Below are 71,769 nucleotides of genomic sequence, written 5' to 3' on the forward strand. Positions count from 1 at the left end.
GCTTACGAAATGTGCTTCACAATCGTCTTCTTCTTTGGTATTCAACCCAGCCTCCACACAATTCTCGACTTCCCAAAACATACGAAGAGTTTTATCCAACCTTGCTTCCATCTCAGCTATCGAATCTGGACAATTGTGCGTAGCCAAAAGCGCCGAGCTTGATACCTTCTGTCCACCGCCAGATACGATCCACCCAAGCCGGGTCTTCTGCAGAAGAGGCAGTCCATCGGTGAGTTTGATTTGAGAATCGGTAATCGTGGGGGCGATGAGAGCAGTAAGTGTAGTTGTGTAAGCAGAGGTGCGAGAATGCATACAAATGCTTATGGTGGATCCCTCAGTAGAAACGCTGGTATCGCCTAGCCCAGACACAAGTGCAGACGATTGAGTTCCCCTAAGCTGAAGCTGCTGGGCGAACCTGGATGTGACGAGATGCAGCTGCGATCCTGAATCTAAGATGTCACGACAAGGAACTAAAACGCCAGACCGATTCTTTACGAGAACCACGGCTGTAGCCAGAAGCACGACATCAGAGTGAAGACCTTGGTCAGCAAGAGAGGTAGACGAAGGTAGAGACGAGCTGCTAGCAGAATTTTGAGCAACGGAAAGAGTGTCCGGTTGAACGGTCAGATCGGGAGGAGTAATACCTGGGCAGCCTTGTGTTGTGGGCTGTATACTATCGAAGTGCAACAAACTATGATGCCTACCGCCGCATACTCGACATTTTCCACTATTGCATGCGCGGGTCCGGTGCCCCGGCTTTAGGCAATTGAAGCATAGGGAAAGCTTCTTCACTTCTTTGTGGCGCAGCAACGGTGAGAGATTTCCGAATATCTTGCACGAGTATATTCCATGGCCCGCTGAGTGGCAAAAGACGCATACAGACGGGTCGGCGGAAGAGTTGGAAGCTACAAACGTTTTCTTAACCTGCGTATAGGTATGGTTTTTTCCCACCTGATCGCTACTAGCGTGTGTCGCTGTAGCATATTCCAACCGCTCCATTTTCTGGCAGCGTTGCTGCAAGAATTCGAAGAATTCCTCTGCGGTGGGTACAGCATCCGACGATGTGTGCTCCTCCCATTTGGTTTGCGTCTTCGAATCCAACTTCTGCAGCAGCATGTTGATGACCATGAATCCTGAAATCTCCTCAGCAGTTCCCAATGTCTGCAACGCTCGCATGTGTAAATTGACTGCATCCGAAAACTCCCGAAGCCTTTTAGCAGAAGGCGAGTCTACCCTCTTTAGCCCAAGAATCTTCTTGATGTGTGCCTGGGAAACAAGTATTTTTTTATTAAAGCGTTTATTAAGTATATCCAGAGCCGCACGATAATTGGCACTGGAGAGCTCTAACGATCGAACCGAATCCAAAGCCGCATCAGCGAGCATCAATAGCCGAGTCGATTGAGCCATGTCTGTCTGTCCGTCTGTCCGTCCCCTTCAGCGCCTAGTGCTCAAAGACTATAAGAGCTAGAGCAACGATGTTTTGGATCCAGACTTCTGTGATGTGTGTATGTCACTGCTACAAAAATATTTCAAAACTTCGCCCCGCCCACTTCCGCCCCCACAAAGGACGAAAATCTGTGGCATCCACAATTTTAAAGATATGAGAACACCAAAAATTGAATTGGATCGAGAAAACAATTTCATTTTTTCTCGCCCTGTCTCTCTCTAACACACACGTAGCATATGCGGCTTTGCTTAGAGTAAAACATTAGCGCCTAGATCTCAGAGACTATAAAAGCTAGAGCAACCAAATTTGGTATCCACACTCCTAATATATCGGACCGAGACGAGTTTGTTTCAAAATTTCGCCACACCCCCTTTCGCCCCCGCAAAGGACGAAAATCTGGGGATATTCAAAAATCTCAGAGACTATTAAGGCTAAAGTAACAAAATTTGGTATCCGCACTCCTGTTAGATCTAACTATAAAACGTGTATCTCAAAATTTCGCCCCACCCCCTTCCGCCCACACAAAGGACGAAAATCTGTTGCATCCACAATATTGCACATTCAAGAAAACTAAAAACGCAGAATCATAGATAATGACCATATCTATCAGATTGCTGAATCTGGATCAGATCAGATAATTTTTATAGCCAAAAGGAACAAATCAATTTGCAGTGGCTACGCAGCGCCCGACTTCACGCTCAGACTGATTTTCTGTCTCTCTCGCACGCACTCTTTGTCGTGTCGTTTAATATTAGCGGCGTCTGCCGGAGGAGAGCCATACTGACTTAGTATCGGGTATAACCGTAGAGTTGCGGTGTCCGCAGCAACTCACAACGTTCCCCCTCGTTTTTCTTGAGTTGCCTGCTGATTGTAGTTCAATACTTGTGTTATTTTTGGAAGTGAAACTTGGTTTGCTAGTTTTTGATTGAAGCAACCTGTCTATGATGAAGTACAACGAAATATATTGAATTTTATTAGCAATGAACATGGAGTAGACTTATAATTTCTAAGGGACAGGGTGACGTAATGGGGTAGGGTAAGAATTTTAGGGATTTCCAGAACCTTCGCACCACTGGAAATCATGGAAGGGTGGGTATAGAATCGTGTGGGTCGACTTCCATCGCAAGACCTCACGCCCGCGAGAGTTTGGAACACGCCGACGAAAGCCCCTAGTACTTTCGGGTACGCCCTATGATTGTGCCATTTAATGTCCGTTATGCTCGGAATAGGCATAGTGTTGTTTTCGGAGTTCGCTCCCGGTAGAGTCACGGGATTCTAAAAAATTTAAAGTTTATGTAGTAGGAGTCGAGACGCGGTCAAACGAACCTCCCCAAGTTACCGAATGAGCACGGAACCAAAGAATCCCCCCCGGCCGTGACCTCGACATCCCCTCCAATCCATCCCCTACTCACGTATAGCAATATATCGTGGAATTGTTACAGATTTCATCAGAGCTGCAGCTCTCAGGATGCTGGCAATATTCTGTTTGATGTCCAGCAGCAGAAAGTGATTGGGATGGAGGAGCTGCTGGTAGCGCACCAACAGAAATTCGTAGACTTGAAGTTCACCCTTGGCGTCGACTAAGGCCAGCACCTCATGGACATCGACAGCTGGCAGGATAGCGTTGCAGTCCACGCATCGCCAATTCCCACTACCATCCGGACCAATCTCGCAGATGGAGAAGCCTGCAGAGCATTCTCGGCACTTCTTGCTGCTCATGTGAGTTCCCATTTCTGTAGCGTCCTGGCAGCGAGAGCAGGAGCAGTCCAGGTGGCGGCTGAGGCGCAGCTGATGCTATCGCTGGCTGGTGCCCATCAGGGGATTCGTGTAGGAGTTGTAGATAACATCGCCGGCATTCAGGGGTACGGCTGCGTACAGCTTCATGGTAAACTGCTCGTCCAGGGCCACAACCGTGTTGGGAACACAGTGGTGGGGCAGGCCAGCTCCACAGACGAAGACCCCTTTCAAGGTCTCGCCATCCCGACCAGTCACTTCGAAGGCGTTGCAATCAATGCGCACGCAGTGGGCATGGAGCACGTCCGCTGTCAACTGCTGCGTGGGCAAGGCCTCAACCAAGCCACTGGCCAGCAGCGGGCGCACTACTTGCTCCTCGTGTTCCTGCCACATGCCCTCGCCATCGCGATAGTCCTCTAGATTCACGGACCGCTCGAAGAGTGTCTGGCAGTCAGCTCGCGTGGCTGGATCCTCGAGCAGCAGGAGTAGTTTCAGCAACGCACATATTCCAGCAACGTTTCGCCAGCATCGATGTTGATGTTGGCCACCAGATGCCTAAATGGAATGGAAATCAAATCTGTTTTAAATTTGTACGGACATAAAAAAACCGACACAAATGGGTATGCACCTGCCCAGCTTCTCATCGTGCGCCTGCTGAATCTTTTCGCTGAAGTCTTGCATCTATTACGTGTTGTGCTGATGCTGCCTCTTGTTGTCTGCGAAGTAGAAAACTATTCAATTCCGTACACAGCGTCGTAGTACGTTTAAAGGTACTCACCCAAAGCTGATGCCGCCACTGACCGACTGAGCGCTATAAAAATGTGGAGCGGCACCCATGCGATTCTCGCGAGGAGCTTCCCTACTCTCACGAGTAGTACTATATACGCACAGCCCTTTCGCCGGTCGCAGCTTTCGACCATTCCGCTAAGTACTTTGTCTAATTGCGTGCGTAACTTGGTCGATCGATGCTTTATTATACCCGATACTCAAAATGAGTATTGGGGTATATTAGATTTGTGGTAAAAGTGGATGTGTGTAACGTCCAGAAGGAATCGTTTCCGACCCCATAAAGTATATATATTCTTGATCAGCATCAATAGCCGAGTCGATTGAGCCCTGTCTGTCTGTCCGTCTGTCCGTCCGTCCGTCCGTCCCCTTCAGCGCCTAGTGCTCAAAGACTATAAGAGCTAGAGCAACGATGTTTTGGATCCAGACTTCTGTGATATGTCACTGCTACAAAAATATTTCAAAACTTCGCCCCGCCCACTTCCGCCCCCACAAAGGACGAAAATCTGTGGCATCCACATTTTTAAAGATACGGTAAAACCAAAAACGCAGAATCGGTGAGGATGACCTTCAGTGCAAAATCTGAACCAAATCGAATAATGATTATAGCCAGAATCAAGAAAACAATTTCATTCTTTCTCGCTCTGTCTCTCTCTAACACACAGGTTTCATGGTCGGTTTTGTCAATTGCCAAATATGAGTTCAAGGATCTCAGAACCTATAAGAGCCAGAGCAACCAAATTTGGTATCCACACTCCTGTGATATCGGACCTTGACCGTTTCGTGTCCAAATTTCGCCACACCCCCTTCCGCCCCCGCAAAGGACGAAAATCTGGGGCATCCACAAATCTCAGAGACTATTAAGGCTAGAGTAACCAAATTTGGTATCCGCACTTCTGTTAGATCTCACTATAAAACGTATATCTCAGAATTTCGCCCCAACCTTTTCCGCCCCCACAAAGGACGAAAATCTGTTGCATCCACAATATTGCACATTCGAGAAAACTAAAAACGCAGAATCATAGATAATGACCATATCTATCAGATTGCTGAATCTGGATCAGATCATTTTTATAGCCAAAAGGAACAAATCAATTTGCACTGGCTACGCAGCCCCCGACGTCACGCTCAGACTGATTTTCTGTCTTTCTCGCACGCACTCCTTGTCGTGTCTTTTAATATTAGCGGCGTCTGCCGGAGGAGAGCCATACTGACTTAGTATCGGGTATAACTGTAGAGTTGCGGTCTCCGCAGCAGCTCACAACGTTCCCCCTCGTTTTTAGTCTCCGACGCGTCGGTTGGCGATGGTGACGCGATCGTATTTGCGTCCCTCGTTGCCGTTGGGTCTTTATTTTTCGCCATCCATCTTCAGGAATTCAAAATCAAAAATCTAAATAACTTCGTTTCTTTTTGATTGCGGCATCATGGCTATGGCCCGCAGCAGGACAGCCAGGGGCTGCCACAGTTCAGCCCGAAGCCATTCACTTCGACTGCCAAGAGTCGCAACTGCGGAATCACCCACGGTGGAGGTACCGACAGTGAGCGGAGTGGAAAGGAAGAGGGAAGGCAGTGGCCGGACCCAAAGGTCACAAGTATGAGCAAGTATGACAAACCTGGGCTGGCTGGCTCATGATGACGCGGTGGTAGCCGAACGGCTAGTGATTCAACCAAACGGCTATTAATATTATCGACTGGATACTTGAGCTACTAGGATGTGAAAGCAATCCAGCGAAATTTACCTTCAACCACTAACCATACAGTATATGGTATGGTTAGTATGGTACTGTATGGTTAGTGCTTCAACCTCCAAGTATAACCGTCATATTTACATACAACCATCGATAGATCTATCGACTATCGAACGAACCAAAATATGTTTTGTCGTGCTAGCAAGCACTAGTACGATAAGTTGACTCGCTAGCTATCGATAGAATGGAATGGCGGATCATTCAAAAGCTTCCTTGAATTTATTTATTGTAAAGAAAAACAGAGAAATTCATAAAATTGATCTAGTTTTGGCTTTAGGCAGACTCTTGAGCCTGAAGGTATCTTTTGTCGTTCTCCAGGTCAGAGTTTCCTACGGTTTTCGTAGAATCACTTATGTGTCCATAACCACCACCGCCAGGAGTCTTCATGGCAAATGTGTCCTGCAAGGGATTGGATAAGAAATGGAGCTGAGAACCAACGAAATTTCCAAGCTCACCCCAGCATCCACATCGATGCACTTTTTTCCAGCCAGGGCAATCACTCTGCCGTCGCGCTTGACGATTAAATTCCGTCCGCTCTTTGCGGGCTCACCGCCCGCCAATCCATAGGGTTGCAGGGTGCGGCGCTCTGTTAGGACGGACAAGGTAACGGGCTTACGGAAGAGCAAGTCTCGCTCCACGCCCTCTCCGCCATTAAATTGGCCCCGCCCGCCGGAGCCATCAGTGCGCAGGCAGAAACGCTTCAATATCATGGGGTATCGTAGTTCCAATATCTCTGGATCGGTGATTCGGGTGTTCGTCATGTGCGTATGGACTCGGCCGGCTCCATGCCAGCCGGGACCAGCACCTGATCCGCCAGCTACGGTCTCATAGTAGCCCCAAGTTTCGTCTCGGATGGTGATGTTGTTCATACAGCCCTGCGAGGCGCCACAGACGCGGAAGGCTTTTCGCACGGTGTCCACGATACGCTGCGAGGTCTGGACATTTCTACCAACAACGGCCGCCCCTTCCGAAGGAATCCAGTATGGAGTTCTTCGGGATAATCACCTGAATTGGTGCCAGACAACCTTGATTCAGGGGCACATCGTGGCCCACCATGCAGCGGAGGCAGTAGATCAAAGCAGAGAGCGTGATCGCTCGTGGGGCATTGCAATTACCCCAGACCTCCACTCCGGACCCGGTGAAGTCACACAGGGCCGATCCCTTCTCCGGGTCAATGGTAACCTTTAGAGTTATAGGCGAGCCATCATCCATGAACTCTTTGGCTTGCAGCACCGTGCATCCAGTGCGAGCCAGCGAATCCTGACCAATCTGACGAAGCATGTCGCGCACTGCTAGCTCTGCATTCTTCTGGATGTGCGACATGTAGGCCTGGACCACATCCAGGCCATAGCTGTCGATTAGCTCCGACACGAGCTGGATGCCCTTGTGATTGGCGGCGATTTGAGCCTTGAGCTCCCTTGGCTGCTGTGGGCGTGGTCAAGCACTTGATGATCTCCTTTTCCTGGAAAAGTCCATTCTCCACAATCAGGAAGGACTTGAAAGCGGCACCCTCTTGGGCCAAGGATGTGGAGTGCGGCGGCATGGATCCGGGCGTAATTCCACCAATGTCCGCATGGTGTCCCCGCGAGGCAACGAAGAAAACTGGTCGCGATGCACTCCTGTAAAGGAAGGACGCGTTCAGTGGGAGATTTCCCAGATGCGATCAAAGACTACTCATACTCGTAGAAAACTGGGGTGAGGTAGGTCAAGTCGGGCAGATGCGAACCGCCAGCAGAGGGATGGTTTGCCAGAATAACATCGCCATTCTTCAGAGTATCGCCGCGCACCCGCAGCTGGTACTGTACCGTCTCCTGCATGGCAGGTGAACCGGAATATGGGGTGCATTGCTGACCAGACCCCCATCCGGCCCGAAGAGGGCACAGGTGAAGTCCAGGCGCTCTTTGATGTTTGTTGAGATGGAAGTGCGCTGCAGCACCCGTCCCATCTGCTCGGCAATGCACATGAAGCGGTGGCTGAAGATACTCAGGTGGACCGGGTCTAGCTCCGCGTTGATTCCGTGTTTGCCACCGGTCTTCACATCCATTATGAGATCTCCGAAGTCCGTCACCTGGACACCGCACTCTGGCTCCACGATGATCGTAGACAACTGATCGATCAGCACTGCGGGTCCGGCGATCTGGTGGCCTCCCAAGAGGATTTTGGTCAGGTAAATGGGGGCATCGATGCTGCCCTGATCGAAGTAAATACGCGAATTACCTTCAGCAGGGGGTGTGGTCTCTGAGCTACGCTTAATCTCGGACTCGGGGGGCGTTTCATTTTTGCCCAGACCGCGAATACGGATGTCATCAACGATGATGCGTCTGTTCTGCAGCACGAAGCCAAACTCCGTGCGATATCGCTTTAGAAATGTGGCATGGAAGTCTCCATAGGCCGTCAAAAGAGGGGACTGAGCCGCCGAATCCTTGCCAGCTGTCGGGGCACACATCAAGGCGCCATCGGTTCCTTCATAGCGCAAGTGGAGGAAGGGCTCCAATTTTGATCTGACGGAATCCCTGTTCCGCCAGCTTGGCGTGGCATTGCTGTCTGTCTGTCTGTCTGTCCGTCTGTCCGTCTGTCCGTCTGTCCGTCCGTCCGTCTGTCCGTCCCCTTCAGCGCCTAGTGCTCAAAGACTATAAGAGCTAGAGCAACGATGTTTTGGATCCAGACTTCTGTGATATGTCACTGCTACAAAAATATTTCAAAACTTCGCCCCGCCCACTTCAGCCCCCACAAAGGACGAAAATCTGTGGCATTCACAATTTTAAAGATATGAGAAAACCAAAAACGTAGAATTGTAGAGAATGACCATATCTTTAAGACTGCGGAATCTGAATTGGATCGTATTATTATTATAGCCAGCATCAAGAAAACAATTTCATTTTTTCTCGCCCTGTCTCTCTCTAACACACACGTAGCATAGGCGGCTTTGCTTAGAGTAAAACATTAGCGCCTAGATCTCAGAGACTATAAAAGCTAGAGCAACCAAATTTGGTATCCACACTCCTAATATATCGAACCGAGACGAGTTTGTTTCAAAATTTCGACACACCCCCTTCCGCCCCCGCAAAGAACGAAAATCTGGGGATATTCAAAAATCTCAGAGACTATTAAGGCTAGAGTAACCAAATTTGGTATCCGCACTTCTGTTAGATCTTACTATAAAACGTGTATCTCAAAATTTCGCCCCACCCCCTTCCGCCCACACAAAGGACGAAAATGTGTTGCATCCACAATATTGCACATTCGAGAAAACTAAAAACGCAGAATCATAGATAATGACCATATCTATCAGATTGCTGAATCTGGATCAGATCAGATCATTTTTATAGCCAATAGGAACAAATCAATTTGCAGTGGCTACGCAGCGCCCGACGTCACGCTCAGACTGATTTTCTGTCTCTCTCGCACGCACTCTTTGTCGTGTCATTTAATATTAGCGGCGTCTGCCGGAGGAGAGCCATACTGACTTAGTATCGGGTATAACCGTAGAGTTGCGGTGTCCGCAACGTTCCCCCTCGTTTCATGCTCCATTAAAGGAGTCACCTTGGCAATGCCCAGATTTCGAGCAATGGCACAGGCGTGTTGTCCTCCGGCTCTTCCGAAACAGGAGAGCACATGGTTGGCCGTGTCCAAGCCCCTCGACTGCGTCAAGGCAGGCGGGCCCAGGATGCGACCCCGCCGACTCTGGACCCACAACAAAGATTCCGGAGCGGAAGAACAGCCCCGATCCTCCACCCGCTGCCACAATGTGTTGATGTCCAGCTGTGGAGCCTGAATCGTTACACCCGCCGTGGTGCTCTCGATCACGTGCTCGTAGCTGCCGGCATACCTGGACACATCCGTTGAGGTTCCTCCCATGTCAAAACCGATCAGTGGCAGCTTCTTTTCCCGCGCCCCTGTCAGGGCATAGCCCACCACACCGCCAGCGGGGCCAGAGAGGATGGCGCGGGCTCCTCGGAAGTTCTCCATGTTGGTCAGGCCGCCATCCGAGTGCATGAAGAGCACATCCACGCCGGCCAGCTGGTTGTCGAAGCCAGATTTGAAGCTGTGGAAGTAGGTTAATCGTCAATGAATGAAGAATAAATGGGAATTAACTGGAAAGAGGTTCCTCTAAGAGGCCTCTAAAAGGCGTGCACTTTATTCTAGCCATCACTGTTACACTCGTTCTATCAGTGTGCCCGTTCATTCGATACCCTTAAATTTATTGCGCACAAGGGTATATTGTGTAGGTGACTGGCAAAAGAAGACTACATTTGGGAACTGTGATAAGGACTTCAGAATGATCAACTATATTGTGGGTATTGGGTGTTGTAAGGTAGAGCCAAAAAATATGTTCTGTGCAACAATGAAACCGATCATGATTGTTAGTTCATCTGTTGCCATTACAGTAGAGGGTATTAGAAGCACTCACCTCGCCAGGTAGCGGTCCACATGAGGCGTCAAATAGGCCTCCGCACAGGCCGTGTAGCCTCTAGCCAACACCCGACACATGGGCATGGCCTGATGAGAGAGTGTCACATGGCTGAAGACCAGCTGGCGGGCGATGGCTCCGATCTGGAGCTCGTGCACCGGACAGGCGTAGCTGTGGGCCAGCACAACGGCCACAGACGACACGCCTTTATCGCGGGCAGCTGTGAGGGAGGCACGTACCGCCTCCACGTCCACGGGTTGCACCTCCAAGTACTTTGTACTGGCCACACCCTCGAGCTTCTTCCAGCTGTGATCTAGAAGAGACTGCATTATAGAGTGCGATTGGATTCCGAGTGGAGACACTTACTCAGTTCACAGCGATCCGCTTGCTCGGGAACAATGAGACAATCAACCTCGACCACGGACTGGTAGAGATTCGCCGGCTTGCGAATGTTCAGGTGGAAGATTTTCGGCCTTGCCTGGTTGCCAATGTACAGCAGATCCCTGAAGCCACTGTTGACCAGCAGCACCACGGGATCTCCCTTCCGCTCTAGCAGGGCATTCGTGGCAACCGTGGTGCCCATGCGCACCCACCCGATCTTGGAGGTGTCGACCAGGCCAGAGGCAGCCAGCTCCTGTCCCGTCTCCTCCTTCAGTATGCAACGAATGCCCTCTCTGGGGGCGTCGCTATACCGCTCTGGGTCCTCCGACCGCAGCTTCATGGTGCGCACCTTGCCACCCGGACAAATGCATAGTACGTCGGTGAAGGTGACGCCACGATCAATGGCAAAACAATACTTATTTCCACTTGTTGTAGCAGACATTTGCACTGATAATAAATGCGGTCGTGTGGCGTGTGCTTGTAGAGATTCCGTCTGTTCAAATGGAAGAAATGGAGCACATTGGTTTTGGTGTCCAACTAAGTCTCTTGCCAACGGTTTCGATTGTGCTCGGATTGCGGTATGGTATGGGGCTCTTGGCGCTTATTATATATCACGAAATCACACACGAACGAAATTCGCAAGCAACCAAGCAGCGACGAACAACAGGTGCTTTTCAAAAGCACACGGGTCCAATACGACCGCGGCGGTATTTAAAAAACAGCAGATGAACGGTACCGATAAGAAATCAAACTTAGCCCACTTAGCCCCCCTTTATTAAAACATTAAAACGACTTGAGGTAAATGGCGGAAAATATTACTGATTGTACATTTTTCTTGTAGACCTGTGCCAATCTTCTTTTTATTTAAAAAAAACCACGATATCTTTCACCTGAACTGCGCTAAAATTATTCAATTTGCATTATTTTCGGTGGAATATTAAAATAGCTTGGCCTACAATGGGTTAATCGTTCTCCGTCACGAATTCGAAACCATATTCCTAGATTTTGATATTCTGTGGAATATTACCATCTAGCTAAGACTTCCATACCTGAACACAAAGTTTTATCCCATTGATAGATCAATTTTCTAAAAGATATGCTAATTTGAACTAATCGCTTTTATTGAATTTTTTCTAAGAAAAAAGGTTTTAGCGAAAAATAAAAAAAAAACACATGAGAAAGTAATCGTTCCTATTGCTTAATTTTGATATTCCGTTTAATAATTCTGGCTAACTATGACTCTTAGCTCTGCCCACATAGTCCCATTGATGAATAAACTTTCTACACGATTAACTACTTTTAAGTATTCCTACTCTTTTGTATTTAGTCTAAGACAAGGTTAAAACGAGGGGGAACGTTGTGAGTTGCTGCGGACACCGCAACTCTACAGTTATACCCGATACTAAGTCAGTATGGCTCTCCTCCGGCAGACGCCGCTAATATTAAACGACACGACAAGGAGTGCGTGCGAGAGAGACAGAAAATCAGTCTGAGCGTGACGTCGGGCGCTGCGTAGCCACTGCAAATTGATTTGTTCCTATTGGCTATAAAAATTATCTGATCTGATCCAGATTCAGCAATCTGATAGATATGGTCATTATCTATGATTCTGCGTTTTTAGTTTTCTCGAATGTGCAATATTGTGGATGCAACAGATTTTCGTCCTTTGTGGGAGCGGAAGGGAGTGGGGCGAAATTTTGAGATATACGTTTTATAGTGAGATTTAACAGGAGTGCGGATACCAAATTTGGTTACTCTAGCCTTAATAGTCTCCGAGATTTGTGAATATCCCCAGATTTTCATCCTTTGCGGCGGCGGAAGGGGGTGTGGCGAAATTTTGAAACAAACTCGTCTCGGTCCGATATATTAGGAATGTGGATACCAAATTTTGTTGCTCTAGCTTTTATAGTCTCTGAGATCTAGGCGCTAATGTTTTACTCTAAGCGGCTATGCTACGTGTGTGTTAGAGAGAGACAGGGCGAGAAAAAATTAAATTGTTTTCCTGATTCTGGCTATAATAATTATACGATCTGGTTCAGATTTTGCACTCTAGAAGATATAGTCATCTTCTACGATTGTCGTATCGTCGAAATTGTGGATGCCACAGATTTTCGCCCTTTGTGGGGGCGGAAGTGGGCGGGGCGAAGTTTTGAAATATTTTTGTAGCAGTGACATATCACAGAAGTCTGGATCCAAAACATCGTTGCTCTAGCTCTTATAGTCTTTGAGCACTAGGCGCTGAAGGGGACGGACAGACGGACAGACGGACGGACGGACAGACGGACAGACGGACAGACAGACATGGCTCAATCGACTCGGCTATTGATGCTGATCAAGAATATATATACTTTATGGGGTCGGAAACGATTCCTTTTGGACGTTACACACATCCACTTTTACCACAAATCTAATATACCCCAATACTCATTTTGAGTATAGGGTATAAAAAAATGTCAAGAAAAAAATTTTGCTGGTATTTGAAGACTTGTTGCTTATCAACCGGAGTATGGACATTTGTATAAAGGAAATATTTAATAATGTTAAAATTCGGTTCTAATTATAATTAATAATTATATTTGCTCGGATGGAAATGTTTTTGAAATATTCATGCATATGCTTCTATTCGTATATACATATGTATGTGTGTATGTATGTATATCTCGATCGCGATACCTATTTTTGGTCTAAATACATATGTATTGCAAAAAACAGTTGCAAAATATCGTTGAAATAGCTTTAAATTAAAGACTGACTAGTTTCTGCATTAATTAGAGGCTGGGATACGAACATTTTCCTCAATATTTGATCTAGATGTAGTTCTTCATCTGGTTTTTGAATCTCTTTTACACCACAAATAAGTTGGATTACAGAAAGGCTGAAAAATTTCCATTGAAGAAACCAATTTGCACTTGTCGTAAAGATACGCACAGACTAGACCTACCTACCCCACTTTCTTGACGACTCCGCAACACATAAATATTTATATGCAAATGCATGTTTTATCTGTGTTTTACTTCGCAGCAATGAAAACGAGGACATAAAGTGCACATTCCTCTGCTCCAGTGGCTCCAGAAACGTGGGTTTTGGCTGCAGCCACGCAACGCAGGGCTATGGTCTGGGACTGGCCATTGCCTGCGGTGATGCCTCAGAGGTCGGGGTCATGGCACGCCTTAACATGGAGAGACGTCCGCCCAGCCGAGTGGGAAAGCATCTTCATCAGGTGGGTTTTCGGGTATATGAATGGCTTTCCGATAAGTTCCTTTCCACTTATCTACTAATAGGTAACCTACTACGCTATCGTGGTGGGTATTTTTCTGTTCTTCGTGGTGCTGTGCACCTTATCGGCGGACAAACAGTCCATGATTACCACGTCCCAAGTGAACACGTGCCTGGCGATTGCCCTGATCCCGCTCTTCTTGCCCAGCCTCCTGTTTCTGGGTCTGGTGCGGACGCAGAGGATTCTAAAGCAGAAGGAATACTACGTGCGGAACCTGGAGGCAGTCAGCACTTTGGGGCTGTCCACAGTGATCTGCGCGGACATGAGGGGCACAATGACCATGCAGCAGATGCGTGTGTCGGAGATATTCGTGGATGCGGATCTGCTGCGGGCGCAGAACCTGAACCTAGAGGAGTTGGGGCCGCGATTCATAGAGCTCATCCGGTCCTCGCTGCTGTGCAACGATGCAGTGTTCTGTCCGGGCTCGGTAGGAGTGCCCGTGGAAAAGAAGCGCATCTACGGGAGCAGCTATGACAGTGCTTTGCTCAAGTTCGGTCTAACCTTCATTCCCAACGTGGACCAGCTGCGTCGCGACCACGAGAAGGTGGCCAACTTGAGCTACAACAGCATCGACCACGTCCACGTGACAGTGCACAAGATCCGGCTCGAGAACGGCGGGTCTTGCCCACCCCCACGATGGTTAACGTGGAGCAGAACCACATGATAGTTGAGACCTGCCAGCGGCTGGGTTCCGTGGTCACCGTCATGGGATACTCCGTGCACGACACGCCCGCCCTGCGTCGCGCCCATGTGGGGGTGGCCAAGTCTGGGTGCTCGACCACGAGCCACTTCGGCGCCGACATCCTTCTGACGGACAGCACCTTCTCTAAGCTAGTGGCTGCCATCGAGGTGAGTCGCCTGCTGTTCGAAAACACGAAGAAGGCACTGGCTTACTGTCTGGCCACAAACACGGCCCTGATCCTGGTGCACGTGTCCTTCTTCCTGGTCAAGATCCCACTCCGCATATTCGTCATGCAAGTGTTTATCATATCTATATTCGTGAACTTGGTGAGAATTCCCTGAGAGGATGGGCTATCTGATTGAACATACTCCTTTACACAGCTGCCTGGCCTGACCCTGCTCTCGAGAGGGCCGAGGAGAAGCTGATGAAGCAGAAGCCAAAGATCTTCGACGACTTCCTGTGGAATAGACGGTAAGTACTGGTTCTCATCAGCCTTGTCCTTGCACACGAATTCCCCGCGCTTAGCTTGCTCTTTGTGTCCTGCATCCTGGTGGGTATCATAGAGGCTGCGGATGTCTTTATCATGTACTTCCTGTTTATGGCCCGCAACGGCTTCCTGCCCAGAACTTTGGTCGGCCTCAATTTTAAGTGGTATGACGAAACGGTCACAGACAACTGATTCGTATGGCCCGGAATGGGTAAATCTTACGCCAAGTACAAGTGAATCATATTTTATTTAACAAGCTTCGATATTTCCTGCAGAGTCCAAAGTCTCGCCAGCGCTTGGACTGTCAAGTATCCGCCATTTGCCAGATGACCCTCGCTGGGCAGTGCACCAATCTAATGTTGACCAGGACCGGACATGCCAATCTGCTAAGTCAACGTTTGCCTGAACCTGGCCATCGTTTATTATACCCTATACTCAACATGATTATTGGGGTATATTAGATTTGTGGTAAAAGTGGATGTGTGTAACGTCCAGAAAAAATCGTTTCCGACCCCATAAAGTATACATATTCTTGATCAGCATCTACAATAGCCGAGTCGATTGAGCCCTGTCTGTCTGTCCGTCTGTCCGTCTGTCCGTCCGTCCGTCCGTCCGTCTGTCCGTCCCCTTCAGTGCCTAGTGCTCAAAGACTATAAGAGCTAAAGCAACGATGTTTCGGATCCAGACTTCTGTGATATGTCACTGCTACAAAAATATTTCAAAACTTCGCCCCGCCCACTTCCGCCCCCATAAAGGACGAAAATCTGTGGCATCCACATTTTTAACGATACGATAAAACCAAAAACGCAGAATCGTAGAGAATCTAGAGTGTAAAATCTCAACCAGATCGTATAATTATTATAGCCAGAATCAAGAAAACAATTTCATTCTTTCTTGCTCTGTCTCTCTCTAACACACAGGTTTCATGGTTTGTTTTGCCAATTGCAAAATATGAGTTCAAGGATATCAGAACCTATAAGAGCCAGAGCAACCAAATTTGGTATCCACACTCCTGTGATATCTGACCTTGACCGTTTCGTGTCCAAATTTCGCCACACCCCCTTCCGGGCCCGCAAAGGACGAAAATCTGGGGCATCCACAAATCTCAGAGACTATTAAGGCTAGAGTAACCAAATTTGGTATCCGCACTCCTGTTAGATCTCACTATAAAACGCATATCTCAGAATTTCGCCCCACCCCCTTACGCCCCCACAAAGAACGAAAATCTGTTGCATCCACAATATTGCACATTCGAGATAATGATTCATAGATAATGACTATATCTATCAGATTGCTGAATCTGGATCAGATCGGAGCCAAAAGCAAGAAATCAATTTGCAGTGGCCACGCAGCGCCCGACGTCACGCTCAGACTGATTTTCTGTCTCTCTCGCACCCACTCTTTGTCGTGTGGTTCAATATTAGCGGCGTCTGCCGCAGGAGAGCCATACTGACTTAGTAGTTCAGTAGTAGTAGGCTCAGTTTTGCTATGACTTCTACGATTCTGCATTTTTGGTTTTATCGTATCTTTAAAAATGTGGATGCCACAGATTTTCGTCCTTTGTGGGGGCGGAAGTGGGCGGGGAAAAGTTTTGAAATATTTTTTTAGCAGTGACATTTCACAGATGTCTGGATCCAAAACATCGTTGCTCTAGCTCTTATAGTCTTTGAGCACTAGGCGCTGAAGGGGACGGACGGACGGACGGACGGACGGACGGACGGACGGACGGACGGACGGACAGACGGACAGACAGACAGGGCTCAATCGACTCGTCTTTTGATGCTGATCAAGAATATATATACTTTATGGGGTCGGAAACGATTCCTTCTGGACGTTACACACATCCACTTTTACCACAAATCTAATATACCCCAATACTCATTTTGAGTATCGGGTATAAAAATAGTAAAGAATTAAAGAATGATATTTTGGCCGACATTGTCAGAGTGAATCAAGGCTTAACATTGAGTTGATTAGGAAAGGACTTAAGACATATGATAAAGAAATTAATTCTATAGGAAAGATATTCCTTAATATAACTGTATATGTTTATATGATTTTACATTTAAAGTCAAATTTAATTGAAGTGCAAACACAAGAATGCAAGCAAAAGAAAAGAACAAGACAAAGCAAAGAGAATGTCGATGATCAAATTAATGCACGTTTATATGTGTGTGCATACGCACGCATATGTCCGAATTCTCTTCGAACGAAAGCTCGCTCTTGGCGTGTGAGCTATCACGCTCTCCCTTTCATTACGCTGCACCGCTGCTATACCCTGCTATTTCGCGGGTATGTTCGTACTCACGAATCGATGATCACATGTTGTCCACGACCCAGGTCACCCTAGATTCCGATTCCTGATCTTGTATTCACATCTTCTGCACAATTTTAGCTGACATAAATTTCCACTTTAATTCCTAGGCGTTGTCGATTCCGCATCAAGGTTGTTGAGTTGCATCTCGCAAGATACGATTAGAGGGCATTCAAAAGTCGATACAGATCGTCCGTACAACGGAAACGCTGGTAATTCGAAGCGGCCAAAAATAAGACACTGGAGGTTGCGTGGGGGGTTAGGCGTGAGAGCGCCAAAGCACGGCAGACCTCCAGTGACCAAGAGATTCTGTAATAGATTCGGAATTCAGTGAATGTACCAAACCTGCTTTCCTCTATAATCACCTTCTTTTTCTCTACGTAGCACTTTGCACTTTCACCACACAATATAGCTTGATCTTGCTTTTTAGTCGATTCTCCGCCGACTTGCAGTTATGTAATTTGGTATGTATTATGTAATACAGGGACACGTGAACTTCCACTAGAGTTTGCCACTATTGGCACAGGCACAACCGAAGTGTTTTGGGAGAAAAATGGAATTGATCCGCGTGTTCACCGTCGCTGTCGGCTTAAGCGGCATAGACGAGCTTTAACGGGACCCTTCCATGGAATTCGGTCTCGAGAGACGAAAAAGAACCTTCGAGCAATTAAAGCTCCATATTCGAAGTAGCTGTTTTTAAAGCCTTGGTGTTCGAACTAATCAAGTTGGCGCGTGATTTGAATCTGCTTTATATCTGGGAAATTATTAGGGAATTTAATCTGGGTTTGCTTCACTGGCCACTACACGTTCCCCCTCGTTTGATTTGCCTTTGCGTGCTCGTGCCCCACGTGGATTTTCCACACTGCCTCCGTCTGGTTGGGGGCAAAGAGTGCGTTCGTCTTCCTCCTGCCTCCGGCTGCCCCTCATTGGTTCTCTTTGCAGATTAGTCTTCTTCTGGTGGTACATATGGCCTCTGGTCTCGTTGGTAGCGTTCCTCGAAACTGCCCGGCGATACCTCCTCAGGCGATTCCCTGGAAGCTGGCTGGAGCTGGAGACTTTTTACTAAACGTAGCAGCATCTAGGATAAATGCAAATGCGAACATAATATGAAGTATTGTGTTAAAGCTGCTTACGCTGTTTATATCGCGCTTAATGTTTCATCCTTCCCGTCTTCCCTCTACAGTTGTCTGTGTTAAAAAAAAAAAGGAAACATCTGGAAATGTGTAGTACAAGGCTTAGTCAAATGATCGCAGCTTCAGAGTCGGATTGATTTTGAATAAATGATATTCTTTAACAGTTCAGTTCTTCAAGTAAAACTCTTTGGATTTGTATTTTTAAAATATTGCAATTTATTTGTGAATAGCTCGAAGCTGTGTGGTGGTGGTGGTGGTGTCGTGGAGTTGGCTGCACTTTCTCACATTGAGTTCGCCTGTGTACCAGTTAAGACTTTGTTTAGTTATTTAATTTAAGTTGCATAATAGACATCTACACGTAATGGCATGTGGATAGGATATGAGTAGGACCTTACACGGATTTGCTTTCATTCAACATCAATAATTTACTGTATTTTTACGTTTATTTTACGCTTGTAAATATTCGTTTGGTTTCGTTTCGTTTCGTTACGTTTCCTTTTGATTAAACTTTTTTGAACATTTATCGATTAATTCTTGCTTGTATGGTATGTATATCGGTTATCGCTATGTATAATATGTACAATGTATGTGTTATCCTTGATTCTCATCCAAGTGTAAATCTTTAGCTGGTGGAGTTCCGGGAAAGGGACAAACATATACGTACGTAACTCTTAAAGTGCAACATATTGTAGAAACGATTCCGATCAAATTTCCTTAGTGTGGAACATAAATTCATTATTTAGATATAAAATACAGTGTGGGGATGGATGGGAAAAGACCTATCCTGTCCGTTTCCTATCTTTCCTATCTGTATGTATACTCGTAACCTGAGCAAAATATAACTCTGTAGGTAATCGCTGCTTTCGATGTGCCGAAACTTTCCGTTCTCGAACTGAAACCGAACTATCTATCATATCTAGCACAAGCTCTGGGCTAAGTGGGGGCTAGGACTATTCAATCAATCAATCAATCAGGCAAAGTAAGCTGAAGCCGGTGGGATCTCTCTGATCGGGGTCTGTCTACTTTACATAATACTATTTACGAGTATCTTTGACTTTGTCTTTGCTTTGTTAAACATTTTGCTGCTAAAACCTTTAAAATTATTATCTCATTAATTTAGTAGTTTTGTTCGGTTTAATCTTAGTTTATGTAGATTTAAGTAGAGACGCACACACATACTATATAGTTGTATATATCTGTATATGTATATGTATGTGTTTGCTTGTATTGTATATAAGTATTGTTGTATGGTACTTGTGTGTTCGGTACTCGAATTCGCAATCGTATTCGCATTCGCATTCGTATTTGTGCATATACTTAGTTAAAGTAATTTGTTTAAAGTTATTGCGTTTACATTTTATTTCTATTGAAGTTGCTCTCTTTAATTTGACACTAATTTTAGGTTTCAATTTGTTTTTAAACTTTATTCCATTAAATTTAACATTTCTTTTGAATTTTTGTTTTTGGCTTTTTCCTTTCATTTTCTTCTGTGGAAATAAAACATCGCATTGAAAATATTCGCTCCGTTTATTATCAGTAAAAAATAAAATCGTGTGGCACGGGCACGAGTGTGCACTGTAGACGCGACACAGCTCGTTCTCGTATAAGTTCACAGTTAGTCCCTAAAGATCGGTATAGTCGTACGTCTGTACGAGTACGGGTATGCATTCGTGTACGGGTATACATTCGATGCGGTGTGTGCATCAACTACGCAAAGATTAATGGGTTCCATCCTCAAGGTCTCTTTAAAAGAAGGAGGCGGGGCACATCGAAGGCGGTCGGGATGGACTGGGACCGTGGTCAGTGGGCAGCAGCAGCTGGAGGAGGTCACTGGGTTAGACGCCTTGGGCGAGACTCTCCTTGGACAGCGCCAGGAGGGGCTGGTGCTGGTGCTGGTCGACGGCCTGCTGGTGCGGAATGATGAAGGGCGAGGCCAGCATCTGCAAGGGCCTGCAAGGGAGTCATTCGATGTGGAACTCTGGGATGGGGGCGTGGCTGGAAGGGGAAGGGTGCACTCACTCTGCATAGCTGGATGCTGTCACCACAGGCTGTCGAACCGAGTGCATTGCCTGCGAATTCTTGGCTCTGGCCAGCAGACTCATCACCGTTCGTTTGGTGGGATTCATGCCAGTACGGGGAACGCCCAACAACGGACGCTTGCGTCCCAGGCCGCCACCTGCCAAGAGCCGAATCGGGATTAGCCTTTGAGGAAATGGAGCTGGTCACTCACCTATGTTGATGGTCTTGACGTTGCGCAGTGCGGGATGGAGGAGAGCTGAGCCAGGCGGCTCCAGTAGCGTCAGTGTGGATGTGGCTGCCTCTCCGTCTGCGCAGTTGGGAAGCTGCAGGGCCGCGGCACTCGCCTGCGTGGTCGGCAGCCCGGCCATTGTTGCACCAACCCCGGCCGCCGGCTTCAGAAGTCCTCCGATTCCAGCTGCTGTTAGCTGGTGCTGCAGCGCCACTGCCATGGCTGTGGTGTGCACTGTGGGTGCAGATAGGGGGGGAATGTGGGCGTGAGTGACAGCTTGAAGATTACTGAGAGGATGGGAAAGAAATTGTCCTGGGATGGGGACCAAGACCAAGGGAAGCTCCCCAATCGGAAACAATAATTCCCTATTATTCATCCCAATACCAAGACCAATTCTTCCTCCAATCCGGACTTACGTGCCGCTGCCGCTGCCGGAGTGGCCTGTCCGGACAGATGCACCCCGCAGGCTGCCGCTGCCGCTGCACTGGCTCCGCCGTGGGCCTGCTGCAGAAGCTGGTGGAAGTGTGACGGCTGGGCGTGGGCGTGGGGATGGCCGTGATGATGGTGATGATGGTGGTGCTGTTGGGGATGGGCATGGGCATGGCTGTGGGCATCCTCGGTGGTGGTGGTGATGCTGATGCTGCCGCAGGCAGGGAAACAGTCTAGCTTGTCCGGTGAGAGGCAGTCCATGCCACTGATGTCATTGTCCGATTTGTCATCGTTCGATGTGTCCATGTCCGCCAGGCCACCGGCAAGACCACGGCAGGTGTTGACGGCACTCGGATTGGGATTCGTACCCGTGCCCCTGCCCGTGCTGGTGCTGGTGGTGGGACTCTGGGAGTCGTCCAGGTGCATGGCCAGACCCGGCGTGGACGTGAGCGCCTGCATCTCCCACATCTGCTCCTGGCGGATATCATCATGGTAGTCCTGCGGGACACAGAAGTATATCAAATGGGAGTGGCACTGGGATTAGCCATGGAGCACACCTCTGCGGAGCAATTAAATTTAATTCTCGCTTTTCTCATTCTCTCTCTCAATCTCTTTGAGATTCTCCCAATGTCTCTCGTAATAAATGCGAATTTTATTGGATGTCAATTAAAAGCTTTCCGAGAGCGACCCAGGCGACCTCCGCCTCTAGGCAATGCCTCTCCTGCCCGCAGGATGCGTGCGTGTCGAGGCAGACGCACATATCTGGGAGTGCTTAATGCAATTAAATGGGCGGGCCTGGGACTGCAGGCCACCTCTGGGATACACACCCGCCGGTTGGCAGTCGAGTCGAGGCGAGTCGAGTGGATGGATACACATTCCATTAACCAGTTGACTTGCTTATGAGTATCTCTAGATTTAGCACTGAATCGGATGCAACATACGCTCTCCACTCTACTCCACCCTCTCCCCCTTTTTCAATCACCAAAGAAGTGACACGTATGGCAACATTTTATGGGACTCTCCCTCCCTCCCTCCGCGGCACACATAAATCGCGATTGCAGACGTCATAAACAATTTCCAGCAAGGTGAACGAGGCTTAAATATGTCGCAGATGAGATTTGGTTAGACACTCCACAATCCTGTCCTACCTCTGACACACACACACTCACACACACACGCAGCTCGGTGAAACCCCAGCAATTTATCTAAATTGGATCAGTTTCTCTTCGGCTTTGTTTCTCCCTCTTTTTGGAAATATCAAATAGTTTCTATGCAAATTTTCGTCGTGTGTAATCAGAACGAAATAACTCAGGGGGAGATGCGAGAGACCAGCAGCAGGAGACAGTTTTTTATGGTGCCGACAGCTGCCAGTCAAAGATTGGCCAGGATGTCAATATATTAGATTACCCTCAACCACAGCCCCCATCCTCCAAGCCCCTTACAGGTGGTGGCAAAATGGTTAAGCCCTGGCTCAAAGCAATGCCAGAGCTTAGGCATGTGCGAGGTGAGAATTGAATTTTGAGGGAGAATACAGATCAAAGCTGGAGATAAGAGACCACACACACAATTATAAACAACAGCAGCTTACTTTCAGGGTACAGTACCCTGTGAAGACCTCTGCTATCCCATTGGACAGTTGTCTTTAGGATACTTCATATTTGTTGGCCTGTCAGGTGTTATTTAATCTAATAACCCCTCATCTTTCCCCAAGCAAGAAGCGATTTTCAAACAAATTATGAGCATTACAAGTGAATGTTATGTATCAAAGCACCCAGAGGATAAAGACCTGCAACATTAATATTTTGTATTTCATATGAAATTACTACACGACCTAATTAGAACAGAGTTGGTTTGGCAATCTTTGACATCCCCGATAGCACTTGGTGGGGCTGAGGATGTGGGGCTGGTGTGGGAAATGTAATTACAGCACAATGCAATTTAGTCAGTGAGAGGAGAAGAGATAGAGGGAAATAGACAAAAACAGAGAGAGAAACGGTGAATCCTCGCTGTATGGCAGGAGGACACGACAACAGCTGTAGTCGATAACTAGAGCAACCTTAGAGCAGTCGTGGTCCTCCGTGCATCCTGCTACTGCCTCGGAAAGCATCTTTGCCATAACATTAAGTCCCGTGCTCGACAAAACTTTAAGATGTTCATTTGTCTGCCCCGGGTACTGGGGAAACTTTAATCATTAATGGGTATTACAGACAAATAAAGAGAACCAAAGGAAGGCAAATCCCCTGAGTCCCTCCGAAATAGAAGGGTCAGGGTCCACTACTCACTGGAACCAGAAACCGACGCACTTCCGCCAGGGCATAGGCGATGCGGGCATGGGCCTCGGCTGGGGCGGCGAACGTCGATATCTCCACGTGCAGGTCCTCGAAGAGATGGGCATACCGATTGTCGCCGCTGGCGCGCATGTCCTCCTCCTTCCGCCGGTCGCGCATCGACCCGCGGCCCAGCACGGCCATCTTGCACATGGTGTCCTCCTGGAGGCGCTTCATCGAATTGCCCTTGGGTCCCAGCAGTTTGCCAACGAAATTAAACTATAAAATAAACGGAATATTCCTGGCGTCAGTAATCAGACGGTTCCTTCTCCCATATATTGGCTCTCACTCACCTTGGGGTGATCCCTCACGGGCACGGCCACTTTGACGGCCCCCTTCACGGGCTTATCGCGGGTGATGTCCAGCATTTTGAGTTTCTCTGTGCGACGGAGTAGGATACAAGGAAATGCAATTAACTCTCATGGCGGAAAACTATGGTAAAACTATCACAATGTTCCCTCCCTAAACATTCCTCCCTCATAAGTATGCTGGGGACATACAAAGTTCATCGGATAATCCCTTCCACTGCTTGACAGGGGCCGCCTGCCTGCCTACACCAGAGACATCGCTGAGACATTTGCAAACATTTGTCGAAGCCGTTAAGACAGCGTTAACCCGACCAGAGATGGATACTTTCCAAATGGAAAGGGAATGGGCCACCATATCATCCCAGGCTTCTGGTCATTGTACGTTTGTCTCTCCGTTTCAGCTGTTTGTAACTAATTAAGCAAAATGCTTCTTCACACCCACAAAACAGGGGGCGTAGAATGGCATGGGGGGCGGGGTAAATCTGTTGACAAGCCCAAACATGAAAACATTTTTGTTTGCTCTTCAGCTCAGGCGCAAGTCTTGGCAGGCGGCAAGGACTCACGGGTACACAGACACGCCCACAGACACAGGGTTAGAGAAAGAGTGATAGAGAGGCAAAAAAACACACACACACGTAGAGACAGAGAGATCGTCGGCACTCATTAGCAGGCGAAATGGCTTTCTTAACACCTTTTGTCGTTGCCTTGTGCATGAAATGCAACATTTGCATGTCTCCTGCCCCATTCATGCCCCATCTATGCCCCAGCCCCCTCTTGTCGACCCTGTGAGAGAATTTGTATCCCCTTATAGACCCCACCTCTGTTTTCGCAGGACTGCTGACTGCCTTGTTAGTGGCAGGAACATGCATAAGTAGCTGGCAGTTGTCAGCAGAGTGCACTTTGATGGGGCACCAACCAGCCAGGGCCAGGCAAGGCAGGACGTGCGACTATTTTTGGGGCAGTGGCAGGGGGGCAAGTAGTGCAAGTGCATATCTGTGTTGATGGCTCAAGACTGCAGCAGCAGCATCAGCAGCAGCAACAGCTGGAGAATAGGTAGCTAGCAGTATCACAATATTTATGGGAACCACATAAATACGAAGGCCCCCCCCATGGGATCCCTGCTTCCGTTCTTTCCGCTTGATTAATTACATTCCGCCGAGTTATTCTTCATAAAAGGTTTTCCTTGTTCGGCTCCTGTTGCCTGTTCTGTCAGGAATTAGATTAATTTCCATTTCATTTAGCAATTTAATGTACATCTGGAAAAGTCGAGAAAACGTCCTCTATGCTACTCGGCATCCGCAATTAAAAGCATTTCACCATCAATTTAAGCCAGCTCGAATAACTATACACTTCATTTCGAATTTTATTATAGGCTTATGTATTGTTTGCTTTAATCAAACAACATCTGCTGGGACCGAAGCTGGCCGGGGCGGGGGCGGTGGAAGTGGAGGTGGAGGGGGATTGCATAATGACTGCAGCTGGCCAGCCGCAAAAGCGTTTTAAATGGTTTTCTCTTAGCCATCGAGTATGGAAATGTATTGATTTACCTGTCCTGTGGTGTCCTTACCCGTCGATTCACGTCCTGCCAGGAGAAACGGCCAAACCAATAACAATAATAATAATTACATTTCGCTTACGGCCATGGCCATAATTATTTCATCCGCCAGCATCGAGGAAAACTTCCGATGCCCTTACAGTTTCTCCATTTCCCAATTTCCCAATATCCCAATTTCCATTTTCCACTTTTTGTTCGACATTACAGGGATCGCATGGGATCCCATGGCACGAACACGATTTTGGCTGCTGGCACAGCCTAATCTCCACTAATTTATGGCCCGGACGGCCATTAACGTAATTAGGTATGCATTTCAGGTCCACCTGGGGACCAGGGACACCCCCTCCAACCACTATTCCTGCACTTATCAGATTGCAGCGAGGGATGCCGGTGGATGAAGGTGCCTTCGCGTCTGGCAACCAGTCAGACACCGAGGGGCGTGCCCCCACTCAGTCAGGCACCTGATGGTGTAAATCAGATTTAAATATCAACTTGCCACAGCCACAACAGACCTTAGCAACTGCTACTAGTACTTCCTGCCAATCCACCACCCCCTGGGGCAGATGCTAAACATTTGCTCTGTCATTGCAATTTTTTCCGGTGGCAGTTTTTGTTGCCACCTTTTGTTGTTGCTGCTGCACTGCGAAAAAAGAAACCACGAATAACGACTATGGCTTGGCAGATACTCGCACGAGTGCTAGTCCCAATTCAGGTTCTATTTTATTTGTATGGCGATCCGTTCGTATTTGGGGCAGAGATAGATATTGCCTGTAGAAATGGTGGTAGCTATATATGTATATATATTTTGACTTTCCCTTTTATCGATAAGACGATTATATATACCAGGACGTTAGATCATAAACACACGATTCTGGGTGTCCTGTTTTTTTCCCAGTGTGCTCCTGCTACTTTCTGTTTGGTTTGCCGTTGCTTCTGTTTGCCATATTTTCTACATTCCTTTTGTGTGCTGCCTTCGTTTGGCTTTTCCAGGTCATTTGCTCATCCGGAACAGCGGAAAATCTCTGTCCGGAGCGCCTGCCTACGCCGGCAACTGTCCGTCTCTGACTGTCTTCCCCTCCGACTGTTGCTTTGTCGCTGCCTTGGGCGGCGCAGGCACTTGTGCCGACACCACCCCTCTGACCCTATCTCAAGGGCTGGAAAGAGCAGGAACCCTCTTCAGAGCGATGAAGTTGTCGGACGGCATGATTTACAATCCTTTTACGACTAGAACTTCTAGGCTGGGCACCTGTCCGGCTAAGGTCACGAGGGGAATGGAGATTGTATTGGAATACAACCGACAAATTATTCAATTTCAAAGTTTCCCTTCGACATGCCCCCAGAGGGCACGCCAGTTTAATCAACATTTGGTCCGTGTTAATGTCTTTGGCCATTTCTCGGCTTTCGGCCAGAACCGAAATTGATAGTCCATTTAAGCGATTTTCGACAGGACAACGATGATGTCTTCTCACTCTGTTTGGTTTAACATTTCCCCAGGGCCGGATTACACCCGGAATGCGTCTCGTTAGCCGAAACAAAAGTAAAAATAATCATAAAAAGCGAAACAAGAAAAGAATCCTCTGCCCAGAAGCTTAAATGTCAAATGGGGCGCTCCATCTTTCACATCTCGTTTATTGTATCCCCTTTTTATGCACAGTTCCCTTCCTTCTCCATTCCACCGCTGTACGAATTCTGGAGTATTTTGTGTTGACGACAATCTGTAATCCAATGTTATTTCTTTTTTTTTCTGTTTAAATTTCCAGTATTGCGTGGATTAGATTTAAGGGCGAGGGTGTGCTGTTCCTTTGATGGATACCACTGCTATATGTATTCCGACGCGCCTCTCTGTGGATCCACTCCATCGCCTCCCCTCCATTCGGATTCCCTTTAAAGTTAAGCTTCTTCAGGCACTGATCCGACTTGAGTTGAATTGAATTTTGAGTTCAAATGAAAGGCAAAAAAGGAAACACTACAATACATAGTTTTGTTTTGTTGTTTTCGCACATGACGTAATCGACTTCTGTGTGTTTATGATTACATTTATCCCACCCCAGTGGACCCCTCTAGCCCTACGACTATGTGTGCTTTTCGCTATCGGTAACAGCCAGTGTGACGACAGTTTTTATGATGGATGCCAGGATGCCCGCTCGCTTTTATGTCCTTCCTTAACTTTTGCGTAAACAAGTCGAAAGTCGAAAAGGTGGAATAGAAAAAAGAAGCCCCCATTTCCCCCTCCCCGCAGCACACCCCACCGCACAAATGGAGCAGCCAGGAGGGAAAGCGAGACAGATAGAGGGGAGTTCGGGTTTTTCTAAATGCCCTCAAAGCACATGGAAAGGTGACAGGACAGGGGAGAATCAACATAACGGTGCTGGCTTCTCCTCTGCTTACTTGACGTTCCCTTGTACCCTGTACGGTATTCGATATGACTGGAACCTCGTACCACGATATAAAAGGTGACGTAAGGACAGTAGAAAGGGGTGATCCCCAAAGAAATCACAGCGAACAATAGTTAATAGGTGACCTATTCGAATTTTATAAGTATGCTTCTCTCCAATTCTATAGTGGATTAAAAAATTTTTCAACGGTCTCAAAATGCTGCACCGCACTGTAAGAACGAATCTATTATGTGTGCCTCAGTTAATGTCGACAACCGTCGCCAACTTCTTGGCAATTCTCAGCAATGATATAAGCCACATACCTGAACCTTTCAGGGCCCTTTCCTCCTGTGAACTTAAACCAGCTTTAGCCTCCATCTTTTGTTGCGGTAGACGACTACAAAGTGAAAGAATGTGAATAATCTATATGAGCATGTAATAATAGTTTGAGGCCAAAAGGGATTCGTCCTTTCAAGTTTTCAGCTAAGCCATCCCAACCGGCTCAGGCCACCATGCCCATGCCCGTGTCCCTACCTTTTAGCCTCTCGGCTTCTCAGGCCGCCCATCCGCCCCTTTTCTTGTCCCACCCATCATCTCAGCCAAAATCTTGCGGTAAGCTCGTGTAAAAAGCTTAAGGAAAACTTTGTAAAATTTTTATCATAATGCAGCTGACAAAAACCCTCCAACACTGTAAATACTTACCAAAGTGAGTGGGCCGCACGGAGGCGGATAAAAGAATTTTGTTTCAAATCTGTGGATAAGTTCCCTAATGAAATAAGCCCGAGCAAAAGTTGCTCAAAATTTACATGCATATCCCAGCAGACAATCGAAAGTTTCGCTTTTCTAACCCCGTGGAGGGAGTAGAGTTGAGCTTGCCCGAATCTATATGAATATTGATTGCTGCCGTCAGTGATCCTGGAGCTTTGTGTATTCAGGGCAGATTGTATTTCTCTGTGTGGCTCTGGCAAGCCATCCTCTGCCATTCATCGAAAACAAACCTAACATCTGCCCCATTTCGATTGCGAAGTATCGGTTTTCATACCAGTTGACAACAAATATTGCGGCCAAATTCCAGGCGACATGAAAGAGAAACTATATTCAAACTAAAAATAAACTCATCCTGCCCCATATCACTCACACACACACGCCCACACCCCACCCAAACAGCAGACTCGATGGGACCACTCACCCAAAGGCCGATGGACCCACACCCTCATCCCAAGCATAGCATGCTGGGTTGAAAGGAAGCACGGCCAGGTGGATTTCTACCTTACCCAGGCACTGAGCGGACATGGCTGCTTCCGCGGCTACCTCAAGCGCTTCGGCCACGAGACAGAGGACTGGTGCCCCGAATGTGGCACAGGCATAGAGGAGGACGCTCGCCACGTCCTCTTCGACTGCCACAGGTTTGACCTCGAGCGTCAGACATTGGAGACAGCAGCAGGGTCTAGGGTCAGCACCGAGACTCTGGTGCCGCTGATGCTGGCAGACCCGAAGGTGTGGGAAGCGGCCGCGGAGTTCGCCTCTAGCGTGATGCGAACGCTTAGGTCCTTGGAGAGAAGGCGGAAGGAGCAGACGGAGTAGGTGTCCACGCCACTGCGAAGCAATGCTTTGCGGCAGTACCGCAGTCCGCGGGGCCCCTAGTCCCAACATACTCTTGTCCGTTAAATTTAGTTAAATATAAAACCCCACCCAAACAGCCATAGAAGCATAACAACTTGTTTGACAGTCGAAGCGTAAGTGGTGACCCCGATGCTTTGTGCTCTGGGATAATTGGCCACCATGCCCCATTAAGTCCCAGAGACCATCAACCATGGACCATAAATTCGCAATCTAAATCTGTATCTGCTGCTCCTGTTGCAATCGAGAATCTAAATTGTTAATCTAAAAAACATGAATTAAAATTTTCAGTTCCATAAAACCCTCAGTCATGCTGCGTAATTACCATTTACGATGATTTGAAATATTTGGTCCACAACGCCCAATTTTCCCCCACCCCACGGGCTGTTAAGCCAAGGAGGAACTACCTGAAAAATTGATGAAGGCTGGAAAAAGTGTTGGTGTGGGGTACGCGGGTGAGCCTTACTGCTGGAAAGGGGCAAAAGTTCTTAAAAATTAATGACAGCTCAAGCACCTCCAAATCTGCGCCAATGGTTGTTTTTGCGTTTACGTTTGCTTTTGCTTTTGCTTTGGTTGCTTCTTTTTCACCCTCTCCTGCACCCCCACCATCCAACCGTCACTGGGTTTGACGGATTTGTCCGCAGTTTCAGATTAATGCTGCGATTATTGTTTACCGTTGGAATTACGCACTGTGGGACTGATAGGTGTTGTCGGCCCACATTCAGGTTTGGCATTCGCCTGAGGTACATACATATGTACATACACCTCTTCCAAGGATCCAGCTGTTTCACAATGGGAACGAACGTTGCATAGAAATTCTCTGCCATTCAACAATGTTGAAATTTGAAGTGTAACCATAATATGATCTGTCTGGCAGCGCTAATTAACATAATGTACATGAACAGCGAGAGCCTCTGTTATCTCTCGTCTCTCCTATTCGTATGTAAGTACATATGTACACATGTCATCTCTTCAGTTCTGAATAAACCACTTATGTATGAGCACAGACGCGTCGTTCCCAGATCACCGAAAGATCGGGCGTGTATTAAAGACAATTAAAAAACCGTGGTAGAACTGGAAGTTAATATTTTGTTTGATGCAATTCCAAATAAATCGTGCACCAGTTAGAAAGTGGCGTGTAGCAATTAAAACAAAATGAGTGTGTCTCTGCAAATTGAAAAATTGGGGGAAGACAATGTGTGTGGTCTATGTCCATGCGTAGTGTATTGATCACAACGGATTTGTGGACATATGTAAATGGTAAAACCGAAAGGCCACAGGAGGAAGCAGCAGGAACACAGGAACACTTGGCACACTGGGACAAGGCTGATCAAAAGGCGTTGACATGTATTATATTAAATGTAAAAGCAACGCAGTTGATGCACATAAAGTCGTGCACAACGTCGAATCAGGCGTGGCAAAAATTACGCGATGTACATGTGTCAGTGGGACCAGTGCGAAAGGTACAGTTATACCAAAAACTTTTGCGGCAAAATATGCAAAACGGTGATAACGTGGTACAATATGTAAATTCTTTCGTGGAAATTACTGAAAAGTTAGCCGAGCTAAATATCGACATTCAAGACGAGCTAAAAGTAATAATGTTGTTGTCGAGCTTGCCCAGCGGTTGGGAAAATTTCGTCGTGGCGATAGAAACACGCGACAGTCTGCCGTCGTTCGAAACGGTAAAAGTAAAAATACTTGAAGAAGGAGCACGTAAAGACGAAAGAGACGATCGTGAGCTTGCTGTACAGGCAGTGTACGCACACACACAGACTCAAAGAAACGGTGCGCGTTCGAAGAATTACGGCGCCAGTCGAAAAGACAGCAAACGAGACGGCCAGAAATCCAACGAGCATCGCGAGTTTCGAGGAAAATGTACAAATGTAAACAAAGCGGGCACCGCGCATCCGAGTGCAAAAGCAACAAAGATAATACGAAAGAGTGCGTAAGGGATGAAAAATCAAACTGTTTAATGCACAGCTGCGTTGTTAAGCAGCGAAAAAATTCTTGGTGTATCGACAGTGGGGCAACATCGCATATGTATGTATGTGTTGTAATAAAAATTTGTTTGAAACCTTTAATAAGAAAAACACAACCATTATGTTGGCTGCAGAAAAGTATATTGAGTCCCTAGGTATTGTAACTGTAAAAATTAAATCAAATGAAACAAATATAGAATTGCGAAACGTGTTGTATGTGCCGGATTCAAAAATGAATTTTTTGTCGGTGAGCAAAGCAGCCGAGTTCGGGAATGTCACTACATTCGGAAATTCAGAAGCTTTAGTGCGAAATAAACATGGACATATAATGTTGCGAGCGGTACAAGAAAACAATTTATACGTGTATGGAGTGGAAAAAACCACTGATGCAGTGCATTTGATATCCGATATATCTCTTGCAAAAAAATGGCATAGCCGCTACGGGCATTTAAATTTTCAAAATTTAAAGAATCTTTGTGAGAAAGAACGTGTATTCGGGATGAAAATTAAAAACGTATCCGTAAACACAAATTGCGACACATGCAATAAGGCTAAAATATGTGCATTGCCGTTCCCACAAAAGGCAGAACGTGTTACGAAAAGTGTTCTCGAATTGATCCATACCGACGTATGCGGACCTATGAATGTTAAATCTCTGGCTGGAAACCGTTATTTTGTTACATTTATAGACGATTACTCGCGAAAAATTCACGTATATTTTATGCGCGCCAAAAATGAAGTTTTTGAGAAATTTAAAATGTATAAAAGTTATGTTGAGTGCCAAACCGAAAAAACAATCAAAGCCTTGCGAAGCGATAACGGTACTGAGTACATAAACAATGAATTTACAAATTTTTTAAATGCGTGCGGAATAAAAAGAGAACTAACGGTGCCTTACACACCTCAGCAAAACGGCGTTGCTGAGCGCGCAAATCGTACAATCGTTGAAATGGCTAGGAGTATGTTAATTCATGCAAATTTAAAAGAATTTTTGTGGGCTGAGAAATAGATGTCCGACCAGAGCGTTAAATGGATGCACCCCCTTCGAGGCTTGGAACAAGCGCAAGCCGTCGGTAAACCATCTGAAAATATTTGGTTCACGCGCATTTGCACTGGAAAAAACCAAAAAAGGCAAATTCGTTGCAAAAGGAAAGGAGTACATTTTTGTTGGCTACTCTTTTGCAGCAAAAGCATATCGTTTATATGACCAAGAAAAGCGAATGATAGTGGAACGCCGAGACGTCAAAATTGTGGAGGGTGAGTTCGTCAAGGAAGTAAATGATATTTACGAAAATGGAGATCAGACTGAGGATCTTGCAAAAATCATCATACGCTTTGAGTCAAACGAAGAACCTCTGCAGGTACAAACTGTTGTTGAGCCCGAAGACGAAACGATTAGCAACATTGACAACAGCGATGATGATGAGGAGGAGTACTTCGTAAGTGCAAGCGATCCAGAACAGAGCCGCAGCTCAGATGAAGAAGACATCCCACAAATACGTGGCCCAAGAAGGCCAAAAATCATTCGTACTGGTCAACCTGGCAGACCAAAGAAGCAGTACAATGTCCTCAACAATCTTAGCTGCTCCGATGACATTGAGACTCCACGGACCGTTGCAGAGGCGTTGCACTCGTGTCAAATAATACATGGACTCCTGTCAATCTTCCGCCCGGAAAAAAGGCTATAGGTTCAAAATAGGTTTTCAGAATCAAACGCAACCAAAACGGTGACATTGAAAGGTTTAAGTCGAGACTTGTGGCACAAGGATGTGGCCAGCAGTTTGGCGTAAACTACTGGGAGACATATTCTCCAGTGATACGTTATGAGACAATCCGAATGTTATTTGCGATTGCTGCAGAAAAGCAGTTACACATGCATCAGGTGGATATCTCTAACGCGTATCTCAACGGTAAACTCCAAGAAGTCGTCTATATGAAGCAACCCGTAGGCTTTATAGATAAGCAGAACCCCCACAAGGTACTCAAACTTCAAAAGGCTATCTATGGGCTGACGCAGTCTGGACGTGTCTGGAATGACACATTGAACGAGGTGCTGGTTAACATGGGCTTTAAAAAAAGTCAACACGAGCCATGTCTATACGTCAAACAGCATCAACAAGGCGTCAGTTATATAGCAGTTTACGTCGACGACCTGATAATCATCTGTCCAAAAGAGATGGACGTCAGCGCGATCAAGCAAAATATCGCATCCCTATTTGAGATGAAAGAATGAGGTCAGCTCAACTTTTTCCTAGGCATGGAAATTCATCGAGAAGGCAAACAAGGCGCCCTCAAGTTATGCCAGAAGAGGTATATTGAAAGCGTTTTGAATACTTTCGGTATGCAGGATTGCCGTCCAGTCGCAACACCACTTGACCCAGGTTTTCACGTTGGTTGTAAAGATGAAGAATGTGTAAAGGTAAATAAGACATATTATCAATCACTAATTGGTTCGCTCATGTACTTAGCAGTTTTGAGCCGGCCCGACATTCTTCATGCTGTGAGCAAACTATCACAGCGAAACCAAGACCCTCATGTGGAGCACGAAACTTCAGCTAAGCATGTGTTGCGCTATTTACGAGGCACAATGAATATGAGCATCATCTACCAAAAGTCTGGAGAGCCAGTAAAAGGGTTCGCCGATGCTGATTGGGCAAATGACAAGCTGGACCGAAAATCATATTCCGGATACGTTTTCTTCCTAGCTGGTAGTGCGTTTTCGTGGACATCAGCCAAGCAGAGCGTCGTCGCCATGAGCAGCACCGAAGCAGAGTATGTGGCGCTATCAACAGCCGCTAGAGAAGCAGTATATCTACAAGGTCTGTTGCAAGAGATTGGATACTCAAATTAAGGGCCAATGACTATCTATGGTGACAACCTCAGTGCGCATCATATTGCGAAAAATCCTATTCACCATAAACGCACAAAGCATATAGATTTAAAATATCATTTTGTTAGAGACAAAGTAGAAAGTAAAGAGATAAAACTTGAATATGTATCCACACAGAAAAACGTTGCCGATGTATTAACCAAAAGTTTATGTAAGCAAAAGCATTATAGATTTGTAAACATAGATTTGTACACATGTCATCTCTTCAGTTCTGAATAAACCACTTATGAGCACAGACGCGTCGTTCTCTATTTAATACATGACAAAAGGCGCAATTAACAATAAACAATTATTTAAACAATAATTTTATCCCTAAATACGCATCCCGAAAGCCTTCTAGCACCTAGGAGAAACCTAAAAACAAAACAATTAAATTTCAAGAATATTAAATTTAAAAAAAAAAATGTATACTCCGACCCACTGTGCAATGTTAGTCGTGACCGCCTTGTCTTTCTTATGCAAAATTTAACCCACTGTAGAGTAGAGTAGGTCGGTCCGCTCACTGGGTGCGGCGCGGTCGGTAGCTTGGTTGGTTTGCTTTATTCATTCCAGACCTTCCACTCCCGTCTGTCGCGACGTCTTCGCATCCTTGCACTCGCTCATCTCGCATAGTGCCCTCTCTGTTTCGGTGTACCTCAGCCTTCGTACCACTCGGGCGATGCCTTTGTATTTATATACAGCTTCGCACGCACGATTTAAGGATAACGAGGATGGAATGCAGGAAGCGAGGCAAATATTTACACAGTTGGATGATTTAGATAAAGAAGACATGAACATGAAGAGGTCGACGACCGAGGCGGGTGAAAGCGACAGCAACAGCAAAAGCAACAGCGACGGATTAAAGCACGGCAATGAAGAGGGGGCAAATAATCCCGGGGACATTTTGAAAACTGGGGACAGGCATTATAAAGGGATAAAGATATTTTAGTACGATGATGGGGGCTCGGGCGATGGCCGTGATTGGGTAGCATCACTTCATGAGACAACAAATAGTAATCCAAATTAATGGCATTATCTAGTGGGGTGTTCTTCCCGATTGTCTGTTTCATATTGTAGCTGTAGCGTAACGCCGTATAATATGTTGTACGAGTAATGCATGCAATAATCTATTTATGGCAAGCAGCGTTTGATTTAAAGCCCTGTAAGGCACATGTTCTCCCTGTCTTTTGGTATGCAGAGCCACGCTCACCTGGATAATTTATTCAGGCGAATATTGCAGTCACAGTCGACGGCAACAACATCAGAAATACAAACGAAAACGAGGGGGAACGTTGTGAGTTGCTGCGGACACCGCAACTCTACGGTTATACCCGATACTAAGTCAGTATGGCTCTCCTCCGGCAGACGCCGCTAATATTAAATGACACGACAAGGAGTGCGTGCGAGAGAGACAGAAAATCAGTCTGAGCGTGACGTCGGGGGCTGCGTAGCCAGTGCAAATTGATTTGTTCCTTTTGGCTATAAAAATGATCTGATCTGATCCAGATTCAGCAATCTGATAGATATGGTCATTATCTATGATTCTGCGTTTTTAGTTTTCTCGAATGTGCAATATTGTGGATGCAACAGATTTTCGTCCTTTGTGTGGGCGGAAAGGGGTGGGGCGAAATTTTGAGATACACGTTTTATAGTAAGATCTAACAGGAGTGCGGATACCAAATTTGGTTTTTCTAGCCTTAATAGTCTCTGAGATTTTTGAATATCCCCAGATTTTCGTCCTTTGCGGGGGCGGAAGGGGGTGTGGCGAAATTTTGAGTGTGGATACCAAATTTGGTTGCTCTAGCTTTTGTAGTCTCTGAGATCTAGGCGCTAATGTTTAACTCTAAGCAAAGCCGCCTATGCTACGTGTGTGTTAGAGAGAGACAGGGCGAGAAAAAATGAAATTGTTTTCTTGATGCTGGCTATAATAATAATACGATCCAATTCAGGTTCCGCAGTCTTAAAGATATGGTCATTCTCTACAATTCTACGTTTTTGGTTTTTTCATATCTTTAAAATTGTGGATGCCACAGATTTTCGTCCTTTGTGGGGGCGGAAGTGGGCGGGGCGAAGTTTTGAAATGTACTTGTAGCAGTGACATATCACAGAAGTCCGGATATAAAACGTCGTTGCTCTAGCTCTTATAGTCTTTGAGCACTAGGCGCTGATAGGGATGGACAGACGGACGGATGGACAGACGGAATGACGGACAGACAGACAGGGCTCAATCGACTCGGCTATTGATGCTGATCAAGAATATATATACTTTATGGGGTCGGAAACGATTCCTTCTGGACGTTACACACATCCACTCTTACCACAAATCTAATATACCCCAATACTCATTTTGAGTATCGGGTATAAAAACTCGAATGGAAATGCAAATAGCTTCAGCAGAAGCCCCACCGATACAGATGCACACATACTAACTACAGATATAGATATACATATGTACATATTTATGTTTCGAACGGACCAGCATGTGCGAACGGAAACTCTATATTCTGCATTCTCCTGCACTCCTCCGCTCTCATCCAGCCGAGATGAGGTGCTGGAATGAGCAGCGCAGTCTGTGAAATGGGCCTACTTGAATTTTGAATCTGCATTTTCCCAGCTACGTGTCAAATCCATCTAAAAGCTGAAGGGCTCACCCAGCATCCAGCTCACACACACCCGCCCTCAGATCTGCATGTAAATGAATGTATAACATATTTCAGCAGAGTCGCACAACATTTAAATTATTTTGGGCATTGTGTCAACATTTCAAATTCCATAAATTTCGGCCACCACATTTGGAACGGAATGGCTAATAGGCTGGAGCAGGGGCAGAAGCAGGGGCAGTGGCATGGTAGCAATCGAATTCTTTTATCGAAAAATCTGTGCCTCTCCAACGATGCCTAGATATGTATGCTTTTTGCTCCTCATTGTCTGTTTATTTGCTGTGAATTTATTTGACCAGTTGGTCAATATGAAAATACGAAATTGAAATATTCAAAATGGTTCTGCTCTTGTATATGTATGTACAGCAAAAGAGGCAGAATCAGGCGTAGAAGAAGCAATAGCCAATATGCTCCATCGACACACCCACCTCCTAGTGTTTGCCTCCTAAATCCAAGTGAAATTCCTGACCGGAAAATGTTTCACAAACGTTGGGCAATTAATTTGAAAAAATAATGGAGAAAACTTTTCCATCGAGTTTATAAAAAATATATTTATAATTGAAAGAGCGGGACAGAGCGAGAGAGGGAGAAAGATAGGAAAGCGGAATTAGAAGAGCCTCGAATAACTTTTTTATTATATTTAATCAACTGGCAGAATGTTTCCTTGACGAAAAGCATTTTTACTAGATGCCAGGGCTAAACTTTTGCCTAAAGTTGATGCGGTATTTGAAATGCATTTCATAGATTTCAGCAGTAAGAGAAATTAGATGGCTTTAAAGAACTATTATATTATATAAAATGAGCAGGCGGAATAAATAGTGTTTGCTTTGCGAAATGAAAGGGTCTAGAAGTCAAAGGTTGTTCGGGGATATACTTATGTTTATTCAATGTTCTCTCCCCCCAAACACAATGAATGCACGCACGAGGTGAATGTGAATGAAAATATAGAGAAGGAGGTGACTAGTCCACAGGTGGGACTTTCCAAATGGACTGGGGGATGGGATTTCAGTTAGGTTTCTGGATAGCTCGTTAGCCTTTGAGATATATACTCATTCCCTCTGCGATGTGGTCTAACCGACTGGACTGACTGGACAATTTTCCAGCAAACAAAAACCACGTTTCTAACGTGTCCTGCATAGAGAAACCATATACATGTATGTAGGTATATAAGTGTATGTATGTTTGAACATATAATTCACCCACAACAAGTAAAACTTTTTCCTTTACTCCCAAATAAGTTGGAAAGCAAACAAAACCACAACGAGGGGGAACGTTGTGAGTTGCTGCGGACACCGCAACTCTACATTTATACCCGATACTTAGTCAGTATGGCTCTCCTCCGGCAGACGCCGCTAATATTAAGCGACACGACAAAGAGTGCGTGCGAGAGAGACAGAAAATCAGTCTGAGCGTAACGTCGGGCGCTGCGTAGCCACTGCAAATTGATTTGTTGCTTTTGGCTATACGAATTATCCGATCTGATCCAGATTCCGCAACCGGATATATATGGTCATTCTCTATGATTCTGCGTTTTTAGTTTTCTCGAATCTGCAATATTACGGATGCAAAAGATTTTCGTCTTTTGTGGGGGCGGAAGGGGGTTGGGCGAAATTTTGAGATATACGTTTTATAGTGAGATCTAACTGAAGTGTGGATACCAAATTTGGTTACTCTAGCATTAATAGTTTCTGAGATTTGTGGATGCCCCAGATTTTCGTCCGTTACGGGGGCGGTAGGGGGTGTGGCGAAATTTTGACACAAAACGGTCAAGGTCCGATATCACAGGAGTGTGGATACCAAATCTGGTTGCTGGCTCTTCTAGGTTCTGAGATCCTTGAACTCATATTTTGCAATTTGCAAAACCGACCATGAAACCTGTGTGTTAGAGAGATATAATAATTATACGATCTGGTTCAGAATTTGCACTCTAGAAGATATAGTCATCCTCTACGATTTTGCGTTTTCAGTTTTCTCGTATCTCTGAATTTGTGGATGCCACAGATTTTTGTGGGGGCGGAAGTGGGCGGGGCAAAGTTTTGAAATGTACTTGTAGCAGTGACATATCACAGAAGTCCGGATATAAAACGTCGTTGCTCTAGCTCTTATAGTCTTTGAGCACTAGGCGCTGATAGGGATGGACAGACGGACGGATGGACAGACGGAATGACGGACAGACAGACAGGGCTCAATCGACTCGGCTATTGATGCTGATCAAGAATATATATACTTTATGGGGTCGGAAACGATTCCTTTTGGACGTTCCACACATCCACTTTCACCACAAATCTAATATACCCCAATACTCATTTTGAGTATCGGGTATAAAAAGGCAATGCCAAAAGGTCTTTCTCGCAGGCATTCCTTCATAAATAAATTTATGATTTAAAATTCCTCACTCCTTTGTTGGGGAGACAGGGCAGCAAAAGGTTTTAGTGGTTCAACAGAGCTGTGGCCGAGGTTCAACTTAATGGTTGGCCTTTGGTTTGTAAGAATGGTTTCCACTTGGGATCCCTTCCCCAACCAACAAATTAGTCTTCATCAATAATCATCTGGGCAATAATTTATCTAAATAAGTTTTATTTGGTCAGGTCTTGGCGGAAATCACCGAATAAATGGCTTTCCACTCTATTTCCGGTCTCTCTCTCTCCCTGCTGGCGATGAGAGTAAGATAAACCAAAAGCAATTACATTCATTCATTCTCGTTTTGATGACCGCCATCCATGGCCATGGGGAATTAGCCAGTTGGTCCGACATATTTGGACATATTTTGCCTGCTGGCTACGTACTCGTACTCGCACTTGTGCCACCTGCCTTGGTAAATACTCCCACTCGCACATTCCGGGTGAATAATTTAGTTACTTCTGCTGAGCCTGAGCCGTAATTAAGTCGTAACAGGTGTGAAAGAGAATCCCCATTTCATTCGCCGTCGAACGTGTCTCTTTCTGTATCTGGATCGGATCTGGGCCTTCACCAGAAATTCAATACTTACCTAGTTAAGTCCAAATTTAGCTTGAATTCAGATTCGGATTGGAGCTTCGTGGATTCGCCTGCGGGCTTTTGCGGAGTTTTGTTTAATGGACAGAGTAATCCGAAGGAGGAGGAGCACGCATTTGTCTTAATTTTCACAGTCACTTCAATTTTCACTTTGTCGAATGACAAATGCCGGGGGGCGCTTATTTCATTGCTTATTCATACGCCGAAAAAATTTCGCACGGATCCACGGGCACGGTGCGGCGACACGGGGTGGCACGGAAATTCATCGGTGCTGATTAAAGATGCATGCCTAAGGTGCGAGGACTCGTTTCGCTTTTAATTTTGTTCTCGCAAACAAAAACAATGCTCCAGAGGCAGAGGAAAAGACAGAGGCAGCATCACCATACCCACGGGGCACCACCACAAATGTCCTGCGGCCCGCAGCCCACACAGAGATAATGTCATCCGATTTCGACTCCCCAAACCGCACGCGTGGAGCAGTGGCACCAGGAGCAGCGATGCCAACACAACGATCCGGCAGGTTTACTGTTTTTGTTAAGTACTCCACAGACAGAGGCTCCCACAACAGCCACCAGAGATGGCGACACAAACTTTCACTGAATGACTGGCTGGATCCTGGGCGGGACTGGCATGGGGATGGGTTCGTCGGGTTGGTGGCGGATGTGGCAGTGTCTACCCCAGCACTTGACACAAGATAAACAATTATTCTCTATGCCACAAAACGAAATGGGCAGAACAAAGACTCGAAAGTGAACCGCATTTCCGAGTGTGAGAACCGTTCCGTAGAGCCCCCAGCGAGCAACTGATGCGAACCCAAAGACTCGGCACAGAGGACACCCAAACGACACGGACAACTGTGGATGCTGATTCTGCGCAATCCTCCGCATTCGCCCCGTCTCTCCATCGGATCTGAGTATCCGATACTGGGAATAGTGGCACCTTATGAATGGGAAGTGCAAGCCGATGTTAAACATTTTCATCAGCATTTCCGTTATAATTTAAAAGTCTTACTCCAGTAATTACTTTAGTCAGAGCAAGGGTTGTGAGGCTGCGACTAGCAGCAGAGCAGCAAGAAATCGCCCTTGCCTGATGAGCTTCGGCTATCCTGTCTTATGCTTGAAATGCATGCAGCAGTCATTATTCTGATGGACGAATCTTGCAGCTGAAATTTGATTCTTTGATGCGATGGTTGCCGCAGACGGAAGGGATTGTTCTTATACGAGATAATCGCAGCCAACTATCAATAAAAATTAATGATCAATCAGGGACAACACAGAGACAATTCTATTGTCTGGCGAGCATCGTTCGACATTTTTAACTAGCGTGGAATTGTTTCGACTAATGGTATTGTGTTAAGGAAGAATCCTTTGAAGAATCCTATTCGCCCATAATCGATCTGCATCCGGAAAGGGGGGCGATGCGGCTTGCATTGTATGCAGATGCTGGCTTTAACCAAAGACAATGCAAATTTATATTCAAGTTTTCGGCAACATTCTAGAACCGCAAAAAGGAAACGAAAAGATTGGAAAGCGGGGGATGGCCATAGGAGGAAGCGTGCTCTGGCCCCCAAAAAATGCACGCTTGTTTATTTTGGATGCAATGTTCTTTCTACCTTCACCTCCACCTACCTCCCTCAGGGTGTTGGTACTGGTACTGTTAGCGGTACTGCTACTGTTCCTCTGACTTTCTTTTCCCCTCCGCATTCCATTCCCAACCAGCGTCGGATACAAAGCGCTATGGGGCCCCATTTGGGTAACGTCCAATGCACCAGGGACTTCTTCTATGTATGACAAACCAACATAAACATTGTGTGCGAAATGGAGACCCCAGAAGTATCGTTTGCTTCTGATCGATCGCGGTGCAGGGGCAGGGGAAGGGTTGTAGGCCAGGACAAGGGATTGGATGTGGCGATAGGTGGCGAGGATGTGCACCATGTTTGCGTGGCGCACTCTATTTAAAATTTTCGCTAGGGGCTCGTCGGCCAGCCGTAGTGATTGTAAAATGTTGTACGAGGCTACAGCCAAAGCGGGAAAAAGTAAACCTCCAAAACAGAAACTAAACAAATGAACCGACGGCTTCATTTTGGTCAAGCATGGAAATGTAATAAGCTCGCGCCCAAGGCGATTTGTTCGAGTACGTAATGCATGAACGAGCAAGAGCCGGAGCCGGAGCCGGAGCCGCAGCCGGAAAGTCTCCGCCGGCCAAAGCGTGGCAAAGTCTATCGAAAGTGTATATTAACATAGCAATATGTAGTCAGAGGTTATTACAACGGCCTTGCAGGCCTTATGGGCCACTCAACCCTGGCAGAGTAGAAGGACTCGTTCAGATGTGTAATTTGATTTGCGTCCATGTCATCGGTGGGCATTAATTGTGCATTGCTCGTTTAATGTGTACATCAGTTCAATTACCATTAACGTCAGATGTTGAACAAGCGATGGCATTTGTATGATATGCCCAGGACACTTGTTGGGATCTCCAGATCCAGCTCCAATGCCGACGCTGATGCCCAAGAGGAGTGCATAAACATGGTCAAGTCCCCACTCCGTCTATCACCGCGTGGTTGCTGCTCTGCTGCCCTGGTGACATGATAGAAAGTTTTAATTGATTTCCTGGCATCCCATTTGTTTGGAGACTCTCGGGACTGGGACTGGGACTGGCATAGCGGACCGTTGCCCAGAGACACACTCTGGTCGCTTTGCCAGACCAGGCAGAAAATCATAATTCAACATGCGAATCGGAGCGTAGGAAACATGACGGCCTCCTCCCGGAAATGGAGGAGCACACCATTTTATGCCTGACTCTAAAGACAGTTCACTTTAGCTGGGTTTCGTTCCGTTCCGTACGGTTCCGTTCCGTTCAGTTCAGTTCAGTTCAGTTCAGCTCGTGTTTCGGCTTAGAAGTTTCCGCTTTGGGAAAACGCCACCGAAGCAACTAAATGTGAGCCGTAAACTTTGGCTTTAGTGCATTGCATTCCATTCCACTCGCCAAATAAAACGATACAAAGTGTTTTGTATTTGCCGTTGCTCTGCCATGGCATCAAAACTGGCATCCTCTGGTTGTCTCACCCGCTCCAACATCCACACTCCCTTTCCCACTCCCATTCGCAAGCCCTCAGTCACAGCCTCAGTCGCTGCTGCTGCGGCTGACGCTGAGACTGAGGCGCGGGAAAAGCCAAATGTGTCATTTATAATTTAAGCGGGATTAAAGTTTCCTTACAATGGCGCTACTTGCCACAGAACATGCCGCGCTTCGCCAAACTTTTTTTATGGCCGAAAGGAGGTTGCCGAAGTTGGCTGCAAATTTGACATCCAGCGCCCCAGACATGGCAAAGCGGATTAGGCAAGTGGCTAAAGGCATGCTCGTGCCGAGCGAGCCCCCGTAAAGCGATTCCAGCGTTCAACTTCTCCGACAAATTGTTTAAATTGGCGGGCACTGACTCCGGTTGCGGTCGCGCTTGCGGTCGCGTTGGAGATGGTGGGGCTTTTGAATACTGTAGCACAGCTTTCACTATCGGATGCAAGAGTTTTCCAAGGCAAATTGAAAACCAGAAAGATCTCGGAGATCAGTTTTTTACTTCCGTAGAAGCATGAAGTCCAAGCTGCATTTCCCTTTTGGCAAAGCAATGGAGATTTTGATGCAATTGCAGCCGCGCGGCCTGCTTTTTGCTCTCGTGCAAGCCCGAGGAGAAGGAAAATAGGAAGACGGAAAAACAAAAGCCACGAGGTAAAGGGGGAAAAGGACTGAGAAAGAACACAAAAAAAAAAAAAACGGCCCGGCAGGCAGTCGGCAGTACTACAATTTCGTAAATTGTCTTGGAAAATGGCGAAAATGCTTTCCCAGCAGCCGCACACCGTACCGCAACAAGCGGGTGGTTAAAGCTCTCGGAAATGCCCCCGCCAGTTGTTGGATTAATTATGAAAAATACCCCAAACCCATGCACATCCCAGCACGAGCATCAGCAGCATAAACAACGCGGGAAAAGTGTGTAAAATGCAACCTGACTGTCATCTGGCACGGCACGGCACAAGCACAAGGCACACGACCCTTTTCATGTTGTTTGGGGGTCAGCAACTTAATTGTCTGTTAAGTGTCACAGTGCGCAGGGAATGTGTGCGGATGGCTGCCGCAATGGGAGCCACGGCCCAGTTGCACAGTCACCTGGTTTAGAAGCAGCAGCAGTCTTGACAAGTGCACTCGCGCAGACACTCTCCGGCTATCTCTGTGAAACAGGTACAAGCACACACAGATACTCGTCGTAGTTCTGCTAATTTGACCTGGCCTAGAACTAAGCGTAGTGCCCAACACCCGACCGGAGCTGGAGGGGATTGCGAGAACTACTTTTCACCAATCAAAGTTATCGAAAACAGTCAGGCCACTCAGCAGGCATACAACTACATAGGAGTACGGACGTATTGATTGCCACTTTGGAGCATAAAGTTGCCAATCCAAAAGACCGCATTACTCCGGGCCGCTTTCGACTTGATTTCTCTACAATCGTCACTCAGCCGTACCACACGACCGAAGCAGAGTATGCCATGGACCATGGACAATGGACCAGGCCTAGTCCTGGCCTACATCAAAATTCAAACCGGCGTGCAGGGGGTATAGCTGGATCGGGATTTGATGGCCTTGGTTTCCATAGTTGATACTTCTCTCGGAAAATGAAGGCAATGATCAATAAAATTAATATTGCTAGGGTTGCGTAAGCAGCGAGTTGATGGTGCTGCACGGTGGTGAGATGGTGTGGCAGCTCGTGATGATTGATGGTTGATAGTTGCTGGCGTAGATCATCAAGTTCTTGAAGAAAGTCTGATGTCTGGTTCTTCAGTTGCCACATGGGTGGCGAGGGTGATGTCGCCGGTGCGCTCCCGTCACCAAACCGAGTGTAAGTCTATTTTACTTCGCTGATTGTGGTGCTGAAGGTGCTGATGCTTACTTCAGTATTGCGAGCAGTGCAACCAGGGGACATGGAGAGTAGACCAGTTCCTTCCAGTGTTATGGTTGACGGAACTCCGTTGCATACTGCTTGAAGTTTAGTTATAGAATGCGTTGCGAAGATCCATTTATTTGGATGCTGAGTTTTTAGCCACACCGTATCAGCCTTTGTGTGTGTTACCTGACACAGTGTTTCTGTTTTATTGTTAAACAGTTGAAACTCACAGCAATTGTCCACATTGAAGATCATCTGATGGTCAAAGCAGATGAACTCCTCGTTGTGTACTTTAAGACAACGTCGGAATTCCTCTTGGGTAGTGCCCATGAACTGGTCTCGATGGATGTTCACCGTTATTATGGTGGTTCTGAGGACAAATAGACTCCAGCTTGTTGAATCCCAAAACGGAATTGGGATGAAGCTGAAAACTTCGAGCTAAGCTGTTGAAACTAGCGGTAGCGTCAGCTTGAAGATGACGTGTTTTGCAGTCGGGGTTCCTTCGGCTCGCATGATTCTGTATAGTTGAATCACCTCCTTCGTTGTGACCGGCAGCATTTGATCTTGTGGCAAATGATCCCGTATCTGGTCTAGTTGGTCTATTAGTTGCTCGGGAGACACCAGCGTGGAGCTTATTCTCCGATGATGAATACCGATTAGGACATCAGATATATCGGACTGCATTCGTTGGAGAGTTGTTGTGAGCAGGGTTAATTGTGCTATTAGTCCTAAGTACGCTTGAGTCAGATGATCGCTGTGATATGACCCTCTTTCTCGGTTGATAGTAGAGCTTCTTCAAGTCTACCACCAACTCGGATGAGCTCATCGTCTCCTAGGAAGGGAGATAACGATATGATCGAGCTCTTTCTATCCACAGTCTTATAGCGTGGGAACTGTTTTAACTCTGCTGTAAACTCGACTTGTTGTATGGTTCGCAGGATTATAGTGCGGGCGTGAGTCAGTTCTTCTGCGCAGAGCGTCGTGGTGTTCGCTCTGTTGGTTTTGTAGCAGAAGCGTAACATATATGCCACAATGCGTTGCAGTTTGTGAAACGAGTTGCTATGTCTGCAAGTATATAATTCATCCCCAAGTGCGCTAGGTGTGATTGGCAAGCTTACATGTTTAGCTTTTCTCTCAAGATTGCTGGGTTCTATGTTGGGTGCCTTCGTCCAGTTGTCTCGAGATCCGTGCAGGAATAATGGTCCATATAACCACAGATTGTGATCTGCCAGTCTGCTTGCTGCGATTCCTCTCGACAGGACATCGGCTGCGTTGTTGGCCGATGACACGTGACGCCATTGTGACTGGTTTGTTAATGCCTGGATTTTGGCTATTCGATTTGCCACAAAGCTATGGTATGTTGATGACGATGCGTTTATCCAGGATAACACAACGGTGGAATCACTCCAAAACCATCCTGAAACCGTGTTAATGTCCATGTGCAGATCCTGTCGGACTCGGTTTGTGAGCTCGGCACCGAGGACTGCAGCACAAAGTTCTAACCGTGGTAGCGATTGTTTGGCTGTCGGCGCCACACGTGATTTCGAACAGAGCAGTCTTACTGACACTTGGTTGTTTTTGTATGTAGCGCGTACATATACTGCTGCGCCATATGCTCGTTCTGATGCATCTACAAATGTATGGAGTTCTTGGGTAACTGGAATTTTACCATCGTAGATATTCCGGGGAATTTGCATTTTGTTCAATGTTTGTAAGTCGTCCCGGTATTCTTTCCATTCGATTTGGTGTTGTAATGGTAATTTCCCGTTGCACACATGGGTGAGGAATTGTGGGCAGATTTGACTTTTCCTGCCACAATCCATCCCAGTTTCGTGTTTTGTAGCAACGGGCCTCCTGTCCTTAGCTGCTGTTGATCTGGTAGCAGCAGCGAGTAGTAATGCTCGGCTCCGATTAGCATGTCGATTTTGCCTGGCTTATGGAAGTTTGGATCTGCCAGTGAGATCTTGCTTGGTATGTTTAAGCTATCTGAATCGAGTGCCTGAGCTGGTTGATCAGCTATTATCTGTGGTAATACGAAAGCATCAATTCTTTGCGTAAAACCATTGTGAAGGGATTTCATGAGCACATTTACTCGTGCTCTGCTGGTGTTTGATTGACCTCCAATTCCTTCGATCCGTAATGTTGTGTCTTTTAGTTTGAGTGACAACATTGATGCCATTCGTTCAGAGATCAAGTTTATCTGTGATCCTGAATCTAGCAGTGCTCTGAAATTAGCAACCTGCCCGTTGTTGGCTTCTACTGCCACCTTTGCTGTGGCCAGAAGATTGTAACTATTGTTACTTGCTGCACCAACCGTCGGGCCTCTTGATTCTGTAGCTGCGCCTGATGCTGTTTCCAAATGTAGCATCGTGTTGTGCTTCTTGTCACACTTGAAGCAGTTTCGACCAGGGCATGCGTTTGTTTTGTGATTTGTTCTAAAACAATTAACGCACAGTTTTTGTTTTTGTACCCAATTTAGTCGTTCTGATGGAGACAACTTTTTTAATGACTTGGGATCGTCATTAATTGTTTGGTGATTGAGGAAGCGGTTCAGTACCGTGTTCGAAACATCTCTGGGATTGTTGTATGCGTCAACTAGTATTTCCCAAGCGGCTTCATAATTTTCTTCCCTTAGATCGATATGTCGAATCAATCTTTCTGCCTCGCCGGTAACGGTGGTTTTAAGATACCACATCTTTTTCACCGTAGGCATGTTGGTCTCATGCACCATGCATGAGAACAGATCGAAGAACTGGGTCCATTTTAATAGATCCCCATCAAACTTTGGGATGCTGATGCGTGGAAGATGCACGTTATCCGTGTTTGGTGTGGCTGATTTTGTCAATGCTCTTTGGACCTTACTTTCCAGTGTTAGGTAGGATTCCATGTCATATCCTCCTTCCACTGGGTCCTCGTATTCCTCATGAATTGTGAAGTGGACTTCCTGCGCTTGAGTCCATAGTGATTTTATCAAATCACTTGATGTGCGTCTTTCCGCCTCTGAAAGTTGTTCCAAATTGCGTTTAACGGACTCTACTATGGCCTTTTGTCGGCGACATAGTGAAAGCAGTTTGCTGTAATCCTTCGAGGGCTGCTGGATCAGACCGCTTTCTTTGGGATCTACTGGAGGATTCTCATGCTTTTCCCTCAAGATGATTTGACGTTCCCCACGAGCACTAGACGTCTGTGATAGCTTATCCATGCATTCGGTAAAGATCGTAATGTGTTGCTTACATGTTGTACGTAAGTCTTCACGGAATTTTACGTATTCATCCGTTTTGTCTGTATCGCGAAGTTTGGAGTCGTTTTTGTTGAAGCGATTCCACGCATTTTCGAGTGCTGATATTTTGGCTTGAAAATAAGAGGCCGTTTGCTTTCGTTCTTGGGAATCTTTTTTAAAGTTCCGAATGCACCTCGATATTTCCTCACCAATCTCTTGCTGCACATCCATTGCCATTGTAGCGGCAGCTTCTGCCTCCATATGAGTATCCATTCTATCTGTTTGTACTTATTACTTTTGACCCGTTGGGAGTGTTTTATTTGCTTTGCAGCTGGATACGCTCCGAATCGCAACCGTTGTTGGTCAGAAAGGTAATAGTACAGGTGATGTGTTGGATGGAGGGACTTGTGCTGTTTCCAATCTATGGAACGCACGGAACAACAGAAATTGATTGCCTTGGTGGTAATCGTATTCTATAGCTGTTTTTCTGTTGGCTGATAACCTGAATATGTCCGATTTGCCAAAGTGATACTTATTGGTAGGAGATGCTACCGTAAGTGTATGGCCTGATGCCAAATTTTTATTGAAGATGTCCTGTTGACTGCTTCAATCTGATGTCCAGATCGAATCCTTTCACTGTAGCTTGTTAGACAGTTTAAAAGGATGCCGAAGTTCGGGGTCACCAAATGTTAATGTGTGTGTGTGTGTGTAGGAAGCTGGGTTGCATACGGTACATAAACCGTCTACAGTTTGGTCGTCGCAACTAGAACTTGAACCAGTTTACTTAGGTACTTGGCGGCAATAAAGTAGATAGTTTATTGCTTGATCCCTTTTGGTGGGTTCGAGTTTACAAGTGCTATTGTCTATTCTTAGTTGCTAATGTATTTTTCGTGTCGTCATTGTATTCACTGCCCTTCGGGCAAGACATTCCCCTCAGTATGCGCACAGCCGCACAAGAGGGGCAATAAAAACTTCGCTTATCAGCTACGGTATAATGAATGCGAATAGTTCATCTGACTCTCGGCTTAGAAATAAGCGGACTGATCATGAGAGAATGCTTCTTATATCAGGCAAATTACCTTCTGAGATTCGTTCTGAGTACCGTTCAGAGGCTGAACGCTCTACATGCACAGAAACCACAACAACAGTGACATTCACTAGTGCCACCAACAACACCACCTACACCATGGCGACTGCTACAATAAGCAGTATCTGCCCTACACTAAGCTTTGATAGCCAAGAAAACTCCATATCCACATGCCCCGACGACACTCAGGCAAAAACACTTCGCACTGCTGCCGAACGACTTCTGGATGCTCAAAAACGGAGAACGGGCAAAAGAAAAAACGATCAGACTTTGTCATCTAAATCTAAACGAGGGAGCGGCGGCCGGGACCTGGGCTTGCCCCCCACTACAAGCCAACAGGCAAACACCAACAACAGATTTTCCATTCTTGACACGAACATCCCAAGTGATAGTAATAATGAGGAAGTTCGGATGAATGTAGATGCAGACGCTGGAAATGACCAACTGGATGAACACCTTTATGAAGCAGTTAATACAGACCAGTGTCTTCAAGGAGAATCAACGAGCTCTGGTAATCAGCTTAAAGGCCCTCCAAAACCACCGCAAATAGTTGTCAATATTAGCAACTTATATGACTTATTTGATGTCATAAAGGACGTTGCAAATTGGAATAACGTTGTCGTCAAAGCTAACCAGGGGGAAACGGTCAGAATCCTCCCCAAAGACAGTGATATCTATAGAGCAATTGTGGATTGTTCCGATGCCATTGGAATAGAATTCCACACATACCAATTGCAGACTGAAAAGCCTCATAGAATTGTTGTAAGAGACCTACATCATAGCACCCTAAACAATGATATTACCGCCGATTTTAAAATGTTGGGCTTCGAGGTCCTTCACATCCATAATCCAAGCTCAAGGACTAACAAGGACGAAAAACTTAATATTTTTTTCATTAATATTAAGCCTTGTGCAAAAATTAACGAAATTTACCAAGTCAAGACCCTTTGCCGCCAAAAAATAAGGATTGAAAGGATGCGAAAATCCACAGAGATTGCTCAATGTCGTCGATGCCAGGATTTCGGCCACACAGCCAAATACTGCCGCCGACATCACAACTGTGCCAGATGCGGTGAAAATCACCAAACCTCACAATGCACACGCCCCTTAGATGCACAGCCAACCTGCATTCACTACTCTGGAAGCCATATGGCCAGTTACAAAGGATGCCAATGGTATCAGGAGTTTCTACGCCGATCAATGGGCTCCGCAAAGAAGGCAATTAATACGAACAGGACGTGTCATGTCCCCTTAAATAATCAAGTGGCATATGCTTACTCTACCACCCTTCCTGGAGACCAGCAACAGTTTCCTACCTTGCAGTCTAGTCACAAAAAGGGGGCTAATAGACCAACAATACAGCAGCACCAGCGAAATATTGTTCAGCACCAACCTTTGGTAGGCACTAGAAGTAATACAGGAGCCTCCTATGCTGCCGTAGCAAATGGTAATTCAAATGCAATACCTGCTACACCTGCTCAGCGTCGTTTTCATAGTCTACAAGCGCATCAGCCACAAGGATTGAATAACCAGCAACAGAATTCATATGAAGTTCATGCACTGCTACAACAACAGCAGACAAAATTTCAACAATGGCAACAACAGCTCCAACAGCAGCAGCAGCAGCAGTTTCTTATGTGGCTACAGCAACAGCAGCAAGAACAGCAGCAGCATAATAGTCAAGCCAATCAACGCCTTGAAAAACTTGAAAAAATGGTTTTTGAATTGGCCAACACGATTAAGCAATGGGCTGGATCTAATCTTCAGCTCCAGAACAACGTTTCAGCATCTCAATGAACCCACTAAAGGTTCTCATCTGGAATGCTAACGGCATTTCAGGGAAAGCAAAAGAAGTTGAGCTCTTCGCGCACATGAATAGCGTTGACATTCTTCTTTTGCCACAGGACTGGGCGATGTGGAGTTCAGCGCCATTTACTGCCCTCCCATAGTCAGGATTGAGGAAAGACATTACATCGATGCACTCCGTGCTTGCGGGCAAAGGTATTTGGTTGGTGGTGACTGGAATGCCCGACACTGGCTGTGGGGAGACACTTACAATTCCCCTAGGGGGCGAGAGCTAGCGGAAGCCATCTCTGCTACTGGCGCTAAGATCCTTGCAACTGGATCACCAACCAGGTACCCATATGTACTCAATCACACGCCGTCCTGCATAGACTTCGCAGTACATCATGGTATTCCGGATTCTCGAGCAACAATAAGTCAGAGCTGGGATCTGGACTCCGACCATCTGGCCTTAGTCATCAGCATTAAAACAGATGGCATTATAGAAAATCCAAGCCCTCATCTAGTCACCAAGCACACTGATCTGCTCGCATTTAGGCAACATTTGGAGATGTCGATTCAACTGAACGTCACGCTAACCTCTGAGGCAGATACCGAGATAGCTGTAGATAACATCACAGAGAGTATACACATGGCTGCTGCTGCCTCAACGCCCTCGCATCCTCCGACAAGCGCCGCCTATGGAATAGTTCTTACAAGAGAGGCCAGAGAGCTTTTGTCACAAAAAAGGAGACTTCGCAGACGCGCAATCCGATCTCAAGACCCATGGGACCGAATTCTATGGAACCGGGCTGCCAAGCAACTTCGAAACACCCTGAGAGAACTTCGAAGCAACTTCTTTGAACAAAAGCTTGCTTCCATGGATTACACCGTGGATGCTGGATATTCGCTTTGGAAGACCACTAAGTCTCTTAAGAGATAACCGTTCAGACAGATTCCCATCCGGTGTCCCAACGGTGAACTTGCTAGAAACGAAGAAGAGCAGGCCAATTCGTTTGCACATCATTTAGGGGACAGGTTCACCCATTACCAATTCGCCACGGAGGCGCAGTACAAAGAGACAAAAGATAGTCTGCAAACACCTCTACAAATGGCCTTACCCATTAAACCAGCCAGGGCTGAGGAGATTGTTGAAGTCATCAAGTCCCTACCGAGGAAGAAGGCTCCTGGCATTGACAGAGTGTGCAATTCCACACTGAAAGCATTGCCTACTCGGGCGATACTCTACATAGTGCTCATTTTTAACGCCATGTTAAGGATGCAGTTTTTCCCTAAGCAGTGGAAGATAGCAACAATCCTGATGATCCATAAGCCTGGAAAACCGGAGGACGACCCTGAGTCGTATCGGCCAATAAGTCTTTTGTCTTCCTTATCTAAGGTATGGGAGAGGCTTCTTGCCAATCGTCTTGTTAGTATAATCAAGGAATGCCGTATCTTGCCGGATCACCAGTTTGGCTTTCGGGAGGGACACGGCACAGTGGAGCAAGTCCACAGATTGGCAGGACACATCCTACAGGCCTATGATGATCTAGAATACTGCAATGCAGTCTTCATTGATATGCAGCAAGCCTTCGATAGAGTTTGGCATATCGGCCTACTGAGCAAAATTAAAAAACTGTTCCCAGCACCATACTACGGTGTCCTACGATCATACTTGGAAGGACGTCAGTTTATGGTCAGGCTCAGGAACACACATTCAACACCTTGCCAAATGAGAGCTGGAGTTCCACAGGGCAGCGTCCTTGGCCCGCTGCTTTACTCTATCTATACTGCAGATCTACCCTCCCCAAGCGAGCAACATATGGAGGCCCCCCGTAAGGCTCTGCTTGCTACCTACGCGGACGATATAGCACTGCTCTACAGCTCCAAGTGCCGCCTTGAGGCAGCAGATGGTCTCCAAGAGTATCTCTACTCTTTGGCAGCTTGGTGCAAAAGATGGAATTTAAAAGTCAACCCACTGAAGACCACCAATCCATGCTTCACCCTGAAAGCGCTCATAGACCACACCCCACCCATAAAGTTTGAAGGCGTTACTTTGGACCAACCAGAGCAAGCAAAGTATCTCGGTATCACCCTTGATAAGCGTCTTACTTTTGGTCCACACTTGAAAGCTACGGCTCGTAAATGTGGGCAAAGAATGCAGCAATTGCGGGGGCTGATTAACAGAAGAAGCACCATGTCACTGAGAGCCAAAAGAGCAGTTTATGTACACTGTGTAGCCCCGATCTGACTCTACGGTGTGCAGATTTGGGGTATAGCTGCCAAATCGAACTATAAACGGATACAGGTCTTGCAGAATCGCGCCATGAGGCAAATAACGAACTGCCCTTGGTACGTGCGCGGCTCCACCCTACATCGGGATTTGAATCTGCATACAGTAGATACAGTGACAGGCTAATTAGACACCATAGTATGCTCGCCAGACGATTACTACCTGCCAGGCCTTTGAGGCGGTTGAAGAGATTGGGTTTTGCCAAAACTATTGGCCAACTCTAAGTTTCCCTCCTACAATGCGTTGCAGTTTGTGAAACGAGTTGCTATGTCTGCAAGTATATAATTCATCCCCAAGTGCGCTAGGTGTGATTGGCAAGCTTACATGTTTAGCTTTTCTCTCAAGATTGCTGGGTTCTATGTTGGCTTCCTTCGTCCAGTTGTCTCGAGATCCGTGCAGGAATAATGGTCCATGTAACCAGTCTGCTTGCTGCGATTCCTCTCAACAGGACATCGGCTGCGTTGTTGGCCGATGACACGTGACGCCATTGTGACTGGTTTGTTAATGCCTGGATTTTGGCTATTCGATTTGCCACAAAGGTATGGTATATTGATGACGATGCGTTTATCCAGGATAACACAACGGTGGAATCACTCCAAAACCATCCAGAAACCGTGTTAATGTCCATGTGCAGATCCTGTCGGACTCGGTTTGTGAGCTCGGCACCGAGGACTGCAGCACAAAGTTCTAACCGTGGTAGCGATTGTTTGGCTGTCGGCGCCACACGTGATTTCGAACAGAGCAGTCTTACTGACACTTGGTTGTTTTTGTATGTGGCGCGTACATATACTGCTGCGCCATATGCTCGTTCTGATGCATCTACAAATGTATGGAGTTCTTGGGTACCTGGAATTTTACCATCGTAGATATGCCGGGGAATTTGCATTTTGTTCAATGTTTGTAAGTCGTCCCGGTATTCTTTCCATTCGATTTGGTGTTGTAATGGTAATTCATCATCCCAATCCAGTTTGAGCTCCCAAAGTTGTTGCATGAAGATTTTTGCCTTTACTACCACCGGTGCAAAGAGTCCTAGTGGGTCAAAGATTTGGGCCAGTTCGGAACATACCACCCGTTTGGTGATGCGTGTAGACTGACTTTTCTGTGTTCGTCCACACAATGTATCCTTCTTCGGCATCCAGATGAGACCCAGAGTTTTCACGCTGTAGTGCTCTAGTGTCTCTCCTAATTTTACATCGGTTACAATATCCTCTTTGGGGATTCCTTGGAGAAGTTGCTCATTGTTGGAGCACCACTTGCGCAATTTGAATCCGGACGGTAGCAATATCTTATTTAGTTCTAGTCGAACACGAATTGCCTCTGGAATCTTGTTTGCTCCAGTTAGACAGTCGTCAACATAGAAATCTGTTTTTAATGTTGTTGATCCTACTGTTAATGTCCATGTGCAGATCCTGTCGGACTCGGTTTGTGAGCTCGGCACCGAGGACTGCAGCACAAAGTTCTAACCGTGGTAGCGATTGTTTGGCTGTCGGCGCCACACGTGATTTCGAACAGAGCAGTCTTACTGACACTTGGTTGTTTTTGTATGTGGCGCGTACATATACTGCTGCGCCATATGCTCGTTCTGATGCATCTACAAATGTATGGAGTTCTTGGGTAACTGGAATTTTACCATCGTAGATATGCCGGGGAATTTGCATTTTGTTCAATGGTTGTAAGTCGTCCCGGTATTCTTTCCATTCGATTTGGTGTTGTAATGGTAATTCGTCATCCCAATCCAGTTTGAGCTCCCAAAGTTGTTGCATGAAGATTTTTGCCTTTACTACCACCGGTGCAAAGAGTCCTAGTGGGTCAAAGATTTGGGCCAGTTCGGAACATACCACCCGTTTGGTGATGCGTGTAGCCTGACTTTTCTGTGTTCGTCCACACAATGTATCCTTCTTCGGCATCCAGATGAGACCCAGAGTTTTCACGCTGTAGTGCTCTAGTGTCTCTCCTAATTTTACATCGGTTACAATATCCTCTTTGGGGATTCCTTGGAGAAGTTGCTCATTGTTGGAGCACCACTTGCGCATTTTGAATCCGGACGGTAGCAATATCTTATTTAGTTCTTGTCGAACATGAATTGCCTCTGGAATCTTGTTTGCTCCAGTTAGACAGTCGTCAACATAGAAATCTGTTTTTAATGTTGTTGATCCTACTGGTAGTCTGTCTTTGTATTGTATTGCCAAATGATCCAGACATTTCGTTGCTAGGAACGGAGCAGCTGTTGTCCCATATGTTACTGTTTTCAGGCGATAGTACCTGATCTCTTCGGATGGATTGTTTCTCCAGACTATCATCTGATGGAATTGATCCTCCGGATTCATCCACACTTGCCGGTACATCTTTTCTATGTCCGCTGTGAATACGTACTTATGAATTCGAAATCGAAGCAGAATGGACATAAGTTTGCTCTGAACGGTGGGTCCGGCCTGCAGAATGTCGTTCAAAGATTTCCCGCTTGTTGATTTGCATGAGGCATCGAATACTACCCGAAGCTTTGTGGTGGTGCTCTCAGGTTTGAGTACACAATGATGTGGAATGAAGTAGTGCCTTTTGGGAACTTTTGATGCTGGCACAATCTTCATATGTCCTAGTCCTTCATACTCTTCCATGAAGTCCACATAACTCTTCCAAGTTTCTGTTGAGCTTCGCCGCTCCAACGCTAGGAATCTTTTTGTTGCGGTTTCCAACGACTCCCCCAGGGCTGAAGGGTGTTCGGAAAATAAAACGGCCGTCTGGAGCTGTCTGAAGATTTTCTATAAAATGAGCTTCACACCGTGCTTCCACTGGAGTGCGTGGTTTGTCTTCCGTCTCTAGATTGTCCAGAGTCCAGAATCTTTCCATGAGCTCGTTTACTCCCGTTGCACAAATGGGTGAGGAATTGTGGGCAGATTTGACTTTTCCTGCCACAATCCATCCCAGTTTCGTGTTTTGTAGCAACGGGCCTCCTGTCCTTAGCTGCTGTTGATCTGGTAGCAGCAGCGAGTAGTAATGCTCGGCTCCGATTAGCATGTCGATTTTGCCTGGCTTATGGAAGTTTGGATCTGCCAGTGAGATCTTGCTTGTATGTTTAAGCTATCTGAATCGAGTGCCTGAGCTGGTTGATCAGCTATTATCTGTGGTAATACGAAAGCTTTAATTCTTTGCGTAAAACCATTGTGAAGGGATTTCATGAGCACATTTACTCGTGCTGTGCTGGTCTTTGATTGACCTCCAATTCCTTCGATCCGTAATGTTGTGTCTTTTAGTTTGAGGGACAACATTGATGCCATTCGTTCAGAGATCAAGTTTATCTGTGATCCTGAATCTAGCAGTGCTCTGAAATTAGCAACCTGCCCGTTGTTGGCTTCTACTGCCACCTTTGCTGTGGCCAGAAGATTGTAACTATTGTTACTTGCTGCACCAACCGTCGGTCCTCTTGATTCTGTAGCTGCGCCTGATGCTGTTTCCAAATGTAGCATCGTGTTGTGCTTCTTGTCACACTTGAAGCAGTTTCGACCAGGGCATGCGTTTGTTTTGTGATTTGTTCTAAAACAATTAACGCACAGTTTTTGTTTTTGTACCCAATTTAGTCGTTCTGATGGAGATTTGGAGCGAAATTCTTCGCATCCGTAGAGCCAATGGCTTGCTTTTTTGCAGAATGTGCATAAGGGTGCTCGCGTTCTCCCTGTGTTTGCTGACGCACATGTCGTGCCTTTTGGCTCTCTCCTTGATGCTGGTGGCTTCTTACTGGTTCCTAGAACACGAATTCTTTGCTCCAAGAACTGAAGCATCGTATCCAGCGCCTGAATGTTCTTTGAGCTTCCCAATGATTGCTCATACAAGGCCTTATTTGTTACATCCAGTTTGTTTCTGATAATGGCAATCAATATCGGATCCCATGTAGATATATTGATGCCCAATCCCTTTAGTGATGCAAGGTATTCTATGGTTGTTATATACATCTCTTTTAATGACTTGGGATCGTCATTAATTGTTTGGTGATTGAGGAAGCGGTTCAGTACCGTGTTCGAAACATCTCTGGGATTGTTGTATGCGTCAACTAGTATTTCCCAAGCGGCTTCATAATTTTCTTCCTTTAGATCGATATGTCGAATCAATCTTTCTGCCTCGCCGGTAACGGTGGTTTTAAGATACCACATCTTTTTCACCGTAGGCATGTTGGTCTCATGCACCATGCATGAGAACAGATCGAAGAACTGGGTCCATTTTAATAGATCCACATCAAACTTTGGGATGCTGATGCGTGGAAGATGCACGTTATCCGTGTTTGGTGTGGCTGATTTTGTCAATGCTCTTTGGACCTTACTTTCCAGTGTTAGGTAGGATTCCATGTCATATCCTCCTTCCACTGGGTCCTCGTATTCCTCATGAATTGTGAAGTGGACTTCCTGCGCTTGAGTCCATAGTGATTTTATCAAATCACTTGATGTGCGTCCTTCCGCCTCTGAAAGTTGTTCCAGATTGCGTTTAACGGACTCTACTATGGCCTTTTGTCGGCGACATAGTGAAAGCAGTTTGCTGTAATCCTTCGAGGGCTGCTGGATCAGACCGCTTTCCTTGGGATCTACTGGAGGATTCTCATGCTTTTCTTTAAAGATGATTTGACGTTCCCCACGAGCACTAGACGTCTGTGATAGCTTATCCATGCATTCGGTAAAGATCGTAATGTGTTGCTTACATGTAGTACGTAAGTCTTCACGGAATTTTACGTATTCATCCGTTTTGTCTGTATCGCGAAGTTTGGAGTCGTTTTTGTTGAAGCGATTCCACGCATTTTCGAGTGCTGATATTTTGGCTTGAAAATAAGAGGCCGTTTGCTTTCGTTCTTGGGAATCTTTTTTAAAGTTCCGAATGCACCTCGATATTTCCTCACCAATCTCTTGCTGCACATCCATTGCCATTGTAGCGGCAGCTTCTGCCTCCATATGTGTATCCATTCTATCTGTTTGTACTTATTACTTTTGACCCGTTGGGAGTGTTTTATTTGCTTTGCAGCTGGATACGCTCCGAATCGCAACCGTTGTTGGTCAGAAAGGTAATAGTACAGGTGATGTGTTGGATGGAGGGATTTGTGCTGTTTCCAATTTATGGAACGCACGGAACAACAAAAATTGATTGTCTTTGTGGTAATCGAATTCTATAGCTGTTTTTCTGTTGGCTGATAACCTGAATATGTCCGATTTGCCAAAGTGATACTTATTGGTAGGAGATGCTACCGTAAGTGTATGGCCTGATGCCAAATTTTTATTGAAGATGTCCTGTTGACTGCTTCAATCTGATGTCCAGATCGAATCCTTTCACTGTAGCTTGTTAGACAGTTTGAAAGGATGAAAAAGGTCGGGGTCACCAAATGTTAATGTGTGTGTGTGTGTGTGTAGGAAGCTGGGTTGCATACGGTACATAAACCGTCTACAGTTTGGTCGTCGCAACTAGAACTTGAACCAGTTGGACTGCGGAGTGGGTATCCTACGGTGCGCAAGTGAGGATCTGAAGACACGGCAACAGCCTCTGATGATTGCGATGGAAGATGAGTGACAGGCAGCTATGGTACTGTTTCTGATACTGATTTTTATTGAACAAATGCATCTCCTTATATAGCTAGCAGTGGTACTCTTATTCTATGGGAAGGAACGCACAGGCTCCTTGTGAGTGTATTTTTAGATTGGGTACACTTACTCTGTGCGGGGGTTATATTTCAGTGCATTTACTTAGGTACTTGGCGGCAATAAAGTAGATAGTTTATTGCTTGATCCTTTTGGTGGGTTCGAGTTGCTGATGTATTTTTCGTGTCGTCATATTCAGTTACATGAAATGACATGGACAATTTTATTTATGAGTATTTGTGTATGAGATTGAACTGTATATTCCTAATATTCATTAAATACATGTCTGTGGCTGAACATTCTCCCGGCCGTTGAACTGGTGTTCAGCAATCGCTCAAGTCGACGGCAAACCGGCGTGCAGGGGGTATAGGGGGTGATGACATGGCTGGATCGGGATTTGATGGCCTTGGTTTCCATAGTTGATACTTCTCTCGAATAATGAAGGCAATGATCAATAACATTAATATTGCTAGGGTTGCGTAAGCAGCGAGTTGATGGTGCTGCACGGTGGTGAGATGGTGTGGCAGCTCGTGATGATTGATGGTTGATAGTTGCTGGCGTAGATCATCAAGTTCTTGAAGAAAGTCTGATGTCTGGTTCTTCAGTTGCCACATTGGTGGCGAGGGTGATGTCTCCGGTGGGCTCACGTCACCAAACCGAGTGTAAGTCGATTTTACTTCGCTGATTGTGGTGCTGAAGGTGCTGATGCTTACTTCAGTATTGCGAGCAGTGCAACCAGGGGACATGGAGAGTAGTTCCTTCCAGTGTTATGGTTGACGGAACTCCGTTGCATACTGCTTGAAGTTTAGTTATAGAATGCGTTGCGAAGATCCATTTATTTGGATGCTGAGTTTTTAGCCACACCGTATCAGCCTTTGTGTGTGTTACCTGACACAGTGTTTCTGTTTTATTGTTAAACAGTTGAAACTCACAGCAATTGTCCACATTGAAGATCATCGGATTGTCAAAGCAGATGACCTCCTCGTTGGGTTCTTTAAGACAACGTCGGAATTCCTCTTGGGTAGTGCCCATGAACTGGTCTCGATGGATGTTCACCGTTATTATGGTGGTTCTGAGGTCAAATAGACTCCAGCTTGTTGAATCCCAAAACGGAATTGAGATGATGCTGAAAACTTCGAGCTGAGCTGTTGAAACTAGCGGTAGCGTCAGCTTGAAGATGACGTGTTTTGCAGTCGGGGTTCCTTCGGCTCGCATGATTCTGTATAGTTGAATCACCTCCTTCGTTGTGACCGCCAGCATTTGATCTTGTGGCAAATGATCCCGTATCTGGTCTAGTTGGTCTATTAGTTGCTCGGGAGACACCAGCGTGGAGCTTATTCTCCGATGATGAATACCGATTAGGACATCAGATATATCGGACTGCATTCGTTGGAGAGTTGTTGTGAGCAGGGTTAATTGTGCTATTAGTCCTAAGTACGCTTGAGTCAGATGATCGCTGTGATATGACCCTCTTTCTCGGTTGATAGTAGCCTTATGCTGTTCCAAAATTTTTAGGCGATTATCAGTTGTTACGTTGTCTTTTCTGACTACGTTTATTGTCGCGTCGACAATTGATGTTTGGTTTTGGAGCAGATGTAGTAGAAAGTCTTCATTGGTTTTCACTTTCTCAATTACTTGAGTCATCTCTTCTGCGTATTTTGCGTCGAGAACACCAAAAAGACTGCTTGCTACATTTCCTATGATGTCCAGCGGTGATCTGCGTTTTCGAGAGGTTTTCATTAAAACGCTTCCTGCTTGTAGCTCGTTATGCACATGTTGAAAGTGTTGAACTATGGAGTTACATGCCGGAACATTTTTTAATTCAGGGCACATGTATCGTAACTCTGAAATTCCAGCAGACATTAGTTGCATATCCTTCCAATATGGGTCCAAGTCATAGTATACGATCATGGTCCACTCAGACGTTGCTATTCTTGATGTTCCAAGTTTCTCATAGAATATTCCAGGTTTGTTTGCGAATTGTGTCACATTTATTGACTGTGACAATGCTAATGGAAGCATAAGCAACAGCACCACTAATGTTGATGTTAATGTAGGTGACAATTTTGTTGTTCGCTGTGTGGGTGGCTCATCAATCTCCGTGGTGTCACTGATCACGTTGTGGGAACGTTTGATTGCCACATCTTCTGGAAAGAGCGGCGCTAGACGAGTGATCGGGCGCTTGTATACGCCAGATGCTGTCTTAACGTCAACCACTCGTACGTGGTTGTCCTGTCCAGGATATGTCTTAATGATGCGCCCATTGGCCACTTCATTACAGGAAGGTTGTCTTCCTTAACCAAAACTAATAATCCTTCAGGTACGTTTGGTGAAGCGGTCTTCCATTTATGCCGAGCTTGCAGTTCTTGGAGGTATTCTGTAGACCATTGTTTCCAGAGTGAATGCTTTAGGCGCGATACCAATTCCCAGCGCTTGACCAATGTTCTTCCTTGATGATCAGTATTGACGTCAGGAGGCGTTGTCAATGGTTCACCAATCAAGAAGTGTCCTGGGGTGAGTGCTGTTGTATCAGTGGGATCATTTGACATTGGAGTGATGGGTCGAGAATTGAGAATTGCTTCAATTTCGATTATCACTGTGTTTAGTTCTTCAAAAGTCAATGAGGCTGTGTTGGTGGTTGTTATCAACAGCTTTTTTGCTGATTTTACAGCCGCTTCCCAGAGGCCGCCAAACGATGGAGCCCTGGGAGGAATGAATTTAAAATCCACTTGCTTTTTGTTGCAATGATTCGTGATCAGAGCACTTGCCTTTGAGCTGAATATAGAGTCTTCTAATTCTTTAAGCTGGTTGTTTGCACCCACAAAGTTCGTTGCATTGTCGCAATGAATAGTTTGGCACCTCCCACGTCTGCTTAAGAATCGACGCAGGGCGGCTAAGAATGCATCTGTGGTCAGGTCGCTTACCAGCTCCAGGTGTACTGCCTTTGTGGAAAAGCAGCAGAACACGGCGATGTACGCCTTATCTGGTCTTTTGCCTCGGATCTTATGGTGGATCGAGATTGGTCCACAGTAGTCGACGCCTGCATTAAGAAACGGGCGTGCTTGGGGTATTGCCCATGATCTGGTGCATCAGCCTTGGTCTAGCCTTGGTGCATCTAACACAGCTGTGGATGATGCTTCTAGCCATTGTCTTGTCATTGATAATCCAATATTGTAGTCTTGCGATTGCCCTTAATGCTTGAGCACCACAATGCATGTTCTCCTCATGTAGCTCCCGCAAAATCATTTTGACGATTGGGTCATTGTAAGGCAAACTGGGTGTTTTGCGTTGTATGGAAGTAGAGCTTCTTCAAGTCTACCACCAACTCGGATGAGCTCATCGTCTCCTAGGAAGGGAGATAACGATATGATCGAGCTCTTTCTATCCACAGTCTTATAGCGTTGGAACTGTTTTAACTCTGCTGTAAACTCGACTTGTTGTATGGTTCGCAGGATTATAGTGCGGGCGTGAGTCAGTTCTTCTGCGCAGAGCGCTATGTCTGCAAGTATATAATTCATCCCCAAGTGCGCTAGGTGTGATTGGCAAGCTTACATGTTTAGCTTTTCTCTCAAGATTGCTGGGTTCTATGTTGGGTGCCTTCGTCCAGTTGTCTCGAGATCCGTGCAGGAATAATGGTCCATGTAACCAGTCTGCTTGCTGCGATTCCTCTCAACAGGACATCGGCTGCGTTGTTGGCCGATGACACGTGACGCCATTGTGACTGGTTTGTTAATGCCTGGATTTTGGCTATTCGATTTGCCACAAAGGTATGGTATATTGATGACGATGCGTTTATCCAGGATAACACAACGGTGGAATCACTCCAAAACCATCCAGAAACCGTGTTAATGTCCATGTAAGGATCCTGTCGGACTCGGTTTGTGAGCTCGGCACCGAGGACTGCAGCACAAAGTTCTAACCGTGGTAGCGATTGTGGCTGTCGGCGCCACACGTGATTTCGAACAGAGCAGTCTTACTGACACTTGGTTGTTTTTGTATGTGGCGCGTACATATACTGCTGCGCCATATGCTCGTTCTGATGCATCTACAAATGTATGGAGTTCTTGGGTAACTGGAATTTTACCATCGTAGATATGCCGGGGAATTTGCATTTTGTTCAATGTTTGTAAGTCGTCCCGGTATTCTTTCCATTCGATTTGGTGTTGTAATGGTAATTCATCATCCCAATCCAGTTTGAGCTCCCAAAGTTGTTGCATGAAGATTTTTGCCTTTACTACCACCGGTGCAAAGAGTCCTAGTGGGTCAAAGATTTGGGCCAGTTCGGAACATACCACCCGTTTGGTGATGCGTGTAGCCTGACTTTTCTGTGTTCGTCCACACAATGTATCTTCCTTCGGCATCCAGATGAGACCCAGATTTTTCACGCTGTAGTGCTCTAGTGTCTCTCCTAATTTTACATCGGTTACAATATCCTCTTTGGGGATTCCTTGGAGAAGTTGCTCATTGTTGGAGCACCACTTGCGCAATTTGAATCCGGACGGTAGCAATATCTTATTTAGTTCTTGTCGAACACGAATTGCCTCTGGAATCTTGTTTGCTCCAGTTAGACAGTCGTCAACATAGAAATCTGTTTTTAATGTTGTTGATCCTACTGTTAATGTCCATGTGCAGATCCTGTCGGACTCGGTTTGTGAGCTCGGCACCGAGGACTGCAGCACAAAGTTCTAACCGTGGTAGCGATTGTTTGGCTGTCGGCGCCACACGTGATTTCGAACAGAGCAGTCTTACTGACACTTGGTTGTTTTTGTATGTGGCGCGTACATATACTGCTGCGCCATATGCTCGTTCTGATGCATCTACAAATGTATGGAGTTCTTGGGTAACTGGAATTTTACCATCGCAGATATGCCGGGGAATTTGCATTTTGTTCAATGTTTGTAAGTCGTCCCGGTATTCTTTCCATTCGATTTGGTGTTGTAATGGTAATTCGTCATCCCAATCCAGTTTGAGCTCCCAAAGTTGTTGCATGAAGATTTTTGCCTTTACTACCACCGGTGCAAAGAGTCCTAGTGGGTCAAAGATTTGGGCCAGTTCGGAACATACCACCCGTTTGGTGATGCGTGTAGCCTGACTTTTCTGTGTTCGTCCACACAATGTATCCTTCTTCGGCATCCAGATGAGACCCAGAGTTTTCACGCTGTAGTGCTCTAGTGTCTCTCCTAATTTTACATCGGTTACAATATCCTCTTTGGGGATTCCTTGGAGAAGTTGCTCATTGTTGGAGCACCACTTGCGCATTTTGAATCCGGACGGTAGCAATATCTTATTTAGTTCTTGTCGAACATGAATTGCCTCTGGAATCTTGTTTTCTCCAGTTAGACAGTCGTCAACATAGAAATCTGTTTTTAATGTTGTTGATCCTACTGGTAGTCTGTCTTTGTATTGTATTGCCAAATGATCCAGACATTTCGTTGCTAGGAACGGAGCAGCTGTTGTCCCATATGTTACTGTTTTCAGGCGATAGTACCTGATCTCTTCGGATGGATTGTTTCTCCAGACTATCATCTGATGGAATTGATCCTCCGGATTCATCCACACTTGCCGGTACATCTTTTCTATGTGCGCTGTGAATACGTACTTATGAATTCGAAATCGTAGCAGAATGGACATAAGTTCGCTCTGAACGGTGGGTCCAGCCTGCAGAATGTCGTTCAAAGATTTCCCGCTTGTTGATTTGCATGAGGCATCGAATACTACCCGAAGCTTTGTGGTGGTGCTCTCAGGTTTGAGTACACAATGATGTGGAATGAAGTAGTGCCTTTTGGGAACTTTTGATGCTGGCACAATCTTCATATGTCCTAGTCCTTCATACTCTTCCATGAAGTCCACATAACTCTTCCAAGTTTCTGTTGAGCTTCGCCGCTCCAACGCTAGGAATCTTTTTGTTGCGGTTTCCAACGACTCCCCCAGGGCTGAAGGGTGTTCGGAAAATAAAACGGCCGTCTGGAGCTGTCTGAAGATTTTCTATAAAATGAGCTTCACACCGTGCTTCCACTGGAGTGCGTGGTTTGTCTTCCGTCTCTAGATTGTCCAGAGTCCAGAATCTTTCCATGAGCTCGTTTACTCCCGTTGCACAAATGGGTGAGGAATTGTGGGCAGATTTGACTTTTCCTGCCACAATCCATCCCAGTTTCGTGTTTTGTAGCAACGGGCCTCCTGTCCTTAGCTGCTGTTGATCTGGTAGCAGCAGCGAGTAGTAATGCTCGGCTCCGATTAGCATGTCGATTTTGCCTGGCTTATGGAAGTTTGGATCTGCCAGTGAGATCTTGCTTGGTATGTTTAAGCTATCTGAATCGAGTGCCTGAGCTGGTTGATCAGCTATTATCTGTGGTAATACGAAAGCTTCAATTCTTTGCGTAAAACCATTGTGAAGGGATTTCATGAGCACATTTACTCGTGCTCTGCTGGTCTTTGATTGACCTCCAATTCCTTCGATCCGTAATGTTGTGTCTTTTAGTTTGAGTGACAACATTGATGCCATTCGTTCAGAGATCAAGTTTATCTGTGATCCTGAATCTAGCAGTGCTCTGAAATTAGCAACCTGCCCGTTGTTGGCTTCTACTGCCACCTTTGCTGTGGCCAGAAGATTGTAACTATTGTTACTTGCTGCACCAACCGTCGGTCCTCTTGATTCTGTAGCTGCGCCTGATGCTGTTTCCAAATGTAGCATCGTGTTGTGCTTCTTGTCACACTTGAAGCAGTTTCGACCAGGGCATGCGTTTGTTTTGTGATTTGTTCTAAAACAATTAACGCACAGTTTTTGTTTTTGTACCCAATTTAGTCGTTCTGATGGAGATTTGGAGCGAAATTCTTCGCATCCGTAGAGCCAATGGCTTGCTTTTTTGCAGAATGTGCATAAGGGTGCTCGCGTTCTCCCTGTGTTTGCTGACGCACATGTCGTGCCTTTTGGCTCTCTCCTTGATGCTGGTGGCTTCTTACTGGTTCCTAGAACCCGAATTCTTTGCTCCAAGAACTGAAGCATCGTATCCAGCGCCTGAATGTTCTTTGAGCTTCCCAATGATTGCTCATACAAGGCCTTATTTGTTACATCCAGTTTGTTTCTGATAATGGCAATCAATATCGGATCCCATGTAGATATATTGATGCCCAATCCCTTTAGTGATGCAAGGGATTCTATGGTTGTTATATACAACTCTTTTAATGACTTGGGATCGTCATTAATTGTTTGGTGATTGAGGAAGCGGTTCAGTACCGTGTTCGAAACATCTCTGGGATTGTTGTATGCGTCAACTAGTATTTCCCAAGCGGCTTCATAATTTTCTTCCTTTAGATCGATATGTCGAATCAATCTTTCTGCCTCGCCGGTAGCGGTGGTTTTAAGATACCACATCTTTTTCACCGTAGGCATGTTGGTCTCATGCACCATGCATGAGAAAAGATCGAAGAACTGGGTCCATTTTAATAGATCCACATCAAACTTTGGGATGCTGATGCGTGGAAGATGCACGTTATCCGTGTTTGGTGTGGCTGATTTTGTCAATGCTCTTTGGACCTTACTTTCCAGTGTTAGGTAGGATTCCATGTCATATCCTCCTTCCACTGGGTCCTCGTATTCCTCATGAATTGTGAAGTGGACTTCCTGCGCTTGAGTCCATAGTGATTTTATCAAATCACTTGATGTGCGTCCTTCCGCCTCTGAAAGTTGTTCCAGATTGCGTTTAACGGACTCTACTATGGCCTTTTGTCGGCGACATAGTGAAAGCAGTTTGCTGTAATCCTTCGAGGGCTGCTGGATCAGACCGCTTTCTTTGGGATCTACTGGAGGATTCTCATGCTTTTCTTTAAAGATGATTTGACGTTCCCCACGAGCACTAGACGTCTGTGATAGCTAATCCATGCATTCGGTAAAGATCGTAATGTGTTGCTTACATGTTGTACGTAAGTCTTCACGGAATTTTACGTATTCATCCGTTTTGTCTGTATCGCGAAGTTTGGAGGCGTTTTTGTTGAAGCGATTCCACGCATTTTCGAGTGCTGATATTTTGGCTTGAAAATAAGAGGCCGTTTGCTTTCGTTCTTGGGAATCTTTTTTAAAGTTCCGAATGCACCTCGATATTTCCTCACCAATCTCTTGCTGCACATCCATTGCCATTGTAGCGGCAGCTTCTGCCTCCATATGTGTATCCATTCTATCTGTTTGTACTTATTACTTTTGACCCGTTGGGAGTGTTTTATTTGCTTTGCAGCCGTAAGTGTATGGCCTGATGCCAAATTTTTATTGAAGATGTCCTGTTGACTGCTTCAATCTGATGTCCAGATCGAATCCTTTCACTGTAGCTTGTTAGACAGTTTGAAAGGATGAAAAAGGTCGGGGTCACCAAATGTTAATGTGTGTGTGTGTGTGTGTAGGAAGCTGGGTTGCATACGGTACATAAACCGTCTACAGTTTGGTCGTCGCAACTAGAACTTGAACCAGTTGGACTGCGGAGTGGGTATCCTACGGTGCGCAAGTGAGGATCTGAAGACACGGCAACAGCCTCTGATGATTGCGATGGAAGATGAGTGACAGGCAGCTATGGTACTGTTTCTGATACTGATTTTTATTGAACATATGCATCTCCTTATATAGCTAGCAGTGGTACTCTTATTCTATGGGAAGGAACGCACAGGCTCCTTGTGAGTGTATTTTTAGATTGGGTACACTTACTCTGTGCGGGGGTTATATTTCAGTGCATTTACTTAGGTACTTGGCGGCAATAAAGTAGATAGTTTATTGCTTGATCCTTTTGGTGGGTTCGAGTTGCTGATGTATTTTTCGTGTCGTCATATTCAGTTACATGAAATGACATGGACAATTTTATTTATGAGTATTTGTGTATGAGATTGAACTGTATATTCCTAATATTCATTAAATAGATGTCTGTGGCTGAACATTCTCCCGGCCGTTGAACTGGTGTTCAACCATCGCTCAAGTCGACGGCAAACCGGCGTGCAGGGGGTATAGGGGGTGATGACATGGCTGGATCGGGATTTGATGGCCTTGGTTTCCATAGTTGATACTTCTCTCGAATAATGAAGGCAATGATCAATAACATTAATATTGCTAGGGTTGCGTAAGCAGCGAGTTGATGGTGCTGCACGGTGGTGAGATGGTGTGGCAGCTCGTGATGATTGATGGTTGATAGTTGCTGGCGTAGATCATCAAGTTCTTGAAGAAAGTCTGATGTCTGGTTCTTCAGTTGCCACATTGGTGGCGAGGGTGATGTCTCCGGTGGGCTCACGTCACCAAACCGAGTGTAAGTCGATTTTACTTCGCTGATTGTGGTGCTGAAGGTGCTGATGCTTACTTCAGTATTGCGAGCAGTGCAACCAGGGGACATGGAGAGTAGTTCCTTCCAGTGTTATGGTTGACGGAACTCCGTTGCATACTGCTTGAAGTTTAGTTATAGAATGCGTTGCGAAGATCCATTTATTTGGATGCTGAGTTTTTAGCCACACCGTATCAGCCTTTGTGTGTGTTACCTGACACAGTGTTTCTGTTTTATTGTTAAACAGTTGAAACTCACAGCAATTGTCCACATTGAAGATCATCTGATGGTCAAAGCAGATGAACTCCTCGTTGTGTACTTTAAGACAACGTCGGAATTCCTCTTGGGTAGTGCCCATGAACTGGTCTCGATGGATGTTCACCGTTATTATGGTGGTTCTGAGGTCAAATAGACTCCAGCTTGTTGAATCCCAAAACGGAATTGAGATGATGCTGAAAACTTCGAGCTGAGCTGTTGAAACTAGCGGTAGCGTCAGCTTGAAGATGACGTGTTTTGCAGTCGGGGTTCCTTCGGCTCGCATGATTCTGTATAGTTGAATCACCTCCTTCGTTGTGACCGCCAGCATTTGATCTTGTGGCAAATGATCCCGTATCTGGTCTAGTTGGTCTATTAGTTGCTCGGGAGACACCAGCGTGGAGCTTATTCTCCGATGATGAATACCGATTAGGACATCAGATATATCGGACTGCATTCGTTGGAGAGTTGTTGTGAGCAGGGTTAATTGTGCTATTAGTCCTAAGTACGCTTGAGTCAGATGATCGCTGTGATATGACCCTCTTTCTCGGTTGATAGTAGCCATATGCTGTTCCAAAATTTTTAGGCGATTATCAGTTGTTACTTTGTCTTTTCTGACTACGTTTATTGTCGCGTCGACAATTGATGTTTGGTTTTGGAGCAGATGTAGTAGAAAGTCTTCATTGGTTTTCACTTTCTCAATTACTTGAGTCATCTCTTCTGCGTATTTTGCGTCGAGAACATCAAAAAGACTGCTTGCTACATTTCCTATGATGTCCAGCGGTGATCTGCGTTTTCGAGAGGTTTTCATTAAAACGCTTCCTGCTTGTAGCTCGTTATGCACATGTTGAAAGTGTTGAACTATGGAGTTACATGCCGGAACATTTTTTAATTCAGGGCACATGTATCGTAACTCTGAAATTCCAGCAGACATTAGTTGCATATCCTTCTAATATGGGTCCAAGTCATAGTATACGATCATGGTCCACTCAGACGTTGCTATTCTTGATGTTCCAAGTTTCTCATAGAATATTCCAGGCTTGTTTGCGACCTGTGTCACATTTATTGACTGTGACAATGCTAATGGAAGCATGAGCAACAGCACCACTAATGTTGATGTTAATGTAGGTGACAATTTTGTTGTTCGCTGTGTGGGTGGCTCATCAATCTCCGTGGTGTCACTGATCACGTTGTGGGAACGTTTGATTGCCACATCTTCTGGAAAGAGCGGCGCTAGACGAGTGATCGGGCGCTTGTGTACGCCAGATGCTGTCTTAACGTCAACCACTCGTACGTGGTTGTCCTGTCCAGGATATGTCTTAATGATGCGACCCATTGGCCACTTCATTACAGGAAGGTTGTCTTCCTTAACCAAAACTAATAATCCTTCAGGTACGTTTGGTGAAGCGGTCTTCCATTTATGCCGAGCTTGCAATTCTTGAAGGTATTCTGTAGACCATTGTTTCCAGAATGAATGCTTTAGGCGCGATACCAATTCCCAGCGCTTGACCAATGTTCTTCCTTGATGATCAGTATTGACGTCAGGAGGCGTTGTCAATGGTTCACCAATCAAGAAGTGTCCTGGGGTGAGTGCTGTTGTATCAGTGGGATCATTTGACATTGGAGTGATGGGTCGAGAATTGAGAATTGCTTCAATTTCGAATATCACTGTGTTTAGTTCTTCAAATGTCAATGAGGCTGTGTTGGTGGTTGTTATAAACAGCTTTTTTGCTGATTTTACAGCCGCTTCCCAGAGGCCGCCAAACGATGGAGCCCTGGGAGGAATGAATTTAAAATCCACTTGCTTTTTGTTGCAATGATTCGAGATCAGAGCACTTGCCTTTGAGCTGAATATAGAGTCTTCTAATTCTTTAAGCTGGTTGTTTGCACCCACAAAGTTCGTTGCATTGTCGCAATGAATAGTTTGGCACCTCCCACGTCTGCTTAAGAATCGACGCAGGGCGGCCAAGAATGCATCTGTGGTCAGGTCGCTTACCAGCTCCAGGTGTACTGCCTTTGTGGAAAAGCAGGAGAACACGGCGATGTACGCCTTATCTGGTCTTTTGCCTCGGATCTTATGGTATCGAGATTGGTCCACAGTAGTCGACGCCTGCATTAAGACTTGTGTGACTCGTTGTGCTGGGAGATTGCCCATGATCTGGTGCATCAGCCTTGGTCTAGCCTTGGTGAACCTAAAACAGCTGTGGATGATGCTTCTAGCCATTGTCTTGTCATTGATAATCCAATATTGTTGTCTTGCGATTGCCCTTAATGCTTGAGCACCACAATGCATGTTCTCCTCATGTAGCTCCCGCAAAATCATTTTGACGATTGGGTCATTGTAAGGCAGCAAAACTGGGTGTTTTGCGTTGTATGGAAGTAGAGCTTCTTCAAGTCTACCACCAACTCGGATGAGCTCATCGTCTCCTAGGAAGGGAGATAACGATATGATCGAGCTCTTTCTATCCACAGTCTTATAGCGTGGGAACTGTTTTAACTCTGCTGTAAACTCGACTTGTTGTATGGTTCGCAGGATTATAGTGCGGGCGTGAGTCAGTTCTTCTGCGCAGAGCGTCGTGGTGTTCGCTCTGTTGGTTTTGTAGCAGAAGCGTTGCAGTTTGTGAAACGAGTTGCTATGTCTGCAAGTATATAATTCATCCCCAAGTGCGCTAGGTGTGATTGGCAAGCTTACATGTTTAGCTTTTCTCTCAAGATTGCTGGGTTCTATGTTGGGTGCCTTCGTCCAGTTGTCTCGAGATCCGTGCAGGAATAATGGTCCATGTAACCAGGATTTTGGCTATTCGATTTGCCACAAAGGTATGGTATGTTGATGACGATGCGTTTATCCAGGATAACACAACGGTGGAATCACTCCAAAACCATCCAGAAACCGTGTTAATGTCCATGTGCAGATCCTGTCGGACTCGGTTTGTGAGCTCGGCACCGAGGACTGCAGCACAAAGTTCTAACCGTGGTAGCGATTGTTTGGCTGTCGGCGCCACACGTGATTTCGAACAGAGCAGTCTTACTGACACTTGGTTGTTTTTGTATGTGGCGCGTACATATACTGCTGCGCCATATGCTCGTTCTGATGCATCTACAAATGTATGGAGTTCTTGGGTAACTGGAATTTTACCATCGTAGATATGCCGGGGAATTTGCATTTTGTTCAATGTTTGTAAGTCGTCCCGGTATTCTTTCCATTCGATTTGGTGTTGTAATGGTAATTCGTCATCCCAATCCAGTTTGAGCTCCCAAAGTTGTTGCATGAAGATTTTTGCCTTTACTACCACCGGTGCAAAGAGTCCTAGTGGGTCAAAGATTTGGGCCAGTTCGGAACATACCACCCGTTTGGTGATGCGTGTAGCCTGACTTTTCTGTGTTCGTCCACACAATGTATCCTTCTTCGGCATCCAGATGAGACCCAGAGTTTTCACGCTGTAGTGCTCTTGTGTCTCTCCTAATTTTACATCGGTTACAATATCCTCTTTGGGGATTCCTTGGAGAAGTTGCTCATTGTTGGAGCACCACTTGCG

The 71,769-nt window shown here is 46.0% G+C and overlaps 4 protein-coding genes and 2 pseudogenes across 4 annotated transcripts; 3 read left to right on the plus strand and 3 right to left on the minus strand.

The window, feature by feature from the left end:
* Positions 1-3,202: 3,202 nt before the first annotated feature.
* On the minus strand, positions 3,203-3,890 carry LOC117193193. The gene is made up of 2 exons (XM_033397945.1): positions 3,810-3,890; positions 3,203-3,736 (listed from the first exon to the last, which is right to left on the minus strand). The coding sequence occupies exon 2, from the start codon at positions 3,572-3,574 to the stop codon at positions 3,242-3,244; it is 333 nt and encodes a 110-aa protein (XP_033253836.1). The 5' UTR covers positions 3,575-3,736; positions 3,810-3,890; the 3' UTR covers positions 3,203-3,241.
* Positions 3,891-5,988: 2,098 nt separating this feature from the next.
* LOC117192954 lies at positions 5,989-11,125 on the minus strand (annotated as a pseudogene).
* A 2,631-nt stretch (positions 11,126-13,756) lies between these two features.
* On the plus strand, positions 13,757-18,391 carry LOC117192955 (annotated as a pseudogene).
* A 241-nt stretch (positions 18,392-18,632) lies between these two features.
* LOC117193326 lies at positions 18,633-39,930 on the minus strand. Its single transcript, XM_033398054.1, has 8 exons — positions 39,763-39,930; positions 27,966-28,039; positions 23,698-23,783; positions 23,360-23,623; positions 21,065-21,575; positions 20,631-20,882; positions 20,420-20,576; positions 18,633-20,350 (listed from the first exon to the last, which is right to left on the minus strand). Exons 2-8 carry the CDS (start codon positions 28,018-28,020, stop codon positions 20,236-20,238), a joined length of 1,440 nt encoding a protein of 479 aa, XP_033253945.1. The 5' UTR covers positions 28,021-28,039; positions 39,763-39,930; the 3' UTR covers positions 18,633-20,235.
* Positions 32,439-33,216, plus strand: LOC117193327. The gene has a single exon (XM_033398055.1). The coding sequence runs from the start codon at positions 32,465-32,467 to the stop codon at positions 32,930-32,932; it is 468 nt and encodes a 155-aa protein (XP_033253946.1). The 5' UTR covers positions 32,439-32,464; the 3' UTR covers positions 32,933-33,216.
* On the plus strand, positions 33,832-34,326 carry LOC117193328 (secreted RxLR effector protein 161-like). The gene has a single exon (XM_033398056.1). It carries the CDS (start codon positions 33,832-33,834, stop codon positions 34,093-34,095), a length of 264 nt encoding a protein of 87 aa, XP_033253947.1. The 3' UTR covers positions 34,096-34,326.
* Positions 39,931-71,769: the final 31,839 nt, after the last annotated feature.

This window comes from Drosophila miranda (genome assembly GCF_003369915.1).
Source record: "Drosophila miranda strain MSH22 chromosome Y unlocalized genomic scaffold, D.miranda_PacBio2.1 Contig_Y2_pilon, whole genome shotgun sequence".
Classification (NCBI taxonomy): Eukaryota; Metazoa; Arthropoda; class Insecta; order Diptera; family Drosophilidae; genus Drosophila; species Drosophila miranda.

Coding starts and splice junctions, on each gene's coding strand:
- LOC117193193 (XM_033397945.1), bottom strand. CDS start 3,574: ATGTGGCAGGAACACGAGGAGCAAGTAGTGCGCCCGCTGCTGGCCAGT.
- LOC117193326 (XM_033398054.1), bottom strand. CDS start 28,020: ATGGAGGCTAAAGCTGGTTTAAGTTCACAGGAGGAAAGGGCCCTGAAA. Junction 20,577..20,630: donor CGTCAAGACCATCAACATAG/GTGAGTGACCAG, acceptor GGCTCTTGGCAG/GTGGCGGCCTGGGACGCAAG. Junction 20,351..20,419: donor ACAGCATCCAGCTATGCAGA/GTGAGTGCACCC, acceptor ACTCCCTTGCAG/GCCCTTGCAGATGCTGGCCT.
- LOC117193327 (XM_033398055.1), top strand. CDS start 32,465: ATGATAGTGGAACGCCGAGACGTCAAAATTGTGGAGGGTGAGTTCGTC.
- LOC117193328 (XM_033398056.1), top strand. CDS start 33,832: ATGAATATGAGCATCATCTACCAAAAGTCTGGAGAGCCAGTAAAAGGG.